We start from the raw sequence: 72089 nt of genomic DNA, 5'->3' as shown, positions 1-72089 counted from the left end.
TATGTCCTTAGTTGAGTTGTAACTTTGTAATTGTTCTTCATTGTAATTCCTACTTTGCTTATCTAGAAGCGTTACTTAGGAACCCCTTGTAAACCATAAACCTTCAGTGTTTGTGTCATGACTAAAGTTAGTCATGAGTTGAAGTCTTTATAATAGGTGTATTGCATAGTGGCTTGTAGAAGGTGTATTACAAGTTAGTGAGGGATTAAGAGTTTAATTCCTATATTGCATAGGTTGTAATCTAAAGTTGCTCATAGTGAAGTTGAAATCCTACCAGTGTTGGTCATGGTTTTTATCCCCTTGAGAAGGGATTTTTCCACGTAAAAACTCCGTGTTCCATTTACTTATTGTTACATTAGCACTTTCTATGGAAACCTATATAGGACTTGGTCTCTACATAGTTTGGTGGACTCATATATTCTATCACTAACTTCCTTCAACAAACTCCGAATGCGATGAATCATCCATAGACAACTTCGAATGTAACCAATTTTACACACAAGTCCAAAATGGAAACACGAACTTGTTCCCAGGCTCGAAATACCAAACGAAATCCGATGTCACTAAAGTCAACTATCGGCCAAACATAAGAACTCTCCAAACATTCGAATTGCCAACTTTCAGCAAATAGAGTCAAATACTTGTAAAAACATACAAATTCAAATTTGAACATATGACCCAAGTCTAAAATCACCATATAGAACCCATTGGAATCTTCAAATCCCCATTCTAACATTGTTTACTAAAGTCAAACCTTGGTCAACTCTTCCAACTTAAAGCTTCAAAATTGAGAATCACTCTTCCAAATCAATCCCGAACCTCTCGAACATCAAAACCAACCCTATATGCAAATATTAATGCATCACACTAAGCTTCTCAAAGTATCAAACCACCGAACGGATTTTTTACAAATCAAAATGACCGGTCGGTTCATTACCTTCACCACAACTTAAATATACATTCGTCCTTGAACGTGCCAAAAGTTGTTCCAAAGACGTCAAATAACCATGTAAGATCCTCATACACACACCCATGCCACCTCAATCCATATAAGTCTACGAAAACACTTTTGGCAGAATATTCTTCCTTCGACCTTTTCCCCTAAGTCTTAGAACCAAATGCCAACATCCTGCATTTTCCTGAAAGATCCAACTCTGGTATATATTCATCGTGTCCATTCACACAAGCTACATCGAGTCATAATTTTACTCCCAAGATGTAACCACACTATGTTCCCCATAGCTCGTATGCCCATAACCATATCTTCTGCCCGCAATAACTGCTCATTACCAAACTTTGTACCAATAATATAACTCAAACCAAAAAAGACCTTATTCCAGACCTTCACAATGCTTCTAATGATGAAATAAACATGTAAAAACTTATAACCACATGTCATGGAGTTCTCTCACCCGACAAGAACTATTACCAAATTCCGAGCTAACTAATGGTAGCCTTATTCCAAACATACCTTATCCAAATCCAATCGCATTAATTCTATGTCCAATAACCTCGTCTCACCCAATAAAAGTTGCTACTGACAGGCCACATCAAGTGCCATCAAGAATCTCATACAACACAATTCATGCGCCAAACAAGCAACTGCTTGAATATGATCAATAGTGGAAAGAGAACTATAAGGGGACTATCCAACACGTGTAACAGATACGAAAAAATATAATGCTATGAATCCATCCCCAAAAGAAAAGCAAAACACACAAAATAAGTACAAGGAATCGTATCTAACATCTTACTATTGCGGAGTGCAACCCGATCCACTCATAATATCATTACGGCATGCAACTTATCTAAACATCACAATCCGTATGGGATACCCATCAAGCCATAATGCTCATACTCACTAAACACATGTGTATCAAAAATAAGAACAAAAAGTGCATAAACATACTCATGGGAAAGCATATAGCATAATGTGCTATGAAAAAGGCCAAGCATGACTAACGTGTAATGAGAAAATCAACATCTCAAGAGCCATATCGCTCATATATCACCACAAGGCCTAAATAGGACCACAACAGGCGTGTGAATAATCAAGTAGCCTCACAACCCATCAGGTCATAGGAAAGTAACACATGAAATAGATTAGGGCATGAATAACATCCATTATGCCCGATGACATATCCATAGACAACTGTGATGTTGAATAAGAAAATTTCATCTAGTGTAGAATACACATTCTCATTAGGCCTACTAATGGGCCTCCAAACCAATTTAGATCATTCCTAAAATAGGTCTATGGCCTTCCAAAAGTACACAGTCACCCTATCCATGAGACATATAATCAGCTGTCAAATCCCGAACACACTTCTATAGTCTGCAACCAGAGGGATAGTTTGCCTCTTATAAATAAAATCTCCAAACTGCGAGAGTAGCTGAATACCTATACCTAATCTCTAACTCTCTCACTTAAATGATTGTTACATCATGCATATACAACACCCCATGTGAGATACTCCCATAACTTCCGCACCAAGTGGTAAAACTTGGACATCAATGATTATCGACTACGCGATTTTTATAATACTAGTCATTCATCCGCAATCAATACACAATGCATCTTCCATAAAACACACCATTCTCAAGAGATACAAAATAGTGCTAGAATTTTATTAATCATCTAATTCTCTCTCGGTGTCTAGAACTCATGACCTACCTTTCGAAACTGAACTGCAACCTTGTCCATTAAATCTCAATGCTTCACGGCTCACTGCATCTGTCATGCTATAATATAAAAATACAAAAATCATATTATAAATTTTGAGTCACGAATAGAATACATAGTCCACCGACCATAACCGTCCAATTAACTCTATTTAGGAGAAAATCACAACACGCAAAAAAATTCCCATGCATGTAAAAGACATCAACAGCAAGTCATGGTCAAAACTATCGCAAACTCATTGGAACCAATTTGCAAATAACTAAACCATCATAATTGATGCTCTCTAAATCAACTGATTCACGAAGATTTCCAACCCCCAAAAGTATTTCCACAAAACACATGTAAGGCCATATCAAACCAAGAGAACTGATCATTTCCATTACCATACTGATCCAAGCCACTGCTTAACTGACCAAACTTCTTCAGATCCCTCTTTACTTGCCCTCAAGATGACACTTTTCTTTCTTAGTAATCTATGGCCCTCAGTCAAAATTCTTCCAAGTAATCTCAATATAAAATCACGTCGTCCTAAGACCCATAAGCCACTTTATTCCCTCTCCTACACCCAATAGTACCTCAAACTGCAATATCCGTTTCGAATAGACCTTCTATGAATCTGAAGTTATTTTTCCCATCTCTCAAATACTACATCACAGAATCGATAATAATATAGAAATCTAAGTCTCTTTCACAATCCAGTGCAAATCACAATCCTTAGTCATACATGAATCCAGAATCCTTAGATACCACATCCTAGATGTCGAACCCATAAGAACCATTCTTAAGGGCCACCCACTCCAACCTACTAAATACATAGCCAAACATGCCAAACAACTAGTGCTCCGTTAGCACTTAAATTCTCCAAAAGAAGCAACGGAGAGAATCCTTTCCCTTTCACGTTATATCTACAAAAGAATACCAAAATTGAGTCATTCCACAACCTTCATATATCAATAAGGTGAAATATAACATGCATCCATCAAATTCCTTATTAGAATCTCCCCTGATGTCCTCCTCCTGAAGTCATAACTAATCCACAAATATAACGAAATCCAGAAACTATTAAAATACATGACCATGTGATGTAACTGTTGATGGTAGGGTCCCCCGCTTGATTTTATACCACGATCATACCCACAATGACTTCTCCTCCTCAACTACCATGATCTCATGCTTTAACTCTAATGAATTTCTTATAAGCTCATGTTACACTAATCATAACTTATCCTAAATTATCAGACCCAAATGCACACTGAACCTCATGACAATCACGCCATCTTTCTCAAGCAATCCAGACTCACGTCGTAGTACATGCATCCCATTTGATGGGAGGTAAAACTTTTCATAGGAACCTCATAAGAAATCATACAACCCCTAACCTTGTCATAGGAGATAGTCCACCTGCATAACTCCATATCAACATTTTCTGATGTCCTTGCCATGGGTATAACCACTATGTAATCAATTAATCCTCCTAAGTCCACACTCATCTAGAAGCTTGTAAGAATCCGTTCGTTCCATTAACATCAACTGAAGGTCTAACAACTCGTTCAAAATTGGAGACTATATTTCACCCCAAAATGATAATCAAGCATTCACATTCCCTATGTAGTTCAAGCAAACCCCCTCATGTCATGTCCGATCTCTCAAAATGTATGAAGTCATCACAAGAAGGGAATGTAGATTTAGTCATTTTTCTGCAATGACCTACATCACACCAAGCTTTTTTAATGCCTGTGGCTACCCTAACATAAAGTCCACAACAATACGCTCCTACTTCCACTCCGGTATATTCATCTTACAAAGCAAATCATGTGGTCTTTGTTGCTCATACCCGACCTGCTAATAATTCAACCACTACGAGAAATGTCCAACAATGTCTTTATTCATCATGTGCTACCAATAATGATGCCTCAAAACCTGATCCATCTTTGTAGTACCCGGACGAATAGAATTCCGCAAAATCTAAGCCTCTTCAAGGATCACCTCTCTCGAACCATCAACACTAGAAAGAAAAATTTGACTCTAAAGTCTCCACACACTGTCATCTCCGATGACTACTTGTTAAGAACTATGTAATGACTAGGTCAGTCATTATGTGTATTTTAGCCCCTTTTATCCTATATATATATATATATATATATATATATATATATATATATATATATATATATATATTTGTATGTGTGTATGTGTGTGTGTTATTATGTGACTTGAGAGGATGATTGGATTGGTTTCAGGGGAGACTTGGATTGAATTAGGGCACTTAGTCCCTTGATTGGAGGCTTAAGTTGTAAGAGTTGACCGGAGTTTGACTTTTATGTAGACGATTTGGGAACGGTATTTTTGATGGTTCTAATCTATTCATATGGTGGTTTTGGACTTAGGCATATGTCTGGATTTGGATTTGGAGGTTCCTAGGTTGATTTGATCTTATTTGGCAAAAGTTGGAAACTTAGAGGTTTGGAAGGTTCATAGGTTTGACCGGGAGTTAAGTTTGATATTATCAGGTTCAAATTTTGGTTCTATAGGTTGTAATAGGTCTATTCCCTTATTTGGTACTTCTGTGTAAAATTTGAGGTCATTCAAGTTGTATTGGTATATTCTGCATAAGTTTTGAATTCAGAAATTTCAATTAGTTCATTAAGTTTGGATTGAGTTGTGATTCGTCGTTTTGATTTTATTTTGTTTGGTTTGAGGCCTCGAGTATGTCCGTATTATGTTTTAGGATTTTTTTGGTGTGATTGGATGGGGTCATGGGGGCCTCGAGCATCTTTCAGATGGGTTTCAGACCATTTCCTTTGTTTTGGAACTGCTGGTTTTCTGATGTTCTAGTCTTCGTGATCACTGATGGTGTACGCATTCACAGAAAGTGATCAGTGGCTAGCACCTTTTTGTTCTTCACGTTCGTGGTATGGAGGTCGTGATCGCGATCACTGTGGTGCTGAAGCCGAAGCTTCGTGATGGAAGGGCCATAATCGCGTAGGGTCTGTGTCAGACACGGAGGTCAGGTAGTTTAGCCTTCGGGTTCGCGGATGGGCTTTGGGTTCGTGTAAGTTTAGGATGGTGCAAAGCACAATCACGGGTAGTGGATCGCGTTCACGCAGGGTCTTTTGTGGTAGTTTTTGGTTTGTGCTTCGTGATCGCGAAGTAGGTCCCGCAATCGCGAAGGGTGTCACTAGGCAGATACTTAGGAATGCTATTTCAAGGGTTTGAATTATTTTAATATATTTTGAGATTGGGATCTCGAATTTGGAAAATCTTTGAAGAGATTTTCACGTTTTAGATCGGGGTAAGTATTTTTTGACTCAGATTTGTTTATTATTCATGATTCAAACCTTGATTAGCATTTGAATGATGAATCTAAGTGAAGAAATTGGGTATTTCGGTGAAACTTATCTAAAGTGTAAATTCGAGATTTAAACCCAGATTTGGAGTCAGAATTGGATGAAACTTGTATGGTTGGATTCGTAATTCGAATTTTGGTATTTTTTGACTTTTGTCGAGTATTGAGAGGCTGTCCCAGGTTGACATTTTTTGTTGGCTTTTTAATTTTTGTTAAAGATCGAGCTTTATTATTTGGGTTGTTTCTTATGGATTTTATTGATGTTATTAAGTTAGTTTTCTAGATTCGAGCCGCCTGAAGGTTAATTCATGCAGAAAGGGATTTCTAGAGTACTCATTTGGCTTACTTGAGGTAAGTATCTTGCCTAAACTTTATTAAGGAACTAGTTGCCTGAGTTATTAGTTATAGTTTCGTGCTTGTCGCGACCCAAATCCCGGTCGTGATGGCGCCCAGCACACTACTAGGCAAGCCCGACCATTATTCAACACTTAACCCAATTTATCAAAAATAGGGGAAAGAAATATCAATTAAGCAAGATTAAAGTACTGAAGATTTTAACAAAATACACAATATAATCTCACTAGGACCCGGTGTCACGAATCTGAGCCTCTAAAATACAAAATATCATCCTAATACACGGTATATACAAAGTCCGATAATGCAGAAATAAAGAGATAGGATAGGAGGGAGAAGATCAATGGCTGCGAATGCCGTGCAGCTACCTCGATACTCCTAGAGGCTGGATCTGCTGATCAACTGGATCTACTGAGCCTGAGACTGCCCTAGATCTACACACAAGGTGCAGGGAGTAAAGTGAGTACTCCGACCCAGTGAGTAATAAAAGTAACTACAGTCCGAAGATAAGAAAAATAGAGTAAATACACAAAGTAAGGTACAATCCGAATATATAGCAACATATGGAACTGAGCAGCTAAACACCAGTATAAATAAAAATACATGAATGCAATGCAATGCATATGATGGTACATTTCAGTACCCACTGCGGCGTGCAGCCCGAGCCATCCATATTTATTTATCGTCGACGGCGCTCACTGGGGGTGTGTACAGACTCCGGAGGGGCTCCTACAGCCCAAGTGCAATATCTTGGTCAGTCATTGTTACCTGACCGGTCAGCCATTGTTACCTGACCAATTTATATCATACAGTGCCATTGTTACTACTGTTCAAGTATATCATCCAGTGTCATTGTTACCACTATTTTGAAGTATATCACACAGTATCATTGTTACCACTGTTTCAAGTATATCACACAGTGTCATTGTTACAACTGTTTCAAGTATATCACACAGTGTCATTGTTACCACTGTTTCAAGTATATCACACATTGTCATTGTTACCATTGTTTCAAGTCACTTTATAATTAATCCAGAAAATAATATAATAAGCCCCTTGGGCATTTACAAAACAGAAGTTCCCAGCCCGGAATACATTTAAAAATATCATTTAAGTTTTCAACACTTAGAATTATGGCTGAGTTTGCAAAACAACATTTAAAACCTTGGACTGAAATTAAATGATATGCAAATCATGCTAAGCAGTAATATCAATCCTCGAAGGATTTTACAAATCGGCACAAGGCCCCAAACATGGCATCAAGCCCAGTAATATCAATGAAGTATGTGTATCAATCACCAGTATAGTATAAACATCACACGGGATGGACCAAGTCACAATCCCCAATAGTATCCGACCCCGCACTCGCCATGGAGTGCGTGTCACGCCTCAATATAGCGTTACGATGTGAAAGTCCGGGGTTTCAAACCCTCAGAACAACATTTAAATCTATTACTCACCTCAAGATGGCATAAAGTCTACTCCGCGATGCCCTTTCCTTTTGAATCCACCTCCTCGTGCGTCGAATCTTGCCAAAACCATAAGGAATATATTACAATAGGCTAAGGGAATATAACCCAATCGAAAAGACTCAAAAAATTTAAAAAATCACGAAATTCGCAAAATCCGAGCCCCGGTCCCACTTCTCGAAAAATTACGGAAGTCATATCACCGGAGTCCTCGTCTCGCCACGAGTCTGTATATATAAAATTTAACAAAATCGGAGTTCATTTGACCCCTCAAATCACCAAATCTTATTTTCAAATCCCTAAGCCTAAATCCTCAATTTTTCTACAATTTTCATGCTCAAATCCATACATAATTGATGTACTTAACTCAAAATAGGTGGGGATAACTTACCTTCACATTGATGATGAAAATCCCCTCTTGAAGCTCCCCAAAAATCGTCCATACTTTGAAGAAATGAAGAAAAGTGAGCTAAATCCGTGTATAAAAGAATCTGGCTGTGCTTCGTCGAGTTGTACCTTGCACTTGTGCTATACAAGTTGTACATCCTATTAGAATTGTTCCTTGTCGGACACCTTCTGTTTAAACACCCATAACGTCTTGTATAAATATCCAAATGACAAACGGTTTGAAGATTTAGAAACTATACTCAAAGATCTTTAATTTTATAGGTTGTACACCATATAACTCTTTATATATCCCGAGATATGAGCTTCTAAAGTGCATCGTAAATTCTGCCAAAATTGCTCCAACAGCACTTTTCGATCCATCGTAACATTCTGAGATGATATCCAAATCGCGAATGCTTTAACTTTCCGAAAACTAGAATGTATGGGCTACAACTTTCGTGTTTGGCACTTTTTCTGATTTCTTTTAGATTACAAGATATGAGCTTCCAAACTAGACTACTCGCACCTAAAATTTTCTGGGCACAACAGAATTTTTTTTGCAATTTTCTGCCATTTTTCTTTAAGTCCGAAATCACTCCGAGACACCTCCGAAACACTCCCGAGCCCTCGGGGCTCCAAACTAAATATGAACACTGACTCTAAAACATCACACGAACGTGCTCGAGCGATCAAATCGCCAAAATAACATCAAAATCAATGATTTGAGCCTTAAATCCAAGAATTCTTTCAAATTTCATAAACTTTCAAATTTTCCAATTTAAGGATGAAACCCGTCAAACAACGTCCGTTTGTAACCAAACTTTACAGGAAGCGCTTAACCAACATATATGACCTGTACCGGGCGTCGGAACCAAAATACGAGCCCGATACCATTACTTTCTGATCAAATTTCATTTTCATTTTCCTTAAACATTTTCAGAAAATAATTTCACGAAAAAACTCATTTCTCGGGCCTGGGACCTCGGAATTCGATTCCTGAAACACGTTCAACTCCCATATTTTTCTATGGACCTTTCGAGACCGAAAAATCACGGGTCCGGGTCCATTTACCAAAAATGTTCACCAAAGTCAACTTTAACAATATTATATATTAAAATTTTTCTAATTTTTCCCTTAATTCATATATTTCAACAAAAAGATATTCCGGACACACTCCTAAGTCCCAAATAACCTAACGAAGCTATCCAAATCATAAAATTCGCATTTCGAATCCGATATCAAAATTTCCACTTCCGGCCAAATTTTCTCAAAAACCTTCAATTTTCCATCTTTAGCCGAACGGCTCCAAAATGACCTACGGACCTCCGAATTCACTTCCGATGGTGCTCCCAAATCCAAAATCACCATACGGATCTACTCGCAGTCTCGTAATCCCAAACGGACATCAATAATACTGAAATGCATTTTAAACCAAACTGATGCAATTTCTTCTAAAATGCTATCTTCCACAATAGGCGCCAAAATGCTCTCGGGTTATCCAAAACCCGATCCGGGCATATGCCCAAGTCCGAAATCATCATACGAACCTACTGGAACCTTTGAATCCCAATTCTGAGGTCGTTTACTCAAAATTCCAATCCTAGTTCATTTCTTCAATTTTAAGCTTTCAAAATGAGAATTTCCATTTAGATTTGACTCCAAACTTCCTGAATTTTAATTCTGACCATACATACAAGTCAATATACCTGAGATGAAGCCGCTCATGGCCTCAAACTGCTGAATGACGCGTCGGAGCTCAAAATGACTGGTCGGGTCGTTACAATCTCCCCCACTTAAACATACGTTCGTCCTCGAACGTGCTGAGAACTACACTGAAGTAGTCTGAAATCACTTGTTTAACACATCATGCACCTTCCCATGCTACCACTACTCCGTTGAGCACATTAGCTCGATAATTCTGTAGATATACTTATTTATTCAAGCAAATAAGCCATTAGGCCCAATTCCAACATCCTGAATTTCCCTGCCAAGCCTGTTTCCATCATACGACCACCATATCAATCTCCACACGCTGTACCCAAACATGACTGCATAACTTTGCTGAATTCACACTTTGCATCACTTTACTCATAGAACCACAATAACATTCTTTAAACATAATAGTCGAAATTCCACAAATCTGATGCTCCCATTGCATCTCATGATCTACACAGGTCTTGCTCTAGTTTTTTTTTCAACACCGATACGACTGAAGAGATGTGCCAAAATTCATAACCAACTGCTGAATCAACAATTCATTGGATCTACACTCTTGACAAGTTCCATTACCTTGTCCCAAACCAAAGAATGATCTTTGCTCTATAATATACTTCATATAATCAGTTTGCACTGACCCCAAATCTAGTAACCTCGTCTCAGCCAGTACGAACTGCTCAGGCAATAAGCCACCTCAGACATAATCAAAAATCCCACAAGACGCCACAATGTGCCAGTATGCTATCAATTCGAATGCGATACAAAAGGAAGGCGAACTCTAGAAGGAACTACTCAACTCGCACACTAACATAGACTTCCTCAGAAAACAGGGAAACAGAACACACAAAAGCAAATATGGGCACTGAACTGAACATCACACTGTTGCGGCGTGCAACCCGATCCAAACAACATACCCATGGCGGTGTGCCACCCGATCCACATATAGAACTCACATAAGGAGATATACGTCGAGCTGAATAGCTCATCACATCAAAATACCGAATATCGGTCATAAACACACTAAGGTGCATAATATCATTCCCAAGGAAACATATAGCGCTATAGGCTACAAACTCAAGCACAACTGAGGTGCGATACATGATCTAAGTCTCATCCTGCTCATATAACATCACCACTGAGTGGAACCTCAACACATAAGGAATTTACCAAGCCGTCTCACAACTCATACGGTGCAATATATCTTTACATGAATTAACTAACCACGAAATAAGACCGCGACTATCCTTCTATAAAGAGCGCATTGCTGAAATAAACACAACTGGCCTGACGTAAGGCTCACTTCCACATTTAAATCTATCCACCGACCTCAAGTCGATCCTGATCGTGCCAAGCTAGGCCAATAATCTTTCACAGGTCCATAACCCAATAAACAGAGTGCCCTCCAGGCATAAATTCTCAAATGGATGATATTACCAAAATCCTCATACTTGGTTTAAATTTCTAATTAATCAAGTGACTACATGTCACACTTATACAATATTCCTGTGGGACAAGCTCCCACCATCTTCCGAAATAATTAACGGGTCTGCACATCCAAACCACCGGCTGCACTAACGCTGAAAAGCGATCAAGAATCCCTAACCAGGATGCAAAGCCTTTCTCACAGAACACCGACCTCAGGTGATACTGACGTCACCACTCATGGTTCTTTTCCGTAGCTGCAATAACCCACCAATACGCCAATAACCAAAATTCACGCAGGTAATAAACCGTGCAATTAGCTAATCAACAGCAAGCTCACCAACTTGGCTCGAAGCCATAGATCACAACACATATACTCTATTGTTGTCGTAATATCATTGTGAGATTAAACTCACTCCATCATAAGCTCGTGGAAACACGAATCATCTGGAATTTTAACTCTTCTGCAATTCTTGCATTTACTCACACAACAGTTAAGCCCACTCTCTAGGCGACCAATTTTTTATTTTTTTAAATCCTAAATTTTTCAAAAATTTCAGCAGAGCCACCTTTGTAATTGGTCCTATCCACCTGCCAGAGAATCATCAAAACCATCCTAACAACATATCCACAACTTGACAAAGCATCACAATGCATATCAATTACATAAATCTAAATTGATACATGGACATGCGTTGCACCTATTTAAATCATAACACATAGAAAATACCCTTCAACCCTCCATTATTGGGCTATTCAACCAAGTAGGAACATATTCTTCCTTTAATATTTTCGACCTTCAAGGTGGTCTCCTTGACTCAACGATTTCGTCATAATACATTTACGGAAGCGATCTCAGCTCCCAGACTTATCTAACTAGGAGACACGAAAAATATTCTTCACGCGCCCATAACTCGGGCTACTCAACAAATCACAATAAGAAACGAATCACTTAATAGTTCATCTACTATCCAGTAGGCTTCTTCGCCACTACCAAGTCGTACAAATACACCTCGCAACACTAACATACTCATCACGTGGATATCCAACCGCCATTCCGGCTAACAAGGACAATAATGAACATATGAGTTCAAAACACTTGCTCACAAAATCAGCACCTCGGTGCTCAAGCCATTGGCAAAGATTTGGCCTCAAGTCCTCCAGACTGGTCTAACTTCAAACTCACAGAGATTACACCTCACCCCTCGATCGGGGAATCAAAAGCCATCAAGACACATCTGATACTGAGCGCCCGTTGGTGCATACGATCACGCGGAAGGAATTTCAAAAGTTTCTTTTCAAGCTGAATCAAGGACGCACGATAAGAATTCAAGAATGTGAAGTTTTCCTAAAGGTTCGGCAGCCTCTCGAGGATAAGTACAGACGTCTCCGTACCGATCCGCGAGACTCTACTAAACTGGCTCATGACTCGCGAGACCAAGTAACCTAGGCTCTGATACCAACTTGTCGCGATCCAAATCCCGGTCGTGATGGCGCCCATCACACTACTAGGCAAGCCCGACCATTATTCAACACTTAACCCAATTTATCAAAAATAGCGAAAAGAAATATCAATTAAGCAAGATTAAAGTACTGAAGATTTTAACAAAATACACAATATAATCTCACTAGGACCTGGTCTCACGAATCTGAGCCTCTAGAATACAGAATATCATCCTAATACATGGTATATCCAAAGTCCGATAATGCGTAAATAAAGAGATAGGATAGGAGGGAGAAGATTAATGGATGTGAATGCCGTGCAGCTACCTCGATAATCCCAGAGGCTAGATCTGCTGATCAACTGGATCTACTGAGCCTGAGACTGCCCTGGATCTGCACACAAGGTGCAGGGAGTAAAGTGAGTACTCCGACCCAGTGAGTAATAAAAGTAACTACAGTCCGAAGATAAGAAAATCCAGTAAATACACAAAGTAAGCTACAATCCGAATATACAGCAACATATGGAACTGAGCAGCTAAACACCAGTATAAATACAAATACATGAATGCAATGCAATGCATATGATGGTACATTCCAGTACCCACTGCGGCGTGCAGCCCGAGCCATCCATATTTATTTATCGTCGACGGCGCTCACTGGGGGTGTGTACAGACTCCGGAGGGGCTCCTACAGCCCAAGCGCAATATCTTGGTCAGTCATTGTTACCTGACCGGTCAGCCATTGTTACCTGACCAATTTATATCATACAGTGTCATTGTTACCACTGTTCAAGTATATCATCCAGTGTCATTGTTACCACTATTTCAAGTATATCACACAGTGTCATTGTTACCACTATTTCAAGTATATCACACAGTGTCATTGTTACCACAGTTTCAAGTATATCACACAGTGTCATTGTTACCACTGTTTCAAGTATATCACACAGTGTCATTGTTACCACTGTTTCAAGTCACTTTATAATCAGTCCAGAAAATAATATAATAAGCCCCTTGGGCATTTACAAAACAGAAGTTCCCAGCCCGGAATACATTTAAAAATATCATTTAAGTTTTCAACACTTAGAATTATGGCTGAGTTTGCAAAACAGCATTTAAAACCTTGGACTGAAATTAAATGATATGCAAATCATGCTAAGCAGTAATATCAATCCTCGAAGGATTTTACAAATCGGCACAAGGCCCCAAACATGGCATCAAGCCCAGTAATATCAATGAAAGTATGTGTATCAATCACCAGTATAGTATAAACATCACACGGGATGGACCAAGTCACAATCCCCAATAGTATCCGACCCCGCACTCGCCATGGAGTGCGTGTCACGCCTCAATATAGCGTTACGATGTGAAAGTCCGGGGTTTCAAACCCTCAGAACAACATTTAAATCTATTACTCACCTCAAGATGGCATAAAGTCTACTCCGCGATGCCCTTTCCTTTTGAATCCACCTCCTCGTGCGTCGAATCTTGCCAAAACCATAAGGAATATATTACAATAGGCTAAGGGAATATAACCCAATCGAAAAGACTCAAAAAATTTAAAAAATCACGAAATTCGCAAAATCCGAGCCCCGGTCCCACTTCTCGAAAAATTACGGAAGTCATATCACCGGAGTCCTCGTCTCGCCACGAGTCCGTACATATAAAATTTACCAAAATCGGAGTTCATTTGACCCGTCAAATCACCAAATCTTATTTTCAAATCCCTAGGCCTAAATCCTCAATTTTTCTACAATTTTCATGCTCAAATCCATACATAATTGATGTACTTAACTCAAAATAGGTGGGGATAACTTACCTTCACATTGATGATGAAAATCCCCTCTTGAAGCTCCCCAAAAATCGTCCATACTTTGAAGAAATGAAGAAAAGTGAGCTAAATCCGTGTATAAAAGAATCTGCCTGTGCTTCGTCGAGTTGTACCTTGCACTTGTGCTATACAGGTTGTACATCGTATTAAAATTGTTCCTTGTCGGACACCTTCTGTTTAAACACCCATAACGTCTTGTATAAATATCCAAATGACAAACGGTTTGAAGATTTAGAAACTAAACTCAAGATCTTTAATTTGATAGGTTGTACACCATATAATTCTTTATATATCCCGAGATATGAGCTTCTAAAGTGCATCGTAAATTCTGCCGAAATTGCTCCAGCAGCCCTTTTCGATCCATCGTAACTTTCTGAGATGATATCCAAATCGCAAATGGTTTAACTTTCCGAAAACTAGAATGTATGGGCTACAACTTTTGTGTTTTGAACTTTTTCTGATTTCTCATAGATTACAAGATATGAGCTTCCAAACTGGACTAATCGCACCTAAAATTTTCTGGGCACAGCAGAATTTTCTGCAATTTTTCCTAAGTCCGAAATCACTCCGAAACACTCCCGAGCCCTCGGGGCTCCAAACCAAATATGAACACTGACTCTAAAACATCACACGAACTTGCTCGAGCGATCAAATCGCCAAAATAACATCAAAATCAATGATTTGAGCCTTAAATCCAAGAATTCTTTCAAATTTCATAAACTTTCAAATTTTCCAATTTAAGGTCGAAACCCGTCAAACAACGTCCGTTTGTAACCAAACTTTACAGGAAGCACTTAACCAACATATATGACCTGTACCGGGCGTCAGAACCAAAATAAGAGCCTGATACCATTACTTTCTGATCAAATTTCATTTTTATTTTCCTTAAACATTTTCAGAAAACAATTTCACGAAAAAATTCATTTCTCGGGCCTGGGACCTCGGAATTTGATTCCGGAAACACGTTCAACTCCCATATTTTTCTATGGACCTTTCGAGACCGAAAAATCACGGGTCCGGGTCCGTTTACCAAAAATATTGACCAAAGTCAACTATAACAATATTAAATATCAAAAAATTTCAAATTTTTTCCATAATTCATATATTTCAACACAAAGATATTCCGGACACACTCCTAAGTCCCAAATAACCTAACGAAGCTATCCAAACCATAAAATTCGCATTTCGAATTCGATATCAAAATTTCCACTTCCGGCCAAATTTTCTCAAAAACCTTCAATTTTCCATCTTTAGCCGAACAACTCCAAAATGACCTACGGACCTCCCAATTCACTTCCGATCACGCTCCCAAATCCAGAATCACCATACGGAGCTACTCCCAGTCTCGGAATCCCAAACGGACATCAATAACACTGAAATGCATTTTAAACCAAACTGATGCAATTTCTTCTAAAATGCTATCTTCCACAATAGGCGCCAAAATGCTCCCGGGTTATCCAAAACCCGATCCGGGCATACGCCCAAGTCCAAAATCATCATACGAATCTGCTGGAACCTTTGGATCCCAATTCCGAGGTCGTTTACTCAAAATTCCAATCCTAGTTCATTTCTTCAATTTTAAGCTTTCAAAATGAGAATTTCCATTTATATTTGACTCCAAACTTCCTGAATTTTAATTCTGACCATACACACAAGTCAATATACCTGAGATGAAGCCGCTCATGGCCTCAAACTGCTGAATGATGCACCGGAGCTCAAAACGACCGGTCGGGTCGTTACAGTGCTATGGGTGGCGCACATGTGAGGGGTTGAGCCCGTGTGCATGCACCGGGGTATTACCAATGCTCAGGGTAGTGCTTAGGTTATGATATGCCTTGAATTGATTGCTAAGCTTTATGTTGTTATGTTTCTTGTGATTGTAACCCTTTTTGAGCTATTTAAAACCACGCTTGAAGTTACATATGGGTTAATGTTCGGATTGAACATGATAATTGCTACTTTCGTAATGTAATTGCCCGATTTGAGTTATGGTAGCACACTTCACACATACGTACACTTTATCATGTCACTTATACCACTCCATGAGTATGAAATTTGGTATTCATTGTTCATGTACATGTAATCTTGTATATCTTCTTTCTGTGTGATATGGAATAGATTACTAGCACATGAGGGTCCGTGCGGCTGAGATATGATAGCATGTGAGTTGTCCATGCAGTTGAGTTATGATAGCACGTGAGTTGTTCGTGCAGATCCGAGATATGATAGAACGTGATTTGTGTTACGCCCCGCAATATTAAATTATGATGATGTCGCACCCTGTAGTATTGTACGTTGAATTTATCGTAAGGTAATTGACATTAGATTATTTGGAGATTATAAAGATTATGCTATTTTAAACAAATGATGAGTAAATTCATGAAGGTGAGAGGGGAAGCAAGTCAAAGAAAATGAATTTTTCATCCAAGTTTGGCATATTGGGATAAAATATTGGCCGAGCAAATACATAGTATTTATGGACTAGTGTCATACAAAGTAATACATGACCATGATAGTAAGATGTAAAGGTATGTTAAAAGCGAGTAGCATTTTAAGTAAGTTGAGATAAATCTTAATTATGCGAGTAATTGGTTAATTATCGGATAATGAGGCACTACCTAAGTATTTTAGGATATATTGGAAAAGTATTAAATAGCAAGATGTGGTAGCCCCATATTCAAAGTAAATGACTCACGTTACAAATTGAAAGGTGGCATTTAAGTGTCATTTGCATGTTTGATTTAAATGACTTTGCACCATATTCAAAGTAAGGTGACTTACGTACAAGCTACCAAGACCTTAAATGTTTGATTTGTGGTCTTCCTTGGTTATAAGCTTCTTCCTAATTCCAAACAATTGCAATAACAGAAGATTACACTCCAACAAGAATGGAAGATTACACTCCAACAAGAACGAATATTAATCTTGAAACAAAACAATTCCATCAAGATTTCTTAGCATCGTAGCAACGTGAGATTTTGCGATTTTAAAGGAATATGGTGCAACCCTTTCCAAGAATATCATACAAATTTTTCCCTACTCCAGGTATGTTAAGACTATCCCTTTTTTCTTTTTGGTATGATCCATACGATACGAACGAAACGAGCAAATGCACAATTTCCATAAATGACTCTATTCATAGAAATATTAGAGATGCTTATGTTCATGATTCCCCATGTGTCATATTATTCTATCATCTGTTCATGGGTCTCAGAAAATATATATGTTGATAAAGTTTACTTTAAGGTATTATTCAAATTCAAAATGGTCTTATGACACTCTGAAAGATTTTATTGATGTACTTCTCATGCATTGCATTCATGTACATTGTCCCATGACCAGATAGCATTATATACGCGTATATATGATCTACACAGGTCTTGCTCTAGGTTTTTTTTTTTTTCAACACCGATACGACTGAAGAGATGTGCCGAAATTCATAACCAACTGCTGAATCAACAATTCATTGGATCTACACTCTTGACAAGTTCCATTACCTTGTCCCAAACCAAAGAATGATCTTTGCTCTATAATATACTTCATATAATCAGTTTGCGCTGACCCCAAATCTAGTAACCTCGTCTCAGTCAGTACGAACTGCTCAGGCAATAAGCCACCTCAGACATAATCAAAAATCCCACAAGACGCCACAATGTGCCAGTATGCTATCAATTCGAACGCGATACAAAAGGAAGGCGAACTCTAGAAGGAACTACTCAACTCGCACACTAACATAGACTTCCTCAGAAAACAGGGAAACAGAACACACAAAAGCAAATATGGGCACTGAACTGAACATCACACTGTTGCGGCGTGCAACCCGATCCAAACAACATACCCATGGCGGTGTGCCACCCGATCCACATATAGAACTCACATAAGGAGATATACGTCGAGCTGAATAGCTCATCACATCAAAATACCGAATATCGGTCATAAACACACTAAGGTGCATAATATCATTCCCAAGGAAACATATAGCGCTATAGGCTACAAACTCAAGCACAACTGAGGTGCGATACATGATCTAAGTCTCATCCTGCTCATATAACATCACCACTGAGTGGAACCTCAACACATAAGGAATTTACCAAGCCGTCTCACAACTCATACGGTGCAATATATCTTTACATGAATTAACTAACCACGAAATAAGACCGCGACTATCCTTCCATAAAGAGCGCATTGCTGAAAAAAACACAACTGGCCTGACGTAAGGCTCACTTCCACATTTAATTCTATCCACCGACCTCAAGTCGATTCTGATCGTGCCAAGCTAGGCCAATAATCTTTCACAGGTCCATAACCCAATAAACAGAGTGCCCTCCAGGCATAAATTCTCAAATGGATGATATTACCAAAATCCACATACTTGGTTTAAATTTCTAATTAATCAAGTGACTACATGTCACACTTTTACAATATTCTTGTGGGAAAAGCTCCCACCATCTTCCGAAATAATTAACGGGTCTGCACATCCAAACCACCGACTGCACTAATGCTGAAAAGCGATCAAGAATCCCTAACCAGGATGCAAAGCCTTTCTCACAGAACACCGACCTCAGGTGATACTGACGTCAATACCCATCTTACTCAAAACACTGAAACTCATATACTGCTCATCCGAGATCGTGACATCACAGTCATTGACCAAACTGCAACCTTGGTCCTTACTTCAAATTCCATACCACTCACTGCACCTCACGTGCCAATATACGATAGACGCGATTTCCATCACAACTCTGGAACCGCCGATAGGCTAATACTTCATCACATAAGACTTTCCATTTAACTCACTTCAGGAGAACTATAGCAGCATACAGGCGAATCCTCATAATCGTCGAATATGCCAATCTCTAAGTAGTTGTCCAAGCCACCATAACACTTTCTGGGATCCGCCTACTCATAATAGGCCCTAACAAAAGAATGCTTCAGAATAACATCAATCACTGCGGCCGACAAGCCTCACATGCATAACTCGATCACGCTGAACGAACCGATCACTGACACCAGTATACCAACTCAACTATGGCTAATCAATCTACTTCCTTCCAATTTATCCTTGATTGCCTTAGAAATAATAATATCTCCCTTTAACACCTAACTTATTTCAACCAAACTCACCCCGAGTGACCTTAAATCACGAGACCATGCTGTCTCAAATACCATGACCATTTCATGTCTCTCAAATGCTACACCGCAAGTCAAAACATCATAGAACATTCTGTGCCTTTCTTCATAAGCTGCTTCAAAAGCTTGACTCTTAACCGTACTTATAGACTCAAAATCATTAGGCACCACACTTTACCTCTTGAATTAACTAGGACCGCTATTGAGAGCCACCCAGCTCTGACTTGGCCCCGAATGCAACCAACTCTACTGAATTTTATAACATATGAATACCCTCTCGATAAAGCACCTAGAGGGATCACTTCCCTCAAAGCCTGCACCTATACGAGGCATAAATCATGAATCATCCCTCAAGTCTGAACATGAGCCAATAAGGCTAACCATAGCATGCATCCAACAATTCATTTACTCAAATTACCACTCATGGTCTTTTTCCGTAGCTGCAATAACCCACCAATACGCCAATAACCAAAATTCACGCAGGTAATAAACCGTGCAATTAGCTAATCAACAGCAAGCTCACCAACTTGGCTCGTAGCCATAGATCACAACACATATACTCTATTGTTGTCGTAATATCATTGTGAGATTAAACTCACTCCATCATAAGCTCGTGGAAACACGAATCATCTGGAATTTTAACTCTTCTGCAATTCTTGCATTTACTCACACAACAGTTAAGCCCACTCTCTAGGCGACCAATTTTATTTTATTTTTTTAAATCCTAAATTTTTCAAAAATTTCAGCAGAGCCACCTTTGTAATTGGTCCTATCCACCTGCCAGAGAATCATCAAAACTATCCTAACAACATATCCACAACTTTACAAAGCATCACAATGCATATCAATTACATAAATCTAAATTGATACATGGACATGCGTTGCATCTATTTAAATCATAACACATAGAAAATACCCTTCAACCCTCCATTATTGGGCTATTCAACCAAGTAGGAACATATTCTTCCTTTAATATTTTCGACCTTCAAGGTGGTCTCCTTGACTCAACGATTTCGTCATAATACATTTACGGAAGCGATCTCAGCTCCCAGACTTATCTAACTAGGAGACACGAAAAATATTCTTCACGCGCCCATAACTCGGGCTACTCAACAAATCACAATAAGAAACGAATCACTTAACAGTTCATCTACTATCCAGTAGGCTTCTTCGCCACTACCAAGTCGTACAAATACACCTCGCAACACTAACATACTCATCACGTGGATATCCAACCGCCATTCCGGCTAACAAGGACAATAATGAACATATGAGTTCAAAACACTTGCTCACAAAATCAGCACCTCGGTGCTCAAGCCATTGGCAAAGATTTGGCATCAAGTCCTCCAGACTGGTCTTACTTCAAACTCACAGAGATTACACCTCACCCCTCGATCGGGGAATCAAAAGCCATCGAGACACATCTGATACTGAGCGCCCGTTGGTGCATACGATCACGCGGAAGGAATTTCAAAAGTTTCTTTTCAAGCTGAATCAAGGACGCACGATAAGAATTCAAGAATGTGAAGTTTTCCTAAAGGTTCGGCAGCCTCTCGAGGATAAGTACAGACGTCTCTGTACCGATCCGCGAGACTCTACTAAATTGGCTCATGACTCGCGAGACCAAGTAACGTAGGCTCTGATACCAACTCTGTCGCGACCCAAATCCCGGTCGTGATGGCGCCCATCACACTACTAGGCAAGCCCGACCATTATTCAACACTTAACCCAATTTATCAAAAATAGCGGAAAGAAATATCAATTAAGCAAGATTAAAGTACTGAAGATTTTAACAAAATACACAATATAATCTCACTAGGACCCGGTGTCACGAATCTGAGCCTCTAGAATACAGAATATCATCCTAATACACGGTATATCCAAAGTCCGATAATGCGGAAATAAAGAGATAGGATAGGAGGGAGAAGATCAATGGCTGCGAACGCCGTGCAGCTACCTCGATACTCCCAGAGGCTGGATCTGCTGATCAACTGGATCTACTGAGCCTGAGACTGCCCTGGATCTGCACACAAGGTGCAGGGAGTAAAGTGAGTACTCCGACCCAGTGAGTAATAAAAGTAACTACAGTCCGAAGATAAGAAAATCCAGTAAATACACAAAGTAAGCTACAATCCGAATATACAGCAACATATGGAACTGAGCAGCTAAACACCAGTATAAATACAAATACATGAATGCAATGCAATGCATATGATGGTACATTCCAGTACCCACTGCGGCGTGCAGCCCGAGCCATCCATATTTATTTATCGTCGACGGCGCTCACTGGGGGTGTGTACAGACTCCGGAGGGGCTCCTACAGCCCAAGCGCAATATCTTGGTCAGTCATTGTTACCTGACCGGTCAGCCATTGTTACCTGACCAATTTATATCATACAGTGCCATTGTTACCACTGTTCAAGTATATCATCCAGTGTCATTGTTACCACTATTTCAAGTATATCACACAGTGTCATTGTTACCACTGTTTCAAGTATATCACACAGTGTCATTGTTACCACTGTTTCAAGTATATCACACAGTGTCATTGTTACCACTGTTTCAAGTATATCACACAGTGTCATTGTTACCACTGTTTCAAGTCACTTTATAATCAGTCCAGAAAATAATATAATAAGCCCCTTGGGCATTTACAAAACAGAAGTTCCCAGCCCGGAATACATTTAAAAATATCATTTAAGTTTTCAACACTTAGAATTATGGCTGAGTTTGCAAAACAGCATTTAAAACCTTGGACTGAAATTAAATGATATGCAAATCATGCTAAGCAGTAATATCAATCCTCGAAGGATTTTACAAATCGGCACAAGACCCCAAACATGGCATCAAGCCTAGTAATATCAATGAAGTATGTGTATCAATCACCAGTATAGTATAAACATCACACTGGATGAACCAAGTCACAATCCCCAATAGTATCCGACCCCGCACTCGCCATGGAGTGCGTGTCACGCCTCAATATAGCGTTACGATGTCAAATTCCGGGGTTTCAAACCCTCAGAACAACATTTACATCTATTACTCACCTCAAGATGGCATAAAGTCTACTCCGCGATGCCCTTTCCTTTCGAATCCACCTCCTCGTGCGTCGAATCTTGCCAAAACCATAAGGAATATATTACAATAGGCTAACGGAATATAACCCAATCGAAAAGACTCGAAAAATATCAAAAATCACGAAATTTGCAAAACCCGAGCCCCGGGCCCACTTCTCGATAAATTACGTAAGTCATATCACCGGACTCCTCGTCTCGCCACGAGTCCGTACATATAAAATTTATCAAAATCGGAGTTCATTTGACCCCTCAAATCACCAAATCTTATTTTCAAATCCCTAGGCCTAAATCCTCAATTTTTCTACAATTTTCATGCTCAAATCCATACATAATTGATGTACTTAACTCAAAATAGGTGGGGATAACTTACCTTCACATTGATGATGAAAATCCCCTCTTGAAGCTCCCCAAAAATCGTCCATACTTTGAAGAAATGAAGAAAAGTGAGCTAAATTCGTGTATAAAAGAATCTGCCTGTGCTTCGTCGAGTTGTACCTTGCACTTGTGCTATACAAGTTGTACATCCTATTAAAATTGTTCCTTGTCGGACACCTTCTGTTTAAACACCCATAACGTCTTGTATAAATATCCAAATGACAAACGGTTTGAAGATTTAGAAACTAGACTCAAAGATCTTTAATTTGATAGGTTGTACACCATATAACTCTTTATATATCCCGAGATATGAGCTTCTAAAGTGCATCGTAAATTCTGCCGAAATTGCTCCAGCAGCCCTTTTCGATCCATCATAACTCTCTGAGATGATATCCAAATCGCAAATGGTTTAACTTTCCGAAAACTAGAATGTATGGGCTACAACTTTTGTGTTTTGCACTTTTTCTGATTTATCATAGATTACAAGATATGAGCTTCCAAACTGGACTAATCGCACCTAAAATTTTCTGGGCACAGCAGAATTTTCTGCAATTTTCTGCAATTTTTCCTAAGTCCGAAATCACTCCGAAACACTCCCGAGCCCTCGGGGCTCCAAACCAAATATGAACACTGACTCTAAAACATCACACGAACTTGCTCGAGCGATCAAATCGCCAAAATAACATCAAAATCAATGATTTGAGCCTTAAATCCAAGAATTCTTTCAAATTTCATAAACTTTCAATTTTTCCAATTTAAGGTCGAAACCCGTCAAACAACGTCCGTTTGTAACCAAACTTTACAGGAAGCACTTAACCAACATATATGACCTGTACCGGGCGTCAGAACCAAAATACGAGCCCGATACCATTACTTTCTGATCAAATTTCATTTTTATTTTCCTTAAACATTTTCAGAAAACAATTTCACGAAAAAATTCATTTCTCGGGCCTGGGACCTCGGAATTTGATTCTGGAAACAAGTTCAACTCCCATATTTTTCTATGGACTTTTCGAGACCGAAAAATCACGGGTCCGGGTCCGTTTACCAAAAATATTGACCAAAGTCAACTATAACAATATTAAATATCAAAAAATTTCAAATTTTTTCCATAATTCATATATTTCAACACAAAGATATTCCGGACACACTCCTAAGTTCCAAATAACCTAACGAAGCTATCCAAACCATAAAATTCGCATTTCGAATTCGATATCAAAATTTCCACTTCCGGCCAAATTTTCTCAAAAACCTTCAATTTTCCATCTTTAGCCGAACAACTCCAAAATGACCTACGGACCTTCGAATTCACTTCCGATCGCGCTCCCAAATCCAGAATCACCATACGGAGCTACTCCCAGTCTCGGAATCCCAAACGGACATCAATAACACTGAAATGCATTTTAAACCAAACTGATGCAATTTCTTCTAAAATGCTATCTTCCACAATAGGCGCCAAAACGCTCCCGGGTTATCCAAAACCCAATCCGGGCATACGCCCAAGTCCGAAATCATCATACGAACATGCTGGAACCTTTGGATCCCAATTCCGAGGTCGTTTACTCAAAATTCCAATCCTAGTTCATTTCTTCAATTTTAAGCTTTCAAAATGAGAATTTCCATTTATATTTGACTCCAAACTTCCTGAATTTTAATTCTGACCATACACACAAGTCAATATACCTGAGATGAAGCCGCTCATGGCCTCAAACTGCTGAATGATGTGCCGGAGCTCAAAACGACTGGTCGGGTCGTTACAGTGCTATGGGTGGCGCACATCTGAGGGGTTGAGCCCGTGTGCATGCACCGGGGTATTACCAATGCTCAGGGTAGTGCTTAGGTTATGATATGCCTTGAATTGATTGCTAAGCTTTATGTTGTTATGTTTCTTGTGATTGTAACCCTTTTTGAGCTATTTAAACCACGCTTGAAGTTACATATGGGTTAATGTTCGGATTGAACATGATAATTGCTACTTTCGTAATGTAATTGCCCGATTTGAGTTATGGTAGCACACTTCACACATACGTACACTTTATCATGTCACTTATACCACTCCATGAGTATGAAATTTGGTATCCATTGTTCATGTACATGTAATCTTGTATATCTTTTTTCTGTGTGATATGGAATAGACTACTAGCACATGAGGGTCCGTGCGGCTGAGATATGATAGCATGTGAGTTGTCCATGCAGTTGAGTTATGATAGCACGTGAGTTGTTCGTGCAGATCCGAGATATGATAGAACGTGATTTGTGTTACGCCCCGCAATATTAAATTATGATGATGTCGCACCCTGTAGTATTGTACGTTGAATTTATCGTAAGGTAATTGACATTAGATTATTTGGAGATTATAAAGATTATGCTATTTTAAACAAATGATGAGTAAATTCGTGAAGGTGAGAGGGGAAGCAAGTCAAAGAAAATGAATTTTTCATCCAAGTTTGGCATATTGGGATAAAATATTGGCCGAGCAAATACATAGTATTTATGGACTAGTGTCATACAAAGTAATACATGACCATGATAGTAAGATGTAAAGGTATGTTAAAAGCGAGTAGCATTTTAAGTAAGTTGAGATAAATCTTAATTATGCGAGTAATTGGTTAATTATCGGATAATGAGGCATTACCTAAGTAATTTAGGATATATTGGAAAAGTATTAAATAGCATGATGTGGTAGCCCCATATTCAAAGTAAATGACTCACGTTACAAATTGAAAGGTGGCATTTAAGTGTCATTTGCATGTTTGATTTAAATGACTTTGCACCATATTCAAAGTAAGGTGACTTACGTACAAGCTACCAAGACCTTAAATGTTTGATTTGTGGTCTTCCTTGGTTATAAGCTTCTTCCTAATTCCAAACAATTGCAATAACAGAAGATTACACTCCAACAAAAATGGAAGATTACACTCCAACAAGAACGAATATTAATCTTGAAACAAAACAATTCCATCAAGATTTCTTAGCATCGTAGCAACGTGAGATTTTGCGATTTTAAAGGAATATGGTGCAACCCTTTCCAAGAATATCATACGAATTTTTCCCTACTCCAGGTATGTTAAGACTATCCCTTTTTTCTTTTTGGTATGATCCATACGATACGAACGAAACGAGCAAATGCACAATTTCCATAAATGACTCTATTCATAGAAATATTAGAGATGCTTATGTTCATGATTCCCCATGTGTCATATTATTCTATCATCTGTTCATGAGTCTCAGAAAATATATATGTTGATAAAGTTTACTTTAAGGTATTATTCAAATTCAAAATGGTCTTATGACACTCTGAAAGATTTTATTGATGTACTTCTCATGCATTGCATTCATGTACATTGTCCCATGACCAGATATCATTATATACGCGTATATATATATATTATATGTATATGGGATATGGAAAAAGGTTACGGTATTATATATGCACAACCACTTGATCAGCTGGTATATATACGTTGAAGATTTGTCCACAGTAGCTGATATGATATGATGGGATGCCCTCAGAGGCTTGATGATGTTATGAATGCATATACCCATACATGGTATGACATTTATACACATATGCATGACATTATAAAAATGAAATGATTCACACAGCTATGCAAAAGTACATGTCGAGTCTTTTACTCCATGTTTCTCTCATGTCAATTACTTACTGGTTTCATTCCTTACATAATCGGTACATTATTTGTATTGATGTCCCTTTTGTCTAAGGACACTGTGTTTCATGACCGAAGGTCCCGATAGACAGTTCAAGAGCCCTCCAAGTAGGCTATCAGCTCAGTAGAAGATGTTGGTACGCTCCATTTGCTTCGGAGTTGCTTGTTTGGTTAGTATGATTTTGATATGTATTGTTTGATATGGCAGGACTCTGCCCCGACCTGTATGAAAATTATGTATTCTTAGTGGCTTGTAGACAGATTTCATGTACGTAAAAGATTGTATGACCTTGTCGGCCTACGTTCGCTGTACGAGTGGTTATTTTGGACTTATAGGCCCGTATGTCTTATGTATAAGTTGGTATCACATGTTGTATTCTACTCATCTCACAGCATCCTTCCGGCTCAGTTATCTATGATAGTATGACATTAAAAGATACGTTATGTTGGTACTCGGTTGAGTAAGGTACAGGGTGCCCGTCACGGCCCATCGGTTTGGGTCGTGACAAAAATGGTATCAGAGCAGTTCTATCCAAGGGAGTCTATAAGTCGTGTCTAGTAGAGTCTTGTGTATGGGTTTGTTGTGCACCACACTTATAAGTAGGAGTCTACGGCGCATTTAGGACTGTCACTCTTTCTTCATACTCTAGATCGAATGGTAGAGCTCACTTATAAGAATTCAAACTCCTAACTATTATTCATAAGACGACGATGCCTACATCTAGAAAGGCGGTTGGTGAGAGATATAGTTGTGGAAGGGTTGAGTTAGAGGAACTCGATTTTTGAATCATGCTTATGATGGATAAATATGAGGTATTCAGCAGATCATGTGTGTACTAAAATGTGTAAGCTTCTTGATAGAGAGCCTTAAGGCAAGAATATATATCCACCCCTATGGTGAAAGGCAATGAGAGATTGAGAAGATAGATACAAGTTTCAACAAGTAAAAGAAGTAAGATGAAAAAGGGTACAAGGCGCCCAGTTAATGAAGATTACCAGTATTTACAATCCAGGCAGAGGAATATAAGCCTTTGCATTACTTTCAACAATAACACAGGTATGTACAATTGGCCACACCTATCTAATTTATGCCCTATGGGGGCTAACAGGTGTAGTTTAATAAAAGGACGGAACATCAGGATCCAGCAGAGTAACCCAAATTGGTGAATGGATTGTTTATGTTAGTTGACATTTCTGAAGGGTATTACAAATGTGCTAATACACCTTTTTGTGAGACACCCAGATGGTGCACTCTAGAATATTATTATTAGATGTGAATACTAGCATGATCAAAAAAAAAATAATTCAGAAAATAGGCACTGAAAGCCTGGAAAGGATAAATATTAACTTAGTGTGACTCTCGTCCCTAGTAGAGAAAGGACGTTGAGCAACCCGATGAGCCGATGGATGGAGTAAGGGGAGCAAAAAGCAAAAGAATGTCTTACTGAAGTTTTCACAAGAAAGGGATAGGAAAAAATATTAGCAGAGTAATGAGAAGATAGATAAGGAAGAATTATGAGTAAGATGCGATACATGGATGACAGCAGTACATCAAAACGATGACGGTATTACTGGGTCCATAGTCAGGTAAAGGAAGAGACGAGAGGTGATAGGCCTTAAGAAAACATAAGTGTATAGGCCATGAAGTCATATCCTCATTCCAAGAAGTATGTTCGTGACTCTAACGTGATAACCAATAGGAAAAGCTAGACCCCAGAATAATAGAGATTAGTATAGGCTGGTGAACAAGATAAAGTAAACATGAATTAGGAATTTAGTGATTTGATAATGGTCAACATCATGAGAATTTCATATTTCGTACCGGCAATAATAGAATAGACAACAAAAAAAGATCATGAGAAATTCAGAGAATGGTCATTCAGGAAGACGCTTCCCTAAAGTAAGCAATGTGAACAAAATTAAGCTTAAGAGACTGTATGTTTCAGTTATAGTAATTGTCACCTCGCGAGTAAGGAATTTCGTTATCCTTAGTATAGAAAGATTACCGCAAGGAGAGTAAGGGTTATCGATAATGTGAAAGGACGCCAAAAATGAAGAGGTAGAACATCTATAGGCAGATTGTCGTAGCTCCAACTCTTAGTACTCCCCTCAAGAGGGGAATATGGAATAACGTGATATTACGTCAGAATTAAGTGTTTCCAGTAATTATGGAATGATAAAGAAAGAATGCGATGAAACGAAAAAGGGATAAGATTGCACTCATTTAAAGCCTATAGATATGCTGTGATACTTGAGCATTATACAAACATGACGTCACAGAGAGGAAGTAAGGATTCTTTCCCGAGATATTATTGATTAATAAGAAGCTAGTGCGAGGGGTAAGTTAAGACAAAGTAAATGACCCAAGAAAGATTACGCGAAATATTGATACGGGAATGGGACAACAAGAAATTAGTAGTTGATTCAAAAAGCTCCTAGCTATGGCTAGACAGGAATATACAGATAAATCAACAGATCGTACAATATAAACATAGGGAACCCCAATATGGGGAATTCAGCCTCACAGTTATGACATCTTGATCCTTGAAAAATATCCATATAGGAGTTGGGGACATCTGAATGGCATCTGAATGGCTTCCTCAAGGAAAAAGTTTAGGTAAAGCAACCTCCAGGTTTTGAATGTCATCAACACCCTGAATATGTGTTCAAATTGGATAAGGCACGACATGGGTTGAAGCAAGCTCCTCGAGCTTGGTATGAATGATTGTCAAAGTTTCTTTTAGAAAATAGTTTTACAAGAGGAAAAATTGACAACACTTTGTGCCTGAAGAAACGAGGAAGGAACCTGCTCATCGTTCAAGTATATGTTGATGATATCATTTCTGAGGCAACAGTTGATTCACTGTGTGAAGAATTTGCAAAACTCATGGGAAGTGAGTTTGAGATGAGCATGATGGGTGAGTTGAATTTCTTCTTCTGTCTACAAGTGAAGAAGTCCACAAAGGGTACCTTCAGCAGTCAGCAGAAATACATCAAGGAGCTTTTGAAGAGGCTTGATATGGAAGCATCAAAAGTAATTGACACTCCCATTTCCACTGCTACTCAACTGGACATGGATGAATCGGGCTCTCCTGTAAATCAAACCATGTATAGAGGCATTAATGGGTCTCTTCTCTACCTCACTGAAAGCAGACTTGATATTGTCTTTAGTGTGGGGCTATGTGCAAGGTTTTAGTCAAAACCCAAGGAATCTCATTTGAAGGCTATCAAGAGAATTTTTAGATATCTTAAGGGAATATAGGACCTGGTTCTGTACTACCCTTCCGGTAACAATTTTATTCTTATTGGATATGTTGATGCTGACTATGTAGGTTATCTTGTGGACAGGAAGAGTACTTCTAGAATGGCTCACTTTCTAGGATCTTGCACCATCTCATTGGGCACAAGGAAGTAGAATTCAGTTTCTCTTTCAACAGCTGAAGCAGAATATGTTGATTCAGCTTCCTGCTGTGCTCAGTTCCTATGTATCAAATAATAATTAGAATATTTTGATGTGTACACTGACTATGTGCCTCTACAACACCAGTGCACTCAACATGGCCAAGAACCTGGTTCAACATAAAAGAACCAAGCACATTGACGTGAGACATCATTTTCTTAGAGACAATGTGGAGAATGGGCTTATCTGCAGGCAGTTCTGCAGTACAGAAGAATAAATTGTAGATATCTTCACCAAAGCACTGAGAAGAGAACATTTTGAGAGAAATAGGTTGGAGTCGGGGCTAATAAAGCCTAATTGAGAACCTGATTCCTCCTATATGGCTATGAAAGTCACATTCAGGTAAAAGTAGCTAAAGTGTTTTCTGTCCGAGTCTATCTCACTTCAATACCATTAAAGGTAGACACACATGATGATTATAGAAGCTGCAGAAGCACTAGTTGAACGGTAAAAGAGTATTGAGAATTTTTGAAAGACAGGTCAAAAACCTGGTTCTTGTACGACAGGTTCGTAGTCTTGTACTTTTCTCACACGTATCTTAAAAGGAAACAAAATTAAGTGCCACGTCATCAACCTTTTTAGACCCTATATGTCACGTCTTTTCGTTCAAATCCCTTCACTTCCCTCTGAAATGTTGTATCTTCCCAAAAATCTACCGAAGTTTCAGAACTGGTTTCTCTGTGTCCCTCATAATTGCTCTCTTCTTCCTTAAAATCCTCTCATCTCCATACCTTGAACAATCATCTCTCTCTTTCTCAGCCTCTCCAAAACCTTTACACTAATCATTCACCATGGCTGAAACTCAAACAAACCTTCCCACATCTCTTGAGAAAACCCTTGACTCCTCCGCTCCTACTGTTGAAATTGAAAAACCCAAACCTACTTCTCTTTCACCTCCTATCTCTCTTACCACTCCCTCATACATGTCTCTCTCTCAAAGTGTTGAGAACTCAGAAACCCCTAAACTCGATAGAATCTCGTCTCTGTCGTCTGAGATTCTCACAGAACAAATCAATGATGGAGAACCGAGTGAGACTCCACAAGTAGAAAAGTTCTCATAGGTTAGTGCTGATCAATCTATAGTTATCCTCATCTCGGAGTTTGTTGCACCCATGGAATTTCAAGAGAAAGAGGCCGTAGGAAACATATTGGCCATATCTGCTGAAGGAATAGTGTATGAGGTCATCTCTACTATGCATGTGTCTCAGGGAGGAAGAGACTCAGTCAATAGTAGGAGAAAGAATAATGGTTCTCCTTGAACAACCTACACCAGAAGAAACTATTAGGACCCTTCTTGAAGGACCCGACCCATCACCTGAGGAAACAGGTCAAGGATCCAATTCCTAGGTCAATTTATTCCCTGCTCCTTCTCCTCACGTTGACATTAAGCCTCTGGAAATTTTGGCTCCTGCTGTGAGGTCTAGTGATGAAGAAGATCAAGATAATGTTTCTCTAGATGCGTTCATTGCTAGAAGAAGGACAGTAGCCACTCCTGAGCCTTCTCCTAAGCGACCTACTACTAGGTTGCAGGCAAATGAGGCTCTTGAGTCTACCATGCAGAAGAGTAAAAGGAGTAGCAAGAAGAAAAAAAAGAGGCTGGTGAAAACTGGAGAGGTTTTGTGTGACAAGAACATCCCTGTTGTGGAAGTGGAAGAGGAAGTTGCAGAGGAACCAAGTTCCTTAGTCAAGAGATCTTCGAAAAAGAAGTGATCCGCTAAAAATGCTTCAGAGGAAGTTGTGGCAACGCCAAGTTCAAAGTCAGTGAAAAGTAATGACAAGTTGAAACAAGTGGTGGCTAAAGGTTCATTGTCTGATGAGGACATTCCAGTGAAATCAAGCGGAAAGGGTAATTCCAGTGTGAAGTCTAGTAAAAGAAAGTTGGATATTGTGAAGGAACATGATTCTGTGAAGAAAGTGAAACGTGAAAGTGTGTCCGGGAAAGAAAGATTGAGGTACTAGAAGGTTCTGTGGGGTCGCACATTTAACCCAAAAATATCTGTGATGTCTGGCATGAGACAAATCATTGAAATGGTTGAATTTCAATAGTGGGGCCATCTGTTCAAAGTGGATACCCAAGGTCTATGAAGATGAGGTCCAAAATTTTTATGATGACCTCTTTACTGTTGAATCTGACCAAATCTGTGCACTGGTCAATGGAGTTGATATTGTTCAGGATGTTGCTTTGCTTGGAGACATTCTTAAGGTCCCTGCTGATGATATATTTTCTGTTAAGGATGTATGTGGTTTAAATTTAGGCATGCTATTATAAAGGAGGGCACAGTCCAGGGGGGAATAGGTGCATAAGAAAGCTCTGCTTCTTGTTTATCAGCTCTTGTTTGAGCTGGTAAACAAGGTCCTTCTACCCTGTGCTGAGAGAAGATCCATCACTTCCAAGTCTGATATGTATTTGATGGAAGCACTAGATGTGTTCCTAGCTATTAATCTGCTAGCCATAGTGATTGAACACATGCAAAAGGTGGCAGCTTTCAAAGAGAATAACCATGGTCTTCCTTATGAATTTCTTCTCACACACATCTTCAAGTTCTTTGTTGTGCCTTTGGGACAGCCCAAGATGGGGGAGCAAGAAGTAGACCTTCTCTCAAACTACTTTGGAGAAATGTGAATGTGTTGAAAAAGGTGGAGGGGTAGGAAGCACTTTGATAATCTCATAACTTATCAATACCCAAAATAGTGCTACTGAGGAGATTAGGAAGTTGAAGGCAAGGATGCCATTTTGGAGAATCAACACGTTCAAGGGGCACAAGGGTCAAATGAAGAGGTTGCTTGTTTAACTAAAGAAAATGCGGATCTCAGGCAACAGGTTGAGAACCTGAAGGAGAAACTGCTCGCAGAGCAAATGTCGGCCAATGCTCGAATTTATCTCGTTCTCAATACTCTTGCTACAGCTTCTAAGCCCCCTTCCTCTAGTGTCCCCTAAGCAAATCCTTCAGTGACCAGTTTCTGTTTAAACTCTTTTGATGTGATGACTTGTGGTAGTTGTTTTTGTTTTCATTTTTTGGTACGGATGGAATTCACCTGCACTGCTCCCACTATTAACAGTCCAAATTAGCCTTTACTATAATGGCAAAGGCTTATGTTTTATAAGTATTATTGAAAACTATCCTTTTTTTCTATGAATACTTATGTTTCTCTTCTTCTCTTTTCTATCATGTGGTGTGCACATATGTGGAATGAGTTAGCTGGGCTAGACTTCTTTATGTTGCTTGCTTGGTTGTGCACTTTAATGATGCCAAAAGGGGGGATAATAATTGAAACAGGGATCTGATTAAGAGGAAAGCATAAAGTCAGGGGCCAACTTGTGAAGTTCCTGTTACTTCATCTGGTTTATTTTTCTCATAAAATGGGTTATCAAAATTCTAAGTTTGTCATCATCAAAAGGGGAAAATTGATGGGTTAACAATACCTTAGCTTTATATTTTGATTATCTAACAAACATACTATCAAAGAACCAGATAAGGAACTTTTCACACTTGGTACACAACTCAATCAAAGGACTCGAGATAATGTGGGTTGCTATGACTTCAGAAGATAACGAATCAACACATGGGCCTGATCCCCTTGTGTTTCACTGACAGCAGTACGAAGTCAACTGTCTACAGCTAGAAAGTGATTGTCTGCACTGTACACGCAAACAATGTAGCACAGTACTGTAGACACTCCCCTTTAACCAACCAAGTGATTACATCATTTAAGTGATGTCATCCAAGTTGTATTAACAAAGAGTATTACAACAAAATATCACTTGAACACTTGAGAATTCATTTAATCACTCCAACCGCTCCTCTGTCAAGTATTCAATTCTAATCAGAAACAAAGAACAACACTACTACGGACCAGCTCCTACAGCAAGTATCTTGTATGTCCTTAGTTGAGTTGTAACTTTGTAATTGTGCTTCATTGTAATTCCTACTTTGCTTATCTAGAAGCGTTACTTAGGAACCCCTTGTAAACCATAAACCTTCAGTGTTTGTGTCGTGACTAAAGTTAGTCATGAGTTGAAGTCTTTATAATAGATGTATTGCAAAGTGGCTTGTAATAGGTGTATTACAAGTTAGTGAGGTATTAAGAGTTTAATTCCTATATTGCATAGGTTGTAATCTAAAGTTGCTCATAGTGAAGTTGAAATCCTACCAGTGTTGGTCATGGTTTTTATCCCCTTGAGAAGGGATTTTTCCACGTAAAAACTCCGTGTTCCATTTACTTATTGTTACATTAGCACTTTCTGTGGAAACCTATATAGGACCTGGTCTCTACATAGTTTGGTGGACTCATATATTCTATCACTAACTTCCTTCAACAAACTCCGAATGCGATGAATCATACATAGACAACTTCGAATGGAACCAATTTTACACACAAGTCCAAAATGGAAACACGAACTTGTTCCCATGCTCGAAATACCAAACGAAATCCGATGTCACTAAAGTCAACTATCGGCCAAACGTAAGAACTCTCCAAACATTCAAATTGCCAACTTTCAGCAAATAGAGTCAAATACTTGTAAAAACATACAAATTCAAATTTGAACATATGACCCAAGTCTAAAATCACCATATAGAACCCATTGGAATCTTCAAATCCCCATTCTAACATTGTTTACTAAAGTCAAACCTTGGTCAACTCTTCCAACTTAAAGCTTCAAAATTGAGAATCACTCTTCCAAATCAATCCCGAACCTCTCGAACATCAAAACCAACCCTATATGCAAATATTAATGCATCACACTAAGCTTCTCAAAGTATCAAACCACCGAACGGATTTTTTACAAATCAAAATGACCGGTCGGTTCATTACATTCACCACAACTTAAATATACATTCGTCCTTGAACGTGCCAAGAGTTGTTCCAAAGACGTCAAATAACCATGTAAGATCCTCATACACACACCCATGCCACCTCAATCCATAAAAGTCTACGAAAACACCTTTGACTGAATATTCTTCCTTCGACCTTTTCCCCTAAGTCTTAGAACCAAATGCCAACATCCTGCATTTTCCTGAAAGATCCAACTCTAGTATATATTCATCGTGTCCATTCACACAAGCTACATCGAGTCATAATTTTACTCCCAAGATGTAACCACACTATGTTCCCCATAGCTCGTATGCCCATAACCATATCTTTTGCCCGCAATAACTGCTCATTACCAAACTTTGTACCAATAATATAACTCAAACCAAATAAGACCTTATTCCAGACCTTCGCAATGCTTCTAATGATGAAATAAACATGTAAAAACTTATAACCACATGTCATGGAGTTCTCTCACCCGACAAGAACTATTACCAAATTCCGAGCTAACTAATGGTAACCTTATTCCAAACATACCTTATCCAAATCCAATCGCATTAATTCTATGTCCAATAACCTCGTCTCACCCAATAAAAGTTGCTACTGACAGGCCACATCAAGTGCCATCAAGAATCTCATACAACACAATTCATGCGCCAAACAAGCAACTGCTTGAATATGATCAATAGTAGAAAGAGAACTATAAGGGGACTATCCAACACGTGTAACAGATACGAAAAAATATAATGCTATGAATCCATCCCCAAAAGAAAAGCAAAACACACAAAATAAGTACAAGGAATCGTATCTAACATCTTACTATTGCGGAGTGCAACCCGATCCACTCATAATATCATTACGGCATGCAACTTATCTAAACATCACAATCCGTATGGGATACCCATCAAGCCATAATGCTCATACTCACTAAACACATGTGTATCAAAAATAAGAACAAAAAGTGCATAAACATAATCATGGGAAGGCATATAGCATAATGTGCTATGAAAAAGGCCAAGCATGACTAACGTGTAATGAGAAAATCAACATCTCAAGAGCCATATCGCTCATATATCACCACAAGGCCTAAATAGGACCACAACAGGCGTGTGAATAATCAAGTAGCCTCACAACCCATCAGGTCATAGGAAAGTAACACATGAAATAGATTAGGGCATGAATAACATCCATTATGCCCGATGACATATCCATAGACAACTGTGATGTTGAATAAGAAAATTTCATCTAGTGTAGAATACACATTCTCATTAGGCCTACTAATGGGCCTCCAAACCAATTTAGATCATTCCTAAAATAGGTCGATGGCCTTCCAAAAGTACACAGTCACCCTATCCATGAGACATATAATCAGCTGTCAAATCCCGAACACACTTCTATAGTCTGCAACCAGAGGGATAGTTTGCCTCTTATAAATAAAATCTCCAAACTGCGAGAGTAGCTGAATCCCTATACCTAATCTCTAACTCTCTCACTTAAATGATTGTTACATCATGCATATACGACACCCCATGTGAGATACTCCCATAACTTCCGCACCAAGTGGTAAAACTTGGACATCAATGATTATCGACTGCGATTTTTATAATACTAGTCATTCATCCGCAATCAATACACAATGCATCTTCCATAAAACACACCATTCTCAAGAGATACAAAATAGTGCTAGAATTCTATTAATCATCTAATTCTCTCACGGTGTCTAGAACTCATGACCTACCTTTCGAAACTGAACTGCAACCTTGTCCATTAAATCTCAATGCTTCACGGCTCACTGCATCTGTCATGCTATAATATAAAAATACAAAAATCCTATTATAAATTTTGAGTCACGAATAGAATACATAGTCCACCGACCATAACCGTCCAATTAACTCTATTTAGGAGAAAATCACAACACGTAAAAAAATTCCCATGCATATAAAAGACATCAACAGCAAGTCATGGTCAAAACTATCGCAAACTCATTGGAACCAATTTGCAAATAACTAAACCATCATAATTGATGCTCTCTAAATCAACTGATTCACGAAGATTTCCAACCCCCAAAAGTATTTCCACAAAACACATGTAAGGCCATATCAAACCAAGAGAACTGATCATTTCCATTACCATACTGATCCAAGCCACTTCTTAACTGACCAAACTTCTTCAGATCCCTCTTTACTTGCCCTCAAGATGACACTTTTCTTTCTTAGTAATCTATGGCCCTCAGTCAAAATTCTTCCAAGTAATCCCAATATAAAATCACGTCGTCCTAAGACCCATAAGCCACTTTATTCCCTCTCCTACACCTAATAGTACCTCAAACTGCAATATCCGTTTCGAATAGACCTTCTATGAATCTGAAGTTATTTTTCCCATCTCTCAAATACTACATCATAGAATCGATAATAATATAGAAATCTAAGTCTCTTTCACAATCCAGTGCAAATCACAATCCTTAGTCATACACGAATCCAGAATCCTTAGATACCACATCCTAGATGTCGAACCCACAAGAACCATTCTTAAGGGCCACCCACTCCAACCTAGTCCTAAATACATAGCCAAACATGCCAAACAACTAGTGCTCCGTTAGCACTTAAATTCTACAAAAGAAGCAACGGAGATAATCCTTTCCCTTTCACGTTACATCTACAAAAGAATACCAAACTTGAGTCATTCCACAACCTTCATATATCAATAAGGTGAAATATAACATGCATCCATCAAATTCCTTATTCGAATCTCCCCTGATGTCCTCCTCCTGAAGTCATAACTAATCCACAAACATAACGAAATCCAGAAACTATTAAAACACATGACCATGTGATGTAACTGTAGATGGTAGGGTCCCCCGCTTGATTTTATACCACGATCATACCCACAATGACTTCTCCTCCTCAACTACCATGATCTCATGCTTTAACTCTAATGAATTTCTTATAATCTCATGTTACACTAATCATAACTTATCCTAAATTATCATACTCAAATGCACACTGAACCTCATGACAATCACGCCATCTTTCTCAAGCAATCCAGACTCACATCGTAGTACATGCATCCCATTTGATGGGAGGTAAAACTTTTCATAGGAACCTCATAAGAAATCATACAACCCCTAACCTTGTCATAGGAGATAGTCCACCTGCATAACTCCATATCAACATTTTCTGATGTCCTTGCCATGAGTATAACCACTATGTAATCAATTAATCCTCCTAAGTCCACACTCGTCTAGAAGCTTGTAAGAATCCGTTCGTTCCATTAACATCAACTGAAGGTCTAACAACTCGTTCAAAATTTGAGACTATATTTCACCCCAAAATGATAATCAAGCATTCACATTCCCTATGTAGTTCAAGCAAACCCCCTCATGTCATGTCCGATCTCTCAAAATGTATGAAGTCATCACAAGAAGGGAATGTAGATTTAGTCATTTGTCTACAATGACCTACATCACACCAAGCTTTTTTAATGCCTGTGGCTACCCTAACATAAAGTCCACAACAATACGCTCCTACTTCCACTCCGGTATATTCATCTTACAAAGCAAATCACTTGGTCTTTGTTGCTCATACCTGACCTGCTAATAATTCAACCACTACGAGAAATGTCCAACAATGTCTTTATTCATCATGTGTTACCAATAATGATGCCTCAAAACCTGATCCATCTTTGTAGTACCCGGACGAATAGAATTCCGCAAAATCTAAGCCTCTTCAAGGATCACCTCTCTCGAACCATCAACATTAGAAAGAAAAATTTGACTCTAAAGTCTCCACACACTGTCATCTCCGATGACTACTTGTTAAGAACTATGTAATGACCAGGTCAGTCATTATGTGTATTTTAGCCCCGTTTATCCTATATATATATATATATATATATATATATATATTTGTATGTGTGTATGTGTGTGTGTTATTATGTGACTTGAGAGGATGATTGGATTGGTTTCAGGGGAGACTTGGATTGAATTAGGGCACTTAGTCCCTTGATTGGAGGCTTAAGTTGTAAGAGTTGAGCGGAGTTTGACTTTTATGTAGACGATTTGGGAACGGTATTTTGATGGTTCTAATCTATTTATATGGTGGTTTTGGACTTAGGCATATGTCTGGATTTGGATTTGGAGGTTCCTAGGTTGATTTGATCTTATTTGGCAAAAGTTGGAAACTTAGAGGTTTGGAAGGTTCATAGGTTTGACCGGGAGTTGAGTTTGATATTATCAGGTTCAAATTTTGGTTCTATAGGTTGTAATAGGTCTATTCCCTTATTTGGTACTTCTGTGTAAAATTTGAGGTCCTTCAAGTTGTATTGGTATATTCGGCATAAGTTTTGAATTCAGAAATTTCGATTAGTTCATTAAGTTTGGATTGAGTTGTGATTCGTGGTTTTGATTTTATTTTTTTTGGTTTGAGGCCTCGAGTATGTCTGTATTATGTTTTAGGATTTTTTTGGTGTGATTGGATGGGGTCATGGGGGCCTCGAGCATCTTTCGATGGGTTTCAGACCATTTCCTTTGTTTTGGAACTGCTGGTTTTCTGATGTTCTAGTCTTCGTGATCACTGATGGTGTACGCGTTCACAGAGAGTGATCAGTGGCTAGCACCTTTTTGTTCTTCACGTTCATGGTATGGAGGTCGTGATCGTGATCACTGTGGTGCTGAAGCCGAAGCTTCGTGATGGAAGGGCCATAATCGCGTAGGGTCTGTGTCAGACACGAAGGTCAGGTAGTTTAGCCTTCGGGTTCGCGGATGGGCTTTGGGTTCGTATAGGTTTAGGATGGTGCAAAGCACAATCACGGGTAGTGGATCGCGTTCACGTAGGGTCTTTTGTGGTAGTTTTTGGTTTGTGCTTCGTGATCGCGAAGTAGGTCCCGCAATTGCGAAGGGTGTCACTTGGCAGATACTTAGGAATGCTATTTCAAGGGTTTGAATTATTTTAATATATTTTGAGATTGGGAGCTCGAATTTGGAAAATCTTTGAAGAGATTTTCACGTTTTAGATCGGGGTAAGTATTTTTTGACTCAGATTTGTTTATTATTCATGATTCAAACCTTGATTAGCATTTGAATGATGAATCTAAGTGAAGAAATTGGGTATTTCGGTGAAACTTATCTAAAGTGTAAATTCAAGATTTAAACCCAGATTTGGAGTCAGAATTGGATGAAACTTGTATGGTTGGATTCGTAATTCAAATTTTCGTATTTTTTGACTTTTGTCGAGTATTGGGAGGCTGTCCCAGGTTGACTTTTTTTGTTGGCTTTTTAATTTTTGTTAAAGATCGAGCTTTATTATTTAGGTTGTTTCTTATGGATTTTATTGATGTTATTAAGTTAGTTTTCTAGATTCGAGCCGCCTGAAGGTTAATTCATGCAGAAAGGGATTTCTAGAGTACTCATTTGGCTTACTTGAGGTAAGTATCTTGCCTAAACTTTATTAAGGAACCAGTTGCATGAGTTATTAGTTATAGTTTCGTGCTTGTCGCGACCCAAATCCCGGTCATGATGGCGCCTAGCACACTACTAGGCAAGCCCGACCATTATTCAACACTTAACCCAATTTATCAAAAATAGGGGAAAGAAATATCAATTAAGCAAGATTAAAGTACTGAAGATTTTAACAAAATACACAATATAATCTCACTAGGACCCGGTGTCACGAATCTGAGCCTCTAGAATACAGAATATCATCCTAATACACGGTATATCCAAAGTCCGATAATGCGGAAATAAAGAGATAGGATAGGAGGGAGAAGATCAATGGCTGCGAACGCCGTGCAGCTACCTCGATACTCCCAGAGGCTGGATCTGCTGATCAACTGGATCTACTGAGCCTGAGACTGCCCTGGATCTGCACACAAGGTGCAGGGAGTAAAGTGAGTACTCCGACCCAGTGAGTAATAAAAGTAACTACAGTCCGAAGATAAGAAAATCCAGTAAATACACAAAGTAAGCTACAATCCGAATATACAGCAACATATGGAACTGAGCAGCTAAACACCAGTATAAATACAAATACATGAATGCAATGCAATGCATATGATGGTACATTCCAGTACCCACTGCGGCGTGCAGCCCGAGCCATCCATATTTATTTATCGTCGACGGCGCTCACTGGGGGTGTGTACAGACTCCGGAGGGGCTCCTACAGCCCAAGCGCAATATCTTGGTCAGTCATTGTTACCTGACCGGTCAGCCATTGTTACCTGACCAATTTATATCATACAGTGTCATTGTTACCACTGTTCAAGTATATCATCCAGTGTCATTGTTACCACTATTTCAAGTATATCACACAGTATCATTGTTACCACTGTTTCAAGTATATCATACAGTGTCATTGTTACCACTGTTTCAAGTATATCACACAGTGTCATTGTTACCACTGTTTCAAGTATATCACACATTGTCATTGTTACCACTGTTTCAAGTCACTTTATAATCACTCCAGAAAATAATATAATAAGCCCCTTGGGCATTTACAAAACAGAAGTTCCCAGCCCGGAATACATATAAAAATATTATTTAAGTTTTCAAAACTTAGAATTATGGCTGAGTTTGCAAAACAGCATTTAAAACCTTGGACTGAAATTAAATGATATGCAAATCATGCTAAGCAGTAATATCATTCCTCGAAGGATTTTACAAATCGGCACAAGGCCCCAAACATGGCATCAAGCCCAGTAATATCAATGAAGTTTGTGTATCAATCACCAGTATAGTATAAACATCACACGGGATGGACCAAGTCACAATCCCCAATAGTATCCGACCCCGCACTCGCCATGCAGTGCGTGTCACACCTCAATATAGCGTTACGATGTGAAAGTCCGGGGTTTCAAACCCTCAAAACAACATTTACATCTATTACTCACCTCAAGATGGCCAAAAGTCTACTCCGCGATGCCCTTTCCTTTCGAATCCACCCAATTGAAAAGACTCGAAAAATATCGAAAATCACAAAATTTGCAAAACCCGAGCCCCGGGCCCACTTCTCGAAAAATTACGAAAGTCACATCACCAGATTCCTCGTCTCGCCATGAGTCTGTACATGTAAAATTTACCAAAATCGGAGTTCATTTGACCCCTCAAATCACCAAATCTTATTTTCAAATCCCTAGGCCTAAATCCTCAATTTTTCTACAATTTTCATGCTCAAATCCATACATAATTGATGTACTTAACTCAAAATAGGTGGGGATAACTTACCTTCACATTGGTGATGAAAATCCCCTCTTGAAGCTCCCCAAAAATCGTCCATACTTTGAAGAAATGAAGAAAAGTGAGCTAAATCCGTGTATAAAAGAATCTGGCTGTGCTTCGTCGTGTTGTACCTTGCACTTGTGTTATACAAGTTGTACATCCTATTAAAATTGTTCCTTGTCGGACACCTTCTGTTTAAACAACCATAACGTCTTGTATAAATATCCAAATGACAAACGGTTTAAAGATTTAGAAACTAGACTCAAAGATCTTTAATTTGATAGGTTGTACACCATATAACTCTTTATATATCCCGAGATATGAGCTTCTAAAGTGCATCGTAAATTCTGCCAAAATTGCTCCAACAGCACTTTTCGATCCATCGTAACATTCTGAGATGATATCCAAATCGCGAATGGTTTAACTTTCCGAAACCTAGAATGTATGGGCTACAACTTTCGTGTTTTGCACTTTTTCGGATTTCTTATAGATTACAAGATATGAGCTTCCAAACTAGACTACTCGCACCTAAAATTTTCTAGGCACAACAGAATTTTCTGCAATTTTCTACAATTTTTTCTAAGTCCGAAATCACTCCGAGACACCTCCGAAACACTCCCGAGCCCTCGGGGCTCCAAACTAAATATGAATACTGACTCTAAAACATCACACGAACTTGCTCGAGCGATCAAATCGCCAAAATAACATCAAAATCAATGATTTGAGCCTTAAATCCAAGAATTCTTTCAAATTTCATAAACTTTCAAATTTTCCAATTTAAGGATGAAACCCGTCAAACAACGTCCGTTTGTAACCAAACTTTACAGGAAGCGCTTAACCAACATATATGACCTGTACCGGGCATCGAAACCAAAATACGAGCCCGATACCATTACTTTCTGATCAAATTTCATTTTCATTTTCCTTAAACATTTTCAGAAAATAATTTCACGAAAAAAATCATTTCTCGGGCCTGGGACCTCGGAATTCGATTCGTGAAACACGTTCAACTCCTATATTTTTCTACGGACCTTTCGAGACCGAAAAATCATGGGTCCGGGTCCATTTACCAAAAATGTTGACCAAAGTCAACTTTAACAATATTATATATCAAAAAATTTCTAATTTTTCCCATAATTCATATATTTCAACACAAAGATATTCCGGACACACTCCTAAGTCCCAAATAACCTAACGAAGCTATCCAAACCATAAAATTTGCATTTCGAATCCGATATCAAAATTTCCACTTCCGGCCAAATTTTCTCAAAAACCTTCAATTTTCCATCTTTAGCCGAACGGCTCCAAAATGACCTACGGACCTCCGAATTCACTTCCGATGGCGCTCCCAAATCCAGAATCACCATACGGAGCTACTCCCAGTCTCGTAATCCCAAACGGACATCAATAACACTGAAATGCATTTTAAACCAAAAGTGATGCAATTTCTTTTAAAATGCTATCTTCCACAATAGGCGCCAAAACACTCTCGGGTTATTCAAAACCCGATCCGGGCATACGCCCAAGTCCGAAATCATCATACGAACCTACTGGAACCTTTGAATTCCAATTCTGAGGTCGTTTACTCAAAATTCTAATCCTAGTTCATTTCTTCAATTTTAAGCTTTCAAAATGAGAATTTCCATTTAGATTTGACTCCAAACTTCCTGAATTTTAATTCTGACCATACACACAAGTCAATATACCTGAGATGAAGCCGCTCATGGCCTCAAACTGCTGAATGACGCGCCGGAGCTCAAAACGACCGGTCGGGTCGTTACAATCTCCCCCACTTAAACATACGTTCGTCCTCGAACGTGCTGAGAACTACACTGAAGTAGTCTGAAATCACTTGTTTAACACATCATGCACCTTCCCATGCTACCACTACTCCGTTGAGCACATTAGCTCGATAATTCTGTAGATATACTTATTTATTCAAGCAAATAAGCCATTAGGCCCAATTCCAACATCCTGAATTTCCCTGCCAAGCCTGTTTCCATCATACGACCACCATATCAATCTCCACACGCTGTACCCAAACATGACTGCATAACTTTGCTGAATTCACACTTTGCATCACTTTACTCATAGAACCACAATAACATTCTTTAAACATAATAGTCGAAATTCCACGAATCCGATGCTCCCATTGCATCTCATGATCTATACAGGTCTTGCTCTAGTTTTTTTTTTCAACACCGATACGTCTGAAGAGATGTGCCGAAATTCACAACCAACTGCTGAATCAACAATTCATTGGATCTACACTCCTGACAAGTTCCATTACCTTGTCCCAAACCAAAGAATGATCTTTGCTCTATAATATACTTCATATAATCAGTTTGCACTGACCCCAAATCTAGTAACCTCGTCTCACCCAGTACGAACTGCTCAGGCAATAAGCCACCTCAGACATAATCAAAAATCCCACAAGACGCCACAATGTGCCAGTATGCTATCAATTCGAATGCGATACAAAAGGAAGGCGAACTCTAGAAGGAACTACTCAACTCGCACACTAACATAGACTTCCTCAGAAAACAGGGAAACAGAACACACAAAAGCAAATATGGGCACTAAACTGAACATCACACTGTTGCGGCGTGAAACCCGATCCAAACAACATACCCATGGCGGTGTGCCACCCGATCCACATATAGAACTCACATAAGGAGATATACGTCGAGCTGAATAGCTCATCACATCAAAATACCGAATATCGGTCATAAACACACTAAGGTGCATAATATCATTCCCAAGGAAACATATAGCGCTATAGGCTACAAACTCAAGCACAACTGAGGTGCGATACATGATCTAAGTCTCATCCTGCTCATATAACATCACCGCTGAGCGGAACCTCAACACATAAGGAATTTACCAAGCCGTCTCACAACTCATACGGTGCAATATATCTTTACATGAATTAACTGACCACGAAATAAGACTGCGACTATCCTTCCATAAAGAGCGCATTGCTGAAATAAACACAACTGGCCTGACGTAAGGCTCACTTCCACATTTAAATCTATCCACCGACCTCAAGTCGATCCTGATCGTGCCAAGCTAGGCCAATAATCTTTCACAGGTCCATAACCCAATAAACAGAGTGCCCTCCAGGCATAAATTCTCAAATGGATGATATTACCAAAATCCTCATACTTGGTTTAAATTTCTAATTAATCAAGTGACTACATGTCACACTTATACAATATTCTTGTGGGACAAGCTCCCACCATCTTCCGAAATAACTAACGGGTCTGCACATCCAAACCACCGGCTGCACTAACGCTGAAAAGCGATCAAGAATCCCTAACCAGGATACAAAGCCTTTCTCACAGAACACCGACCTCAGGTGATACTGACGTCAATACCCATCTTACTCAAAACACTGAAACTCATATACTGCTCATCCGAGATCGTGACATCACAGTCATTGACCAAACTGCAACCTTGGTCCTTACTTCAAATTCCATACCACTCACTGCACCTCACGTGCCAATATACGATAGACGCGATTTCCATCACAACTCTGGAACCGCCGATAGGCTAATACTTCATCACATAAGACTTTCCATTTAACTCACTTCAGGAGAACTATAGCAGCATACAGGCGAATCCTCATAATCGTCGAATATGCCAATCTCTAAGTAGTTGTCCAAGCCACCATAACACTTTCTGGGATCCGCCTACTCATAATAGGCCCTAACAAAAGAATGCTTCAGAATAACATCAATCACTGCGGCCGACAAGCCTCACATGCATAACTCGATCACGCTGAACGAACCGATCACTGACACCAGTATACCAACTCAACTATGGCTAATCAATCTACTTCCTTCCAATTTATCCTTGATTGCCTTAGAAATAATAATATCTCCCTTTAACACCTAACTTATTTCAACCAAACTCACCCCGAGTGACCTTAAATCACGAGACCATGCTGTCTCAAATACCATGACCATTTCATGTCTCTCAAATGCTACACCGCAAGTCAAAACATCATAGAACATTCTGTGCCTTTCTTCATAAGCTGCTTCAAAAGCTTGACTCTTAACCGTACTTATAGACTCAAAATCATTAGGCACCACACTTTACCTCTTGAATTAACTAGGACCGCTATTGAGAGCCACCCAGCTCTGACTTGGCCCCGAATGCAACCAACTCTACTGAATTTTATAACATATGAATACCCTCTCGATAAAGCACCTAGAGGGATCACTTCCCTCGAAGCCTGCACCTATACGAGGCATAAATCATGAATCTTCCCTCAAGTCTGAACATGAGCCAATAAGGCTAACCATAGCATGCATCCAACAATTCATTTACTCAAATTACCACTCATGGTCCTTTTCTGTAGCTGCAATAACCCACCAATACGCCAATAACCAAAATTCACGCAGGTAATAAACCGTGCAATTAGCTAATCAACAGCAAGCTCACCAACTTGGCTCGAAGCCATAAATCACAACACATATACTCTATTGCTGTCGTAATATCATTGTGAGATTAAACTCACTCCATCATAAGCTCGTGGAAACACGAATCATCTGGAATTTTAACTCTTCTGCAATTCTTGCATTTACTCACACAACAGTTAAGCCCACTCTCTAGGCGACCAATTTTTTTTTTTTTTTAAATCCTAAATTTTTCAAAAATTTCAGCATAGCCTCCTTTGTAATTGGTCTTATCCACCTGCTAGAGAATCATCAAAACCATCCTAACAACATATCCACAACTTGACAAAGCATCACAATGCATATCAATTACATAAATCTAAATTGATACATGGACATGCGTTGCACCTATTTAAATCATAACACATAGAAAATACCCTTCAACCCTCCATTATTGGGCTATTCAACCAAGTAGGAACATATTCTTCCTTTAATATTTTCGACCTTCAAGGTGGTCTCCTTGACTCAACGATTTCGTCATAATACATTTACGGAAGCGATCTCAGCTCCCAGACTTATCTAACTAGGAGACACGAAAAATATTCTTCACGCGCCCATAACTCGGGCTACTCAACAAATCACAATAAGAAACGAATCACTTAACAGTTCATCTACTATCCAGTAGGCTTCTTCGCCACTACCAAGTCGTACAAATACACCTCGCAACACTAACATACTCATCACGTGGATATCCAACCGCCATTCCGGCTAACAAGGACAATAATGAACATATGAGTTCAAAACACTTGCTCACAAAATCAGCACCTCGGTGCTCAAGCCATTGGCAAAGATTTGGCCTCAAGTCCTCCAGACTGGTCTAACTTCAAACTCACAGAGATTACACCTCGCCCCTCGATCGGGGAATCAAAAGCCATCAAGACACATCTGATACTGAGCGCCCGTTGGTGCATACGATCACGCGAAAGGAATTTCAAAAGTTTCTTTTCAAGCTGAATCAAGGACGCATGATAAGAATTCAAGAATGTGAAGTTTTTCTAAAGGTTCGGCAGCCTCTCGAAGATAAATACAGACATCTCCGTACCGATCCGCGAGACTCTACTAAACTGGCTCATGACTCGCGAGACCAAGTAACGTAGGCTCTGATACCAACTCTGTCACAACCCAAATCCCGGTCGTGATGGCGCCCAGCACACTACTAGGCAAGCCCGACCATTACTCAACACTTAACCCAATTTATCAAAAATAGCGGAAAGAAATATCAATTAAGCAAGATTAAAGTACTGAAGATTTTAACAAAATACACAATATAATCTCACTAGGACCCGGTGTCACGAATCTGAGCCTCTAGAATACAGAATATCATCCTAATACACGGTATATCCAAAGTCCGATAATGCGGAAATAAAGAGATAGGATAGGAGGGAGAAGATCAATGGCTGCGAACGCCGTGCAGCTACCTCGATACTCCCAGAGGCTGGATCTGCTGATCAACTGGATCTACTGAGCCTGAGACTGCCCTGGATCTGCACACAAGGTGCAGGGAGTAAAGTGAGTACTCCGACCTAGTGAGTAATAAAAGTAACTACAGTCCGAAGATAAGAAAAATCCAGTAAATACACAAAGTAAGCTACAATCCGAATATACAGTAACATATGGAACTGAGCAGCTAAACACCAGTATAAATACAAATACATGAATGCAATGCAATGTGTAAGCACGTGATTTTTGCTTTACGGACATTCGCTCCAAAAGAAAATAAAAATAGTGACAAATGGCTTCGTTGTACAATTGTTCGAGTTTTCATGTGTTGTTAGTCACTTGTGGATCTGTCCATTCTTTTTTTTTTTTTTTTCATTCTTTTTTTTTTGCATTTAATCATTAACAAACAAAATACAAAATATATGTATTAGGATGGTTAAACCATAATTCGGTCAGTAAAAGAAAATTCAAAAAATATATATGTGCACCGTTCGCCCTAGGCTCTTAGCTAACCTACGTAAATATTTTTGTGATAATTGTGTTAAAATGTTGCATTGTTGTTTAATTCCGTTACCTTATTATTTGTTATTTTTATTTTGTTTAAAAGAAAAGAAAAAATAATAAGAAAGAAAACAAAAGCAAAAGAGTAGGGAAAATCGGTTTGGGCCAAGAAATGAAACAAAATAGGCCCAAGACCAGGACACAGATCCAGTCCAAACACAGGCTGCCCGGACACGTCCCAAACGACGTCGTATCAGCGCCTCAATCTGAGCCGTTGATTCATGGCAATCAAACGGTCCAATACAGCCCCTGCTAAGTCGAAACGACGTCGTTTCAGGCAAGTTAATCTGGGCCGTTCATTCCCATTGATCCAACGGATCCAGGCCTTCCTCTAAACCCGTCAACATGACCCGATCCAATCCCCTACCCGGTCATAACCCACTATCATCTCCCGAACGACGTCGTCCCTCCTCAATGGTTAGATCCTGGCCCTTGATCTCAATTGATCCAATGGCCAGGATCTAAACCCTCAATACATATATAAACCTAACCCCCTTACCCCACGCCCCAAGCCACACCCCCCCCTCGGCCACTATTCACCATCTTCCCCAGGCTCCCTTTCCTCTCAAACCCTAGCAGCCTAGGTTTCCCACCATAAGCCTGGCAACCACAGTTCCGATGACCACCAAAATAACACCCCCGATGCACCCGACCATCCTGAACACGAATCCACTAACCACAAGCCTCGAATCACTTCCGTTCGTCTCGAATCTTCGTTTGAAGATTTGAGTCGAACCTGGACCTATGCCAAACCACCCCATCTTCATGCTAGACACTCTCCTGACCTTCCTCGTGACCAAACCAAGCTTGGTTTGGTCCGAATCCACCCACAACTCCCAAAAATCCAGATCTGGAAATCCAGACTTCTGAAGCACATGCACCTGGGGAATCCGGCCAGTTTTGACATAGGTTTGAGGTCTAATAGACCTTAACCAAGGTGTTCTCATGTGAGAACACCCTGATTAAGGTTTGTTCGGCCTCAAAGGTTCGAAGTCGAGTTTGATTTGGGTCTGTTTGGTTTAAACATTTTGGTAAGTTTTCCGTTCTTTTGTTTTATTTCCAAATAAGTTGTCAGCATATCTCTTTGTGTTTGTTTGTTATTTTGTTACTTCTTCCAGATTTCTTTCATCTCTGTTAAAGACCCTTTATTTGGTCGATTGTCTTCTGTTTGTTCTGAATACACTCTGTGATAAACATGATCGTCAGTTAGATTAATCGTCAAAGGAACTAATTCATATAGGCCCAGTAATTTAATAAAAGTTGTCTGATACCCTTTAGGTCCCCGAACGTGTTGTTTATATGAGCGACTGATTATTACCTGCTATAATTAGTATAGTCGACTCGATAAATGTCGTCGATTAGTTTTCTATAACTAATGGATCGAAGGAGCTAGGAGTTTCACATAACTAATTAAACTCGGACACTGGCTGGATGACCTAGTAATGTTTGAAATGGTCTGTTGGCATTATAAAAATGACTAAAAGGGTTCAGTCTAGGCAGTCCTGAGTTCGAGTTTTCATCAGTGCAAAAATGCCCTAATGCTGCAATAGGCAGGGGCAGTAATAATCAAGGTTAACGGGGGTATTCTGGGGTGTTTAAAAAGAACAGAAGTAATTAGTTTAAGTGAGCTGACAAAAAGGGTACTAACTTAGGATTAAACTAATACCAATGGGGGAACAAGACACAAGGGTATGGGGGCTCAAAATGAATAAACAAATGAGCCCATAATTCTGGATTAAACAAAACCAGGCGTGGGGAATAAAGGGAGCTGACACCAAGCATGCTGAGCATGGGCTTAAAAGAGTATGGGCATTCTGCCAATTGGCAGGCAGGGCAGCTCAGCTGTAATGGTGCATTTGGCCTATAAATAGGCCATTTGATAACTAAAACAGGGGCTGAAGTTTAAGGGTCTTAGGCTGAAGTTTAAGGGTCTTAGGCTGGACATTTTTGAGTCTGGAGAGAAAGAAAAAAAAACAAAAAGAAAATTTCAGAATATTGTAACAAAACACTGTCTGAAAACTGCTTAGGAGTTCAAGTTAGCCAAGCTGTCTTTGCTAATTGTTGTTGGTTATTTGCCGAGCTGTTTGTGATTGTTGAACTGCTGGTGCTGTTATATTGAATACTCTGGTTTTCTGTTGGTTCATCATTCTGTTCCTGGGACTGCTTGTTTGTTGCTCGACCACTTGTGAGCTTCATCATTGTGGCTGGTTGTTGTTGCTGTGTTGTTGGTGTTATCTGCTGTTGCTGTATTCACTGCATATTGCTTAGCTGATCATTCCTTTCTTCTTTGTCCTCCTTACCAGGTACACAATCGATACCACTAATGTAACTGAGAGTTTGAACATAAATGCAAAAGAGAGGACCTGCAGATTGTTTATATACACGTGGACTGTTGTGTTAAATGTCATGTAGTATATAGTAGTTACATTTTTGTTTGGATAATAGAAGTAGCCTACATGCTTAGTGTATCAATGCAGGTTAATGCATGCTAGTCATGTATGTGTGCTGTTAGGTGAAAAAAAACATTCCCAGTGTAATAAGTTGTACCTTTAGACTTAGTCTGAGGGTGTAATATATTCTCTAATGTAAGCCAAATAGGAAAACTATCCACTTTAGTTAAAATTCTTTCTCCTTTTGCCAGATTGTCCCATATAAATTGATAAACTCATTTCACAGAACAAAGAATCAGTCCTAGGCCTCAATCTCATGAAGGCCGAGCCCAAATCGAAACAAATCAGTTAGGCCCATATCGAAAAAGGGGGCCTAAGTCTGGCCATCTCGCATGAGCTAGGTTTGGGCCCATAATTTTCGGCTAGTTATCCATAATCGCAGTCACATTTTATTATTCTGTAAAAGCATTTTAAATCCTGTTATAAGTAAACTCGCAATCATGTAATTAATTAGGACTGTCTACCGTTTTCAATTGATAGAGACGAACACGACAAGAAACGTAGTTGCTATAGGATATCCTTTTAAAATAAGAACGAGATGAGCCTCGATGAAAATAAACAAAACACGCAGATGCGGGGCCCTTGTTAAATGTAAATCATTGAAGCATTTAGTTTCCCGGACGGGTTGTTTAGCAAATCTCACAACCTTCCTAAAATGACAACACGTTAGTCTCTTTAGGATACGCTTTAATAAACTTTACCTTCTTAAACTCGGGTGCACATTTATGTGACCCAAATCCGAATCTCGACGGATTCGAAATGCCTCTCTAATCACGGGTACATTGACTGTGACGTGGTTCGAGATGCATGTCCATGACGTTGCAAATTCATTAGAAATAAAGAACGAGGTGAGCCTCGCCAAATAAAAATACAAATTGCGGGGCCCTCAATAAATATTGCTTTAAAAATTGTTTAGGCTTCGGGATGGACCGTTTAGTAAAATTCCACGGTCCTACCCAAAATAAATACGCTAGTCGCTTTAGGCGCGCCTTTAATAATTTAATTTCCTTAAACTCGGGTGCACATTGATGTGACCCAAATCCAAATCTCAACGGAGTCAAAGTGTGTCGACGACCACGGGTACATTGATTGTAACGCGGTTCGAGATACATTTTCACAACGTTGCAATTCTTGATAAAAACAGTAAATGATAAAAGCGGTTAAAAGTTAAATTTTGCACATAAGTTCACACTTGTATAAAATCAGATAATCAAGCCGAATATAACAGTTGAGCGACCGTGCTAGAACCACGGAACTCGGGAATGCCTAACACCTTCTCCCGGGTTAACAGAATTCCTTATCCGGATTTCTGGTACGCAGACCATAATATAGAGTCATTCTTTTCCTCGATTCGGGATTAAAATTGGTGACTTGGGACACCCTAAATCTCCCAAGTGGCGACTCTGAATAATTAAACCAATCCCGTTTCGATTGTCCTTTAATTGGAAAAAACTCCCCTGCGCCCCCGCGGGCGCGTAAAAGGAGGTGTGACAGCTCTGGCGACTCTGCTGGGGATCTGTAACCCAGAACCACTGGTTCAGGGTTAAGAATTCGAGCTTAAAATAATTGTTATTATTTGGCTTTATTTATTATCTGGTTTTTTACGTGTTTGAGCCTAATGTGCTAAATGCTGCTTTTACTGCTTTGATATTATTTGGACTGTATATATAAACTGTGCCGAAACCCTTCTCTTCTTACCTCCGGGGAGAAGCTCGCTGGTCGAGACTCCCTATTCTGTTAGTGTCAATACCCGAAATAAGAAAGAGGACGGATAAGTTACGAAGCCGGACGGCCTTTTGGTTCCCGGTAAGTTGCCCCTCCTCGGCCCGAGTTGTCTGCTCGGGTACACTGTCTAGAACACTGACCCAGGTTTTGAACATAGAATAACGTGACTTCATGCCGGATCCCTAGTAGGAGCGCTTATTTGCATCATGTTGCATATGACTTAGGGGACTCAACACAGGGGTTGGGTCCGTCTAGGACTAGCAACCTGGTATGAAAGGACCATCCTAATGCATCCCATTTGTTTTCCGTGCATCTATTTGTCTCAAGCCCGCATGCTGACCAGTGTTTGAATAATGGAAATCGAAAAAAAGGGGAAGGAATAGCGGTTAAGGAGTTAATTGTTTATTTTTGAAAAAAAAGCCAATGCCAAAATACAGTCAAAACTCTGCTGAAATTTTGAGAAAATGAAAGGAAAATGTCTTATTAGTTTTATTTTAATTAATTGCAAAGGAAAAATAGAAAAGAAGAAAAAAGGGGTCGTCGTTCTACTTTTATATACTTTTAAATATATATATATATGGTTTGTCCTGTCGCAAAAATGAAGATGGAAAAGAGTCTTATTTTTGATATATATATATATCTCTACATATATATATACAAATATAAAAATACGCCTTTATTTGTGGCAAAATTACTGGTTTTGCCAAAAGTCATGAAAGTAATAAATGTGCAGGGTTTTTCATAAAGTTTTATAAAAGTAGACGTCTAAATAAAGTTTTATTATTTTTTTTTATTATTTTTTATTATTCACTTAGGCATAATCACCCCAATAAATGTGCAGGATGAGCACGGTACAAAACGAACCCTTTTCAATAATGACCAGGATCCCGTTTGAGTTGCGGTTATGGTGGAACGACTTAGGCAAAGAAGGGCAAGACAAAGTAAGGAAATATCTGAAAGGTCTCCCGGACCTACTAAACATTCAGCCTCGGGGTGATATCATCAGATCATTGGTCACTTGTTGGGATTCCGCACACAACGTGTTCCATTTTTCGGACTTCGAGCTCACCCCGACGTTGGAAGAAATAGCAGGGTACATCGGGATTGATGAAGCCCCTTTTAGATTCAAATACTTAATTGCACCTAGAGCTGTCACGGTACACAGGTTTCTGGATTTCCTAAAAATACCTCGGACATTCCACCATCCAGATCTTGCCAAAGGATTCTGCAGTCTCCACCTCATATATGCTAGATACGGTCACATGGGCGGGTTCAATAAGCCGGATTTCAAGCTATGCAGTAGAGGCAACCGACAAAAGTGGGACGAACACAGGCTAGTGGCTTTTATGACAGCCTTTCTGGGACTTATAGTGTTCCCTAGGAAAGATGGAAACATTGATCTAAGGATAGCCGGGGTTGTCAATACTTTGCTTACCCAAGATAAAAGTACTCTGGCGCCTATGATTATGGCTGACATTTTCCGGGCTCTCACTGCTTGTCGAGCCAGGGGCGACTTTTTCGAAGGATGTAACCTACTGTTGCAAATGTGGATGACCGATCATTTATGCCATCGCTCCTCACTTTTGGGTTATGGTTCGCCAGAAAAAACTTGTATTGGAGAATTCTACACGAGAATCAAAGGGCTCAATTTACCTAAGGGAGTCACATCATGGACCGCATTTCTCCGAACTCTCACTGCCAGCCAAGTCCAGTGGACGCTCGGATGGTCACCTATCGAGGAAATCATATACATGCCGGCAACCCGGCCTCACTTTCTGTTAATGGGACTGAAAAGTATCCAACCCTATGCACCATATCGGGTTTTGAGGCAACTTGGGAGGTACCAAGTGGTACCGAAAGATGAAGATTTGAGTACCCAAGTGATTGAAATCAGTCCGAACGGTCATTTCCCTGAAGAAGAAGTCCGCCAAATATGGAGTGAATGCCAACATCTGACAGCAAACACTTGTGTGATTAATACGGCACAAGGGGAAGTCGCCCCAGAATATCACGCTTGGTTTAGAGGTAGCCTGTCCTACGAAAGACCGGCTAAGAGGCCGCATCTCAAAGATTTCGTAGAATCATCCCAAGGGCAATGGAACTGGTTAGCAAAAGAGAAGGGTTATCGGGCAGAGATTGGCGATTTGAAGCTACAAATGGATAGTCTGAAATTCGATAATAGCGTACAAGTCGCGGCGGATCGAAGCGAAAAGAATAGATTGATCCAAGAGAACGAAGAGCTTAAGGCCCAAATCCAAAAATTGAGATTGTCTCTCGACGAGCAGCCCAGAAGTCGATCAGACCAGCGGTTGATAAAGGGTTTGAAAAGGGAGATCGCGGAATGGCGAGACAGGTTAGAAGAATCCGAAAAGGTCATGACAGAGTTCAAGGCACGGTGGGGAACAAGAGTAGATAAGCATCGCCGGTGTTTGAACCAATTGAAACGTGACCACGAGAAGACTGTGGCCAAAATAAAGAGGGAGATGGCTACACTCGAGTTTAAAGCAGTTAAGCAGGCCGGGGATTTCCAATCGGAGAGTAGATACTGTTACGACTTGTTGGCCCAAATGAAGGAAGAAGTGCGACAGCTGAGGGATCAGCATATACAGGACTCACAGGTATTCAAGACGTGCAGTGATCAGATAAGACACCTACTCATAGAGAAGAAAAAAACCAGAGACAAGATCAGGGCCATTGCCCATGCCATCATCAGAAGGTGTCGACGGTGTGAAAACATGACCTGTGTTACCGTTCTCCCAGTAGTGATGGGTTATGTCAAACAGACCATGCACGAGTTGGAGCAGCTCGAAAGGGATCTCGCACCTAGAACCGCGAAAAGGCCGAACGATGCCTCGCGAGTCCCTAAGTTGGAAAATTAACCTCTGGCCGAGTCTTGTTTTAGTTAAGCTTTGATGTTTTCCCATATGTTGTTTTCCATTTTTTCTTCAATCAAATAGGGTCAAAGAACCATGGAGTCTGTACTGTTGCTATGTTGTTTGAAGCAATGTGTAATAGCAAATTTTGATAATGAAATTAAGTGACTCCGGAAGAATTTCTATGTGTCTTTACTTTAAGGCAGAACTACGCCTGGTCTGATTCACGCGGGGACGTGATACGTAGGCAATCCCCATAAGATTCGACCGCTTTTTAAATAAAGAAAAGAAAATGTAAATAAAATAAAAACGCGGGGTTTCGCATAATACTCTAAAAAAGAGACGAATGAACAAACCGGGATGACGCATGTGGTTTGAAGCAAAGCATGTAGAAACGGTCAACTGCCTAGGTGCATTGCATCCTCTATGTGCTATGATCAAATCTGTTAAGCTCTAACACTAACAAAGTTTGTTGTTGTCTGATACCAGACAGTTAGTTGTTAAAGAATTCTGGCAACACATTCATACCAAACCAGATCCAAAGGACCGGTAGCAACAAGCATGACCACTTCTGAGAATAGTAATGAGGAAGAAAGGCCGATGAGCCAGTTGCTAAAAGAGGCAATGGAAAAGATTGAGAGGATGGGACTGGAGATGCATGCCATGCAGCTAGCCCTGGCCAAAACGCAAAAGAGCCCTGAGACACTGGGACACGTACCGGAGTACCCTCACTCTGGCCCTTCCACAAGCCGCCCAAACCCCCTCTATCATCAAGAGAGAAGCCCTCATGATTCCCAAGCTCCACCACCCCACCAACCTCTCCCAACATCCAATATTCCCATTTTTGTGGGACCTGCATCAGCCCCTTTGCAGCGAACGACCAGTGAGCCATTGTTTCAGGCTCACGATACACAGTACTATCCCCCTGAGCCTACATTCCACGCACCGGAACCACAGGTTTACAATCCCCATTTGGAAGTACCGGCAGAGGTTGAGAAGCCTGTTAAGGCCCCAGAACAGGATGAAGTGTTAAGAAAGTTCAAAAGCCTGGAGCAATCCTTCAGAAACTTGCACGGGCTGGGCAATCAAGTCAGCGTGGCATACAAAGATCTGTGCCCTTTCCCAGATGTCCAACTCCCGGCTGGGTTCAAGATGCCCAAGTTTGATTTATATGAAGGGCACGGTGATCCCATGGCACATTTGCGGGGGTTCTGTAGCAAAATGAGAGGGGCAGGAGGCAAGGATGAGCTTTTGATAGCTTACTTCGGCCAAAGTCTGAGCGGATCTGCGCTGGAATGGTATACCAGGCAGGATTTCAGCAGGTGGTACACGTGGGATGATCTGGCACAGGCTTTTGCAGGTCATTTCCAGTACAATCTAGAGATAGTCCCTGACCGTCTCACGTTATTGAGGACTGGGAAGAAACCCGGGGAAAGTTTTCGCGAGTTCGGGTTCCGTTGGAGAGAACAAGCAGCTAGGGTCGATCCTCCCATGAGAGAGGGAGAAATGGTAGACTACTTTTTGCAGACATTGGATCCAACCTACTTTGGTCACTTGGTGACAACGGTTGGAAAATCTTTCAACGAGGTAGTCAAAATAGGGGTCATGATAGAAGAAGGTTTGAGGTCGGACAAGATCTTAAACTATTCGGCACTTAAGGCCACGACCCAGGCTATTCAAAGCGGCACGGGAGGTGCGCTAAGAAGAAAGAAAGAAGAGGTTGCCACGATCGAGGCAGGCAGTTGGTCCAGGGCTGGCAGGCCACACTACAACCAACCCAGGCCTCACAGGTCAAACTATCCATACAACCCACCACAAAATTTCTATCCACCTCGAGAACCACATTGTTCCGTACACCAAGCCCAGGTATACACTCAGCCTCCGGTTCGCCCACAATGGCGCGCACCGGCTCCCCAGAACATATATGCACCACCACAAAACACTTACCCTCCACCAAGGGCATATAGAAATCCTTCAGGGGCAGGTTTCCGGGGAAATCCAGATGCCAGAAATGACAGGTTGCGGAAGCAAAGAACCTTCACCGAACTGGGAGAAACCTACACCGCTGTGTTCCACAAGCTGCGGCAATTGGGTTTGGTTAGTCCCGTCCATACTCGGGAACCAAATCCCCCGCCTCAGAATTTGGATCGTTCAATCAGTTGTGAATACTGTTCAGGGATGCTCGGGCACGATACCGAGAAGTGTTGGAAGTTAAGGCATGCCATACAGGATCTTATTGACACCAATAAGATCGAGGTCCAGACACCGGAGACTCCTAACATCAACCAAAATCCACTGCCAGCGCACCACGAAGCTCACATGATTGAGTTGGTATGTGAGGGAGGTGAATTAAGAAAACCCTCACAAACAGTGATGATGATCCAAGCTGCCCCAAAAGAAGTCTTAACCAGGGGAGGAACAAATGCACAGTCGCAGGGAGAAGGTGTCAAGCCGGTAGTATTATGGGGGAAGAACCCGTCCGTCATAGCAAGCAAACCCGAGCCAAGCAAGTTGGTAATACCAGGGATCCTGCCCACACCGGCGGTCGTGTTGATAGGGGTATGTAGAGAACGGGTAACCATAAAGCCGGTGGTCCAACTGCCAATGCTTGACAGCAGGGCTGTCCCCTGGAAATATGAAAAAGCAGTGGTAACGTACCAAGGAAAACAGGTGGAAGAAGTCAGTTGTGAAGCGCAAGGGCTGACTCGATCAGGTCGATGTTTTGCTCCGATGGAGTTAAGGAAAACCAACCCAGTGGCAACCAAGAAGCCAGTGTCAGAAGAAGAGGCCGAAGACTTCCTGAGGAAGATGAAAGTGCAAGACTATTCTGTGGTTGAGCAGCTGAGAAAAACACCTGCCCAGATCTCACTATTGTCATTACTCCTCCATTCCGAGGAACATCGCCGAGCCCTGTTAAAAATATTGAACGAGGCCCATGTACCCAGTGAGATTTCTGTAAACCACCTGGAAACCATTGCCAGCAAGATTTTCGAGGTGAACAGAGTGACATTCTCAGATGATGACCTGCCGGTGGAAGGTACAGAGCACAACAAAGCTCTATACCTAGCTGTCAAATGTGAAGACTCGGTGGTAACCCGAGTATTAGTGGATAACGGCTCAAGCGCCAATATTTGTCCATTATCCACCCTGGACCAGTTAAAGATTGACCATGGAAGAATCCGGGAGAATAGCATCTGTGTCCGAGGGTTTGACGGAAACGGAACAGCCACTGTGGGGGATGTTGTACTTGAACTAACCATTGGCCCGGTCCTGTTTACCATGGAATTCCAGGTATTGGACGCCACGGTATCTTACAATTTGCTGTTAGGACGACCTTGGATTCATGCAGCTAAAGCGGTGCCTTCCACCCTACATCAGGCAGTGAAGTTCGAGTGGGAAAGACAAGAGGTCGTGTTGCACGGTGAGGATACAACATGCACCATGGGCGGAACCATTGTGCCTTTCATAGAGACCACTGATGACAAGGGTCCTTGGGTCTACCAGATTCTCGATACAGGGTCGGCCAACAAAATCTCTGAAGGAGAAATCATCCCGCACCCTAGGGTAGCTGCCGCGACAGTCATGATGGTATCGGAGATGCTGGGTAATGGGTTTGTGCCGGGAAAAGGCCTGGGAGTTGAACTTCAAGGGATAGTCCAACCTGTCTCCCTTCCTAAGAATCTGGAAACTTTCGGGTTGGGGTTCAAACCAACCCCAGCAGACAGGAAGCAAGCGCGAAAAATGAAGAAGAGGGTCTGGTTTCTGCCTAAACCAGTACCACGACTCTCGAGGTCTTTTGTTAAAGCTAGTGCCAAGGGGTCAGCGATCCCAAAGATTCAAGGACCTTTGATCGGCATAAATGAAGACCTGAATCAGAGTTTTGAGAGACTATTCGCGGATGTCAGTATGGTGGAAGCTGGAGAGGGTTCCAGCAGGGCAGAGATACAATTTGTGGGGCCTGAGGCCAAGACCAACAATTGGACGGTTACTCCTCTTCCTGTCCGAGGGGAGTCTTGGTAGTAGGCTTTGATTAATGTTTTGTTTGTTTGTTTGTTTGATCGGATTATTCAAGGGTGTAATCCCAATTTTACTTTCGTTTTGTAAAAGTGTGAACCCTTTTTATCCTGCAAATTTAATAAAGTTCTTTTCTTTTGTCCCATTTTAATTTCTGGTTTTGTTCTTTTTCTTTCTGAACAGTTCTCTTTTTACTGGTCCTAATGACATGGCATGCACAGCGGATCTTCGACCTAGTCTAATAAATCAATCTGAATCTGACTCAACAATGCAAGAGGTCGTTTGTGATAATGAATCCGAATGTGACGAAGGAGAAGCCTTCGAAGAAATAAATCGAGAACTGTGCCAATTTGAAGAGAAACCCAAGCCTAACCTAAATGACACTGAGGCTGTGAACCTAGGAGACGCTGATATCATCCAAGAGACCAAAATTAGCATCCACATTGAGCCAAATGTCAAAGCAGAATTGATCGAAACTCTCAGGGAATTCAAAGATGTTTTTGCATGGTCATATGATGATATGCCTGGATTGAGCACCAATTTAGTGGTTCACAAATTGCCCACTGACCCGGCATGCCCTCCGGTCAAGCAAAAACTAAGGAAATTTAAAACAGAAATGAGTGTAAAGATCAAAGAAGAAGTGATCAAGCAATTACAATCGAAGGTCATTCGGGTCACTCGGTATCCCGAATGGTTGGCCAATGTGGTACCAGTCCCAAAGAAGGATGGAAAAATCAGGGTGTGCGTCGACTACCGCAACCTCAACAAAGCAAGTCCCAAGGACAATTTCCCGTTACCCAACATTCATATCCTGATCGATAATTGCGCTGGGCGCGAGATCGGATCCTTTGTGGATTGCTATGCGGGTTATCATCAGATCCTAATGGATGAGGAGGATGCTGAGAAGACAGCATTTATTACGCCATGGGGAACCTACTGCTATCGGGTAATGCCGTTCGGTTTAAAGAACGCTGGGGCAACGTACATGCGAGCAATGACTGCTGTGTTTCATGACATGATACACAAAGAAATAGAGGTGTACGTCGATGATGTGATCATCAAATCTTGGCGTCAGGAGGACCATGTGGCAGACCTAAGGAGATTTTTCCAAAGACTCCGGAGGTATGATATCAAGCTTAACCCGGCCAAATGCGCATTCGGGGTTCCATCAGGAAAGTTGCTAGGATTCATCGTCAGTCGACGGGGGATTGAGTTAGACCCATCCAAAATTGAATCCATCCGAGATTTGCCACCGCCAAGGAACAAAACAGAGGTAATGAGTTTGCTGGGTAGACTCAATTACATCAGCAGGTTCATCGCTCAACTCACAGCAACTTGTGAGCCCATATTTCGGCTACTGAGAAAGGATGCTGCAGAAGGTTGGACGACAGAGTGTCAAGAGGCTTTCGACCAAATCAAAGGGTATCTGTCTAATCCACCCGTGTTGGTCCCGCCTAAGCCCGGGAAACCCCTAATCCTTTACCTGACAGTCTTGGAAAATTCATTTGGTTGTGTACTGGGGCAACATGATGACACAGGAAGGAAGGAGCAGGCCATCTACTATCTTAGCAAGAAATTCACAGTGCATGAGGTCAAGTACACTCAACTCGAGAAAACATGCTGCGCCCTGACTTGGGTAGCTCAGAAGTTGAAGCACTACCTGTCCTCATATACTACTTATCTCATATCCCGCTTGGACCCATTGAAGTATATCTTTCAGAAACCTATGCCCACGGGAAGGTTGGCAAAGTGGCAAATTCTGCTCACAGAGTTTGATATCATCTACGTAACAAGGACGGCCATGAAAGCCCAGGCACTAGCAGACCATTTGGCAGAGAATCCCGTTGACGAAAAATACGAGCCTTTAAGAACGTATTTTCCTGACGAAGAGGTGATGCATACAAATGAGTTGGAATTACCCGAGGAACCGGGTTGGAAGCTTTTCTTTGATGGAGCGGCAAATGCAAAAGGGGTGGGAATAGGGGCAGTACTCATCTCTGAAACAGGACGGCATTATCCTGTTACGGCCCAACTGCGCTTCTATTGCACTAACAATATGGCCGAATATGAGGCTTGCATTCTGGGTCTGCGCTTGGCTGCTGACATGGATGTCCAAGACGTCTTGGTCTTGGGAGACTCGGACCTCTTGGTACATCAAATTCAGGGTGAATGGGAAACACGAGATCTGAAGCTCATACCATACCGACAATGCTTGCATGATCTGAGCAAGCAATTTCGATCGGTGAAGTTCAAACACATCCCGAGAGTTCACAATGAGGTTGCAGATGCTTTAGCCACCTTAGCATCAATGCTGCACCACCCTGACAAAATGTATGTTGATCCTCTGCATATCCAAGTCCGTGATCAGCACGCCTACTGCAATACCATAGAAGAAGAAGCAGATGGCGAACCCTGGTTTCATGATATCAAGGAATATCTCAAAATGGGGATATATCCAGAACATGCCTCTGGAGACCAAAAAAGAGCCCTTCGGCGTTTGTCGAATGGTTTCTTCCTCAGTGGAGGAGTATTGTACAAAAGAACCCCGGATTTGGGGTTGTTGAGATGCATAGATGCCGGGCAGGCAACGACGGTTATGGCGGAAGTACATGCCGGAGTTTGTGGGCCACACATGAGCGGATATGTATTGGCAAGAAAGATCCTTCGAACAGGGTGTTATTGGCTAACCATGGAACACGACTGTATCACTTTCGTAAGGAAATGCCATAAGTGCCAGATACATGGAGATTTGATTCATTCTCCGCCAACAGAGTTACATACGATGTCAGCACCCTGGCCGTTTGTAGCATGGGGCATGGATGTCATTGGGCCCATCGAGCCAGCAGCGTCCAACGGTCATAGGTTCATTCTAGTGACCATTGATTACTTCACCAAATGGGTGGAGGCTAAAACCTTCAAATCGGTAACCAAGAAGGCGGTGGTGGACTTTGTTCACTCCCATATCATCTGCAGATTTGGGATCCCAAAAGTGATCATTACGGATAACGGCGCGAATCTTAATAGCAGCCTGATGAGAGAGGTGTGCCAACAATTCAAGATTACACACCGCAATTCCACCCCATATCGTCCCAAGGCGAATGGAGCAGTCGAAGCAGCCAATAAGAATATCAAGAAGATACTACGAAAAATGGTGGAAGGGTCCAGACAATGGCACGAGAAATTACCCTTTGCTTTGTTGGGGTACCGCACTACCGTCCGGACCTCCATAGGCACAACTCCTTATTTGTTGGTGTATGGAACTGAGGCCGTGATACCAACGGAGGTCGAAATTCCATCCCTCCGAATTGTCGCTGAAGCCGGGATTGATGATGATGAATGGGTAAAAGCTCGATTGGAACAGTTGAGCCTGATAGATGAGAAAAGATTGGCAGCAGTGTGCCATGGTCAACTGTATCAGAAGAGAATGGCAAGAGCATATAACAAGAAGGTGCGCCCCAGGAAGTTTGAGGTAGGGCAGCAGGTGTTAAAGAAGATCCTCCCACATCAGGTCGAAGCAAAAGGCAAATTCGCCCCAAATTGGCAAGGGCCTTATATCGTGACCAGAGTATTGTCCAACGGCGCTCTGTGTTTGACAGATATCGAAGGTAGATGTGTCGACATGGCTATCAATTCAGATGCAGTCAAGAGATATTATGCGTAATTTCTTTAATTATGGCAATTTTTGGTTTATTTGTTTGTATTTGGCATTTGATGGATAATGAGATGACGGAGGCAATTCTTTCTTCTATCCAAACACTGTTTAACCCTTGCTTCCCCCTTTGAGCCTTAAGTAATCCTTTCATACCCCTCTTTTGGAATCACTAATGGAAAGGACATGAAAAAAAAAAAAAAGAAAAAGAAGAAGAAAAAGAAGATGAAATCATAAAGAAATACAAAACCGTGGGAACTACGTTTGACCTGATTCCTCAAAGAGGATACGTAGGCGCCTCACGGCTCGGTCATAGTATGCATCATAATAAATATAGGATGCATAATGTACATAGTATGCATAATAGACACAGCGTGCGTAATGCACGTAGCACAACATAAAAGTAAAAAATAAATAAATTCCCCAAGCAAGAAAACTGGGGCAGAAGTTATGTTTTAAGTTCCAACAAAGGTTTGATTCCAAAAGTTGTAGCACATCACCCTCCAAGTTGTTTTCATTAGCCTTCCTTCAATCCCACACCAAAACCAACATCGACATCCAAAAGACCTCCCGATCAATGTTCGAGAGATGCCAAATCCGGCAAATAAGGCCGAGAATGATACACCGATCCCCAGCAAAGAAAAGGATCGTAAGACTGGGAATGAGTTGATAGTCAAAAGAATCTCCAGAAGAGAGGATCATATCTACAACACCCCGATTCCTCGAAAAGAAATAAAATGAGAGAGTCTCATCGGTGAAAACCTTCACAGGCACCGAGAGGCGATGTAAGATGAGGGAAATGAAATGAGAGAGTCTTATTGGTGAAAACCTTCACAGGCACCATAAGGCGCCGGGAGATGAGAGAAAAGAGAGAGTCTCATTAGTGAAAACCCCTCGAAGGGCACTATGAGGCGACAAGATAGAGCAGCGAAACCTACCACATTCGCAACAAGATGAACATCCATTTATCATCCCCAGCAAGTCAGCCCGTCGGACAAATCAATTGATACAAATAGACTGGGTCGGGAATCTATGGTGCATGTCATGATCACGGGGACCAGTTGTGTCATCCAGATAAGTTCTTTTGATTGTCTCCTCCCACAAAAGATTGGTTCAGAAAGATTTTCTCTTTTCCATATCTTTATTTTCTTTTCCTAAAAAAGTGTTCTTTAAAGGATTTTTCAAAGCTTACTACCAGAAACCGAAGGGAAATTCACCCAATGCAGGGTAATACAAACAGTCTTAAAAGGCCGGCCCCAGGCGATGCAGGGACTGTGCTCGGAAATGTTGGAAGAAGTAAGCTCCAAAGGGAGTGGTTTCGGGAGTTAGAAGCAGACTCCCACATCATGTGTTTTAAAAGAAAGCAGAAAAGGGGATAAATTGAAAACCATATCCCCAGCAGGCTAGAGATCCCCAACAGGCAACTTTGCCTGCCAACCCATTATGGGGACAAAGAGCAAGAAAAGGGGAGAGAGAAAAATGGCTCGCCAGAAAGGCACCCTCTACCCCCACGATTAAAACTGACTAAAACCTTTTGTCTTTTGCAGGAGAGCCAAGAATTGATGACGGCAACAAGATGCAATGCCATGGAAGTTACCAAAAACCGGGGCAGAAAATTTTCTGCCGATTGTCGAAAATTTTCTCGGAAGAACGGGGAGACAATGGGAATACTTTTAAGTTCTAGGTCGCCCACCAGTATAATGCGGGAATACTTTTAAGTTCTAGGTCGCCCACCAGTATAATGCGGGAATACATTTAAGTTCTAGGTCGCCCACCAGTATAATGCGGGAATACTTTTAAGTTCTAGGTCGCCCACCAGTATAATGCGGGAATACATTTAAGTTCTAGGTCGCCCACCAGTATAATGCGGGAATACATTTAAGTTCTAGGTCGCCCACCAGTATAATGCGGGAATACTTTTAAGTTCTAGGTCGCCCACCAGTATAATGCGGGAATACTTTTAAGTTCTAGGTCGCCCACCAGTATAATGCGGGAATACATTTAAGTTCTAGGTCGCCCACCAGTATAATGCGGGAATACTTTTAAGTTCTAGGTCGCCCACCAGTATAATGCGGGAATACATTTAAGTTCTAGGTCGCCCACCAGTATAACGCGGGAATACATTTAAGTTCTAGGTCGCCCACCAGTATAATGCGGGAATACTTTTAAGTTCTAGGTCGCCCACCAGTATAATGCGGGAATACATTTAAGTTCTAGGTCGCCCACCAGTATAATGCGGGAATACATTTAAGTTCTAGGTCGCCCACCAGTATAATGCGGGAATACTTTTAAGTTCTAGGTCGCCCACCAGTATAATGCGGGAATACTTTTAAGTTCTAGGTCGCCCACCAGTATAATGCGGGAATACATTTAAGTTCTAGGTCGCCCACCAGTATAATGCGGGAATACATTTAAGTTCTAGGTCGCCCACCAGTATAATGCGGGAATACTTTTAAGTTCTAGGTCGCCCACCAGTATAATGCGGGAATACATTTAAGTTCTAGGTCGCCCACCAGTATAATGCGGGAATACTTTTAAGTTCTAGGTCGCCCACCAGTATAATGCGGGAATACTTTTAAGTTCTAGGTCGCCCACCAGTATAATGCGGGAATACTTTTAAGTTCTAGGTCGCCCACCAGTATAATGCGGGAATACTTTTAAGTTCTAGGTCGCCCACCAGTATAATGCGGGAATACTTTTAAGTTCTAGGTCGCCCACCAGTATAATGCGGGAATACATTTAAGTTCTAGGTCGCCCACCAGTATAATGCGGGAATACATTTAAGTTCTAGGTCGCCCACCAGTATAATGCGGGAATACTTTTAAGTTCTAGGTCGCCCACCAGTATAATGCGGGAATACATTTAAGTTCTAGGTCGCCCACCAGTATAATGCGGGAATACATTTAAGTTCTAGGTCGCCCACCAGTATAATGCGGGAATACTTTTAAGTTCTAGGTCGCCCACCAGTATAATGCGGGAATACTTTTAAGTTCTAGGTCGCCCACCAGTATAATGCGGGAATACATTTAAGTTCTAGGTCGCCCACCAGTATAATGCGGGAATACATTTAAGTTCTAGGTCGCCCACCAGTATAATGCGGGAATACTTTTAAGTTCTAGGTCGCCCACCAGTATAATGCGGGAATACTTTTTCTAGGTCGCCCACCAGTATAACGCGGGAATACATTTAAGTTCTAGGTCGCCCACCAGTATAATGCGGGAATACATTCAGCTCTAGATTTTGGAATCAGTCACCCCACCTGAAGACGGAAGGTTACGACAGAGATCCCCAAACGGGAAACAATAAAATCCTCAGCACCAAGAAGCAGACAACTGCAAAAGCAAGCGCACATTCAAAGGGAAGAAGGAACGCGTCTCAAAAGAGCAGTTTGGGAACGCTATGGCATGCCCAACATAACAATTCTGATGAAAAGCCATACCACTGAGGAAACCATTGAAAGATTTAAAGAAGAAAGTCGTATCCCCAGCGGGTCAAGCAAAGTGACGAAAACTGGCATTCAAACGTCAGCGAAGGATCAGCATCATCTCCAAGTTCACAAAATACAGGCGTCAGAGGAAAGCATTAGCCGACAAGAAAGCAAGACAACAAGAACAAGTGGGAGATAGATGAGACCTCATACTCTAGCTTAACTTCTTGTTTTTCCTTTTAGAGCAATGTAATAGGGAGATCGGTTGAGCAGTAGCATCCTACAGCAGCATGCAACAGCGCACAACAACAGCAAGCAATACAGTCACATGGTAGTCCCAGCTACCAAAATTTCCCGAACTACATTGACCTGATTCCTGTTCAGCCCAGGATATGTAGGAAACCTCCGAAGCAAAGGTTCGGTCAAATCTTTTTCAAAAATGCTTCACACGGAGTATTCGGACGGGCAAAAATCGCTCGCTTTATCTTTGCGCGAAAACCCTTCGTGTCTCCGTGCAAAGAGGGGCAGCTGTAAGCACGTGATTTTTGCTTTACGGACATTCGCTCCAAAAGAAAATAAAAATAGTGACAAATGGCTTCGTTGTACAATTGTTCGAGTTTTCATGTGTTGTTAGTCACTTGTGGATCTGTCCATTCTTTTTTTTTTTTTTTTTCATTCTTTTTTTTTTGCATTTAATCATTAACAAACAAAATACAAAATATATGTATTAGGATGGTTAAACCATAATTCGGTCAGTAAAAGAAAATTCAAAAAATATATATGTGCACCGTTCGCCCTAGGCTCTTAGCTAACCTACGTAAATATTTTTGTGATAATTGTGTTAAAATGTTGCATTGTTGTTTAATTCCGTTACCTTATTATTTGTTATTTTTATTTTGTTTAAAAGAAAAGAAAAAATAATAAGAAAGAAAACAAAAGCAAAAGAGTAGGGAAAATCGGTTTGGGCCAAGAAATGAAACAAAATAGGCCCAAGACCAGGACACAGATCCAGTCCAAACACAGGCTGCCCGGACACGTCCCAAACGACGTCGTATCAGCGCCTCAATCTGAGCCGTTGATTCATGGCAATCAAACGGTCCAATACAGCCCCTGCTAAGTCGAAACGACGTCGTTTCAGGCAAGTTAATCTGGGCCGTTCATTCCCATTGATCCAACGGATCCAGGCCTTCCTCTAAACCCGTCAACATGACCCGATCCAATCCCCTACCCGGTCATAACCCACTATCATCTCCCGAACGACGTCGTCCCTCCTCAATGGTTAGATCCTGGCCCTTGATCTCAATTGATCCAATGGCCAGGATCTAAACCCTCAATACATATATAAACCTAACCCCCTTACCCCACGCCCCAAGCCACACCCCCCCCTCGGCCACTATTCACCATCTTCCCCAGGCTCCCTTTCCTCTCAAACCCTAGCAGCCTAGGTTTCCCACCATAAGCCTGGCAACCACAGTTCCGATGACCACCAAAATAACACCCCCGATGCACCCGACCATCCTGAACACGAATCCACTAACCACAAGCCTCGAATCACTTCCGTTCGTCTCGAATCTTCGTTTGAAGATTTGAGTCGAACCTGGACCTATGCCAAACCACCCCATCTTCATGCTAGACACTCTCCTGACCTTCCTCGTGACCAAACCAAGCTTGGTTTGGTCCGAATCCACCCACAACTCCCAAAAATCCAGATCTGGAAATCCAGACTTCTGAAGCACATGCACCTGGGGAATCCGGCCAGTTTTGACATAGGTTTGAGGTCTAATAGACCTTAACCAAGGTGTTCTCATGTGAGAACACCCTGATTAAGGTTTGTTCGGCCTCAAAGGTTCGAAGTCGAGTTTGATTTGGGTCTGTTTGGTTTAAACATTTTGGTAAGTTTTCCGTTCTTTTGTTTTATTTCCAAATAAGTTGTCAGCATATCTCTTTGTGTTTGTTTGTTATTTTGTTACTTCTTCCAGATTTCTTTCATCTCTGTTAAAGACCCTTTATTTGGTCGATTGTCTTCTGTTTGTTCTGAATACACTCTGTGATAAACATGATCGTCAGTTAGATTAATCGTCAAAGGAACTAATTCATATAGGCCCAGTAATTTAATAAAAGTTGTCTGATACCCTTTAGGTCCCCGAACGTGTTGTTTATATGAGCGACTGATTATTACCTGCTATAATTAGTATAGTCGACTCGATAAATGTCGTCGATTAGTTTTCTATAACTAATGGATCGAAGGAGCTAGGAGTTTCACATAACTAATTAAACTCGGACACTGGCTGGATGACCTAGTAATGTTTGAAATGGTCTGTTGGCATTATAAAAATGACTAAAAGGGTTCAGTCTAGGCAGTCCTGAGTTCGAGTTTTCATCAGTGCAAAAATGCCCTAATGCTGCAATAGGCAGGGGCAGTAATAATCAAGGTTAACGGGGGTATTCTGGGGTGTTTAAAAAGAACAGAAGTAATTAGTTTAAGTGAGCTGACAAAAAGGGTACTAACTTAGGATTAAACTAATACCAATGGGGGAACAAGACACAAGGGTATGGGGGCTCAAAATGAATAAACAAATGAGCCCATAATTCTGGATTAAACAAAACCAGGCGTGGGGAATAAAGGGAGCTGACACCAAGCATGCTGAGCATGGGCTTAAAAGAGTATGGGCATTCTGCCAATTGGCAGGCAGGGCAGCTCAGCTGTAATGGTGCATTTGGCCTATAAATAGGCCATTTGATAACTAAAACAGGGGCTGAAGTTTAAGGGTCTTAGGCTGAAGTTTAAGGGTCTTAGGCTGGACATTTTTGAGTCTGGAGAGAAAGAAAAAAAAACAAAAAGAAAATTTCAGAATATTGTAACAAAACACTGTCTGAAAACTGCTTAGGAGTTCAAGTTAGCCAAGCTGTCTTTGCTAATTGTTGTTGGTTATTTGCCGAGCTGTTTGTGATTGTTGAACTGCTGGTGCTGTTATATTGAATACTCTGGTTTTCTGTTGGTTCATCATTCTGTTCCTGGGACTGCTTGTTTGTTGCTCGACCACTTGTGAGCTTCATCATTGTGGCTGGTTGTTGTTGCTGTGTTGTTGGTGTTATCTGCTGTTGCTGTATTCACTGCATATTGCTTAGCTGATCATTCCTTTCTTCTTTGTCCTCCTTACCAGGTACACAATCGATACCACTAATGTAACTGAGAGTTTGAACATAAATGCAAAAGAGAGGACCTGCAGATTGTTTATATACACGTGGACTGTTGTGTTAAATGTCATGTAGTATATAGTAGTTACATTTTTGTTTGGATAATAGAAGTAGCCTACATGCTTAGTGTATCAATGCAGGTTAATGCATGCTAGTCATGTATGTGTGCTGTTAGGTGAAAAAAAACATTCCCAGTGTAATAAGTTGTACCTTTAGACTTAGTCTGAGGGTGTAATATATTCTCTAATGTAAGCCAAATAGGAAAACTATCCACTTTAGTTAAAATTCTTTCTCCTTTTGCCAGATTGTCCCATATAAATTGATAAACTCATTTCACAGAACAAAGAATCAGTCCTAGGCCTCAATCTCATGAAGGCCGAGCCCAAATCGAAACAAATCAGTTAGGCCCATATCGAAAAAGGGGGCCTAAGTCTGGCCATCTCGCATGAGCTAGGTTTGGGCCCATAATTTTCGGCTAGTTATCCATAATCGCAGTCACATTTTATTATTCTGTAAAAGCATTTTAAATCCTGTTATAAGTAAACTCGCAATCATGTAATTAATTAGGACTGTCTACCGTTTTCAATTGATAGAGACGAACACGACAAGAAACGTAGTTGCTATAGGATATCCTTTTAAAATAAGAACGAGATGAGCCTCGATGAAAATAAACAAAACACGCAGATGCGGGGCCCTTGTTAAATGTAAATCATTGAAGCATTTAGTTTCCCGGACGGGTTGTTTAGCAAATCTCACAACCTTCCTAAAATGACAACACGTTAGTCTCTTTAGGATACGCTTTAATAAACTTTACCTTCTTAAACTCGGGTGCACATTTATGTGACCCAAATCCGAATCTCGACGGATTCGAAATGCCTCTCTAATCACGGGTACATTGACTGTGACGTGGTTCGAGATGCATGTCCATGACGTTGCAAATTCATTAGAAATAAAGAACGAGGTGAGCCTCGCCAAATAAAAATACAAATTGCGGGGCCCTCAATAAATATTGCTTTAAAAATTGTTTAGGCTTCGGGATGGACCGTTTAGTAAAATTCCACGGTCCTACCCAAAATAAATACGCTAGTCGCTTTAGGCGCGCCTTTAATAATTTAATTTCCTTAAACTCGGGTGCACATTGATGTGACCCAAATCCAAATCTCAACGGAGTCAAAGTGTGTCGACGACCACGGGTACATTGATTGTAACGCGGTTCGAGATACATTTTCACAACGTTGCAATTCTTGATAAAAACAGTAAATGATAAAAGCGGTTAAAAGTTAAATTTTGCACATAAGTTCACACTTGTATAAAATCAGATAATCAAGCCGAATATAACAGTTGAGCGACCGTGCTAGAACCACGGAACTCGGGAATGCCTAACACCTTCTCCCGGGTTAACAGAATTCCTTATCCGGATTTCTGGTACGCAGACCATAATATAGAGTCATTCTTTTCCTCGATTCGGGATTAAAATTGGTGACTTGGGACACCCTAAATCTCCCAAGTGGCGACTCTGAATAATTAAACCAATCCCGTTTCGATTGTCCTTTAATTGGAAAAAACTCCCCTGCGCCCCCGCGGGCGCATAAAAGTGAGGTGTGACACAATGCATATGATGGTACATTCCAGTACCCACTGCGGCGTGCAGCCCGAGCCATCCATATTTATTTATCGTCGACGGCGCTCACTGGGGGTGTGTACAGACTCCGGAGGGGCTCCTACAGCCCAAGCGCAATATCTTGGTCAGTCATTGTTACCTGACCGGTCAGCCATTGTTACCTGGACCAATTTATATCATACAGTGCCATTGTTACCACTATTCAAGTATATCATCCAGTGTCATTGTTACCACTATTTCAAGTATATCACACAGTGTCATTGTTACCACTGTTTCAAGTATATCACAC

General features: G+C 40.6%; 1 protein-coding gene across 1 annotated transcript; it reads left to right on the top strand.

The window, feature by feature from the left end:
* Window positions 1-28755: 28755 nt before the first annotated feature.
* LOC138878444 (uncharacterized mitochondrial protein AtMg00810-like) lies at window positions 28756-30263 on the top strand. The gene is made up of 3 exons (XM_070158122.1): window positions 28756-28851; window positions 29692-30089; window positions 30233-30263. Exons 1-3 carry the CDS (start codon window positions 28756-28758, stop codon window positions 30261-30263), a joined length of 525 nt encoding a protein of 174 aa, XP_070014223.1.
* Window positions 30264-72089: the final 41826 nt, after the last annotated feature.

This window comes from Nicotiana sylvestris, chromosome 9, assembly GCF_000393655.2.
Source record: "Nicotiana sylvestris chromosome 9, ASM39365v2, whole genome shotgun sequence".
Lineage (NCBI taxonomy): Eukaryota > Viridiplantae > Streptophyta > Magnoliopsida > Solanales > Solanaceae > Nicotiana > Nicotiana sylvestris.
Note: the sequence above shows the minus strand (reverse complement) of the source record. Positions and strands in the feature narration are given on the sequence as shown.

Bases quoted from the DNA above. Each gene is read 5' to 3' on its own strand.
- LOC138878444 (XM_070158122.1), top strand. From the start codon at position 28,756: ATGAGAAATTCAGAGAATGGTCATTCAGGAAGACGCTTCCCTAAAGTA. The intron at 28,852-29,691 runs GTAATTGTCACC...TTGTGCCTGAAG, and splicing joins GACTGTATGTTTCAGTTATA to AAACGAGGAAGGAACCTGCT. The intron at 30,090-30,232 runs GTTTTAGTCAAA...CTGACTATGTAG, and splicing joins AGTGTGGGGCTATGTGCAAG to GTTATCTTGTGGACAGGAAG.